This window comes from Dipteris shenzhenensis, chromosome 1 (assembly GCF_047967505.1).
Source record: "Dipteris shenzhenensis isolate YYH24624 ecotype China chromosome 1, Dip_SZ_1.0, whole genome shotgun sequence".
In the NCBI taxonomy this organism is placed as follows: Eukaryota; Viridiplantae; Streptophyta; class Polypodiopsida; order Gleicheniales; family Dipteridaceae; genus Dipteris; species Dipteris shenzhenensis.
Window position 1 is genome coordinate 19,113,591 of NC_141596.1, and position 72,089 is coordinate 19,185,679.

The 72,089-nt window shown below is 42.3% G+C and overlaps 1 protein-coding gene across 4 annotated transcripts; it reads right to left on the minus strand.

The window, feature by feature from the left end:
• Nucleotides 1-40,832: 40,832 nt before the first annotated feature.
• On the minus strand, nucleotides 40,833-55,701 carry LOC147905504 (ASI1-immunoprecipitated protein 1-like). 4 transcript variants are annotated; one of them, XM_087380317.1, is made up of 4 exons: nucleotides 55,012-55,701; nucleotides 54,719-54,776; nucleotides 54,569-54,621; nucleotides 40,833-41,347 (listed from the first exon to the last, which is right to left on the minus strand). In XM_087380317.1, the coding sequence occupies exons 1-4, from the start codon at nucleotides 55,501-55,503 to the stop codon at nucleotides 41,189-41,191; spliced, it is 762 nt and encodes a 253-aa protein (XP_087236443.1). In that variant the 5' UTR covers nucleotides 55,504-55,701; the 3' UTR covers nucleotides 40,833-41,188. The 4 variants fall into 4 exon arrangements, with proteins under 4 accessions (XP_087236443.1, XP_087236461.1, XP_087236451.1 ...); XM_087380342.1 differs by having other exon boundaries at nucleotides 41,217-41,347; nucleotides 54,714-54,776; XM_087380335.1 differs by lacking the exon at nucleotides 54,569-54,621.
• Nucleotides 55,702-72,089: the final 16,388 nt, after the last annotated feature.

Consider the following 72,089-nt stretch of genomic DNA (forward strand, 5'->3'; position numbering starts at 1 on the left):
GTAATAAATAAGGAACTAACAATGAGTCATGAGTTGTCATTTGCAATAGGCTATTATGATTTTTCACGTCTTAAATATTGATCATTTTTACATTCTTTTCGAGACATTAATGAGAACTATTTTCACAACTTTAACAAAATAAGCATAGTTTCAAACTTCTTTTGAAAAATGTACATATTGCTAATTGAAAGATGAAAAGGTTTCTACTTTTCACATCAAATGACAAATTGAAAAAAACAAGATCAATGATACGATCTAATATTCTTTGAAACTACTAATAATTCATGCATGTCTACATAAAGTATGATACATTATTTACTTAGAATGACAAAAATATGCCTTTTCTTCTACGAAAACTTCATCCCAATCATTGAAGTTCATCCTTTTCATTGAATTAGAGAATATATGTGGTGTAAAGATAAGTATGTATATGTCATCCATAGACAAAGAAGAGGCTTGTTGAAAGAAAATATTTCGATAGGTGTAGAAAGAAAATCAAATATCTGAATGGCCAAATTTAAGATGATTGTGAGTAGTACAATTTAGTGGTTTACTTTATTTTGATCTAAATATGAATCATGAAGATGAAATTAGTTGTCCTTTTTAAAAATGATGTAAATCTAGATTCTGGAATCCACTTTGTTGTGATAAAGTTCGACAGATACAAATTTTCATCCGAAAAAAGAAAAAATTCTAACATGAGTGCATGCAAATGTCATTCTAGTAGAAGCAAAAACATTTCATCACATGTAAAACTTTCATCGATAGAAAATTTCCATCGGTGGAAAATTTTTTTTGTCAACAAAAATTTCAGTCCGTCGATGGAATTCTTTTCTGTTGATGAATTTTGGGATTCTAGAAATCTAGTGGGATTCTGGTGGAAAATTTCCGTTAGCGGAATTTTTTTCTGTTGATGACATTTGGGATTCCAAAATCCCAAAGCAGCAACAACGATTGCTTCAACAAGCTTCTACCAGCACCACCGTACCTTGCCCAATGACTCATTGAAAGCGCCATCTACGCAGAGCTCACGGTTCCCTCTTGTGACTCATGATGTCCGACCTGTGATAGAATCTTCCAGATTCTATCACAATCTATGAAGATTCTGGCCTATCAAAGGCTTGAACCATAGGCTCCCACATAGTGTCTTTATCACACTAGCCATGTGCAATATTTGCCATGTTAGCACCAGCCAAACTCTATCTACCACATCACTTGGACATGTGGCAAAATAGGTCAACACTCGCTTGCCATGTCATCAGCCCCTATGCATTGCCATGATAGTAGGAAGGTATAGTTGCCATGTTAGTAGTCTAAAAAAGGACTTCAACTATCAAGTCGACCAAGCAGACTAGGATCCTTAGTATATTGATAGCGGTGCATCATCTCACAACAGATGAAACCATTAGAAGGTCAAAAGATTGGGAATTATGCGACCTTCCACCAAGAAAGAAGACTATAGAAAACAAATGGGTATACAAAGTGAAGTACAATCCAGATGGAAGTATTCAAAGATACAAAGCCAAACTAGTTGCAAAAGTATTTGCACAGTTATATGGTCGAGATTATGATGAGACTTATGCTCCAGTAGCAAAGATGAATTCCATATGGTTCTTGATATCACTAGTGACACTCAGTAGATGGAATGTGTATCAGCTCAATGTCAAGAATGCTTTTCTCAATGGTTACCTAAACGAGGAAGTCTACATGCAACAACCAGTAGGTTACATTGAACCAAGAAAGGAGAATAAGGTTTGCCACCTTAAGAAAAGTCTCTATGGCTTAAAGCAAGCACCTAGAAGTTGGTACAATAGAATCAACATGTATTTTGTTGATCTGGGATACATGAAATCCAATGTAGATCATACTCTCTACTACAAAGTTCAAGGGGAAGACATTACTATTGCACTTTTTTATGTAGATGATCTGATTATGATAGGAAGCAAGGATAGCTTCATCAAGAAATTAAAACAAGACTTATCTGCAGAGTTCAACATGAAAGATCTTGGACTTATGCACTATTGTCTTGGAATTGAGTTTTGGAGAGATTCAAACATCACCTTTATGAGTTAGCTCAAGTATGTTGAGAGTATCCTAAAGAAGTTTCATATGGCAGGTTGCAAGATTGCAGCCACTCCCATGGAACATAGTTTGAAACTTACAAAAGACTCAGCAAAGCCTACAGTCAATGATAGATACTACAGGCAGCTCATCAAATCTCTTATATAGCTAACTATCACACACCCATATATTTGTTATGTAGTAAGTTCACTAGCACAGTTTATGGCAAATCCAAAATAGTCTCATTGGAATGTAGCCAAAAGTGTCTTGAGATACATCAGAGGTACAAGACAGTTTGGAATAGAATACAAAGGAAGTCATCCATGGTTGCATGGATATTGTGACAGTGACTATGCTGGAGATCATGAGACTAGGACATCCACATAGGGATATGCATTTTTCCTTGTTCAAGGTGCTATATATATCATGGTTGTCAAACAAACAACCAACTGTTTCTTTGTCTTCAACTGAAGCAGAATATAGAGCACTCACTACAGGTGCATGTGAAGCTATATGGCTCAGAAGACTATTGTCAAAAAAAGATTACTTTGATGAATCAAATCCAACAACAATATACTGTGATAACCAATCGGTTCAAGCATTGGCCAACAATCTAGTATATCACCCCAAGTCAAAGCATATTGATGTTAGAGAGCACTTCATTAGAGAAAGAGTGTTACTTGGTGACATCACATGCAAACATTTGATAGCAAATAGAATGCTGCAGACACCTTTATGAAACCACTCGATAAAGAGCTTTTTAAGAAACATCAACAAGCTCTTGGTTTGATGCAGAGGAAGGACATTCCCATGAAAGGGGTGTGATGGAATGTAATGTTTAGTCCTTCTTCAATTCCCCAGAATCATCATCTTGAGGGAAGGCCTACTTCATGATGTTGATCTTGAGGAAAGGTGTTGAGAAATCATGCTCAACATCATGTTACCATATGTGCATATCACTAACACCATAGAGTGCTATAAAGGAAAGGGTTAGATGCCCTAACCCTAACTCTAAATGGGTTTGTATATATTGTACATTTTCAACTAAATCTAGTGTACAATTAGTTATTTGTGGTGTGCTTTCTAGATATGCCCTCTCTCCTCATCTCCACTCTTCTCCTCTCCCCTCTTCATATTTTGTTAACTCTTGCTAGCATAATATGTCCCATGGGCTATAAGATTGCATAGGATATTCACAAATAGCCAACAATGCCAACGCACACACAACCCACAATTAATTTTCCCTAACCCTAAGCCATTGTTCTAAACTTTAGACACAGGCCACCAAAATTAGCACACACGACAAAGGACCAATAAGCCAAGAGTAGCATATACCATCAGCATTCCAGCTATTCACAAACAACCAAACAACACAACACAACCCCCAGTCCTTTTCCTGAAACCAACATTCTGTTTATCTAAAACCCACTATTCCATTTACCAAAACCCAAGACACAATCCACCAAAACTAGCACGCACCACACAGACAAAACCCACCAAAGCCAGAATCTGTAGTGTAGACATCTGCTGCAATAAAACAATTTGAAGACAACTCAAATCTGGGCAAACAAACACATACATCATAGGTGTATGTGCACACTAAAAGCCATTTCTGTCCACAATAATCATACCAAGATGAGCCCATAGATAGAACTTCAACAAGGTCTCTAAAAGCTCCTAAATTTCTATACACAACTAAAAAGCCCAAAGTAAATAGCAATGAAGAAATTAACAAACATCCAGGAATTCCACATACATAGACACAGACAAAGACACACACACAACCCATAACACACAATAATCATGCTAAGGTGAACCTAAAATCATAAGCACACTCACAAGTGCACACTAAGGAGCCATTAAAATCTATAGTAATCACACCAAGGTGATCCTACAAATGGAACGCAACCTGTGAAAATGGAGATATAGTTGGGTGGCCTAAAAGAAATACAGAAACATCATGCAAATAAGACATGGCTATTCTTGACATTACTATAGGCACTACAAAAGGTTGTAGCCTATTATAAATTTTCATAAGGGCTTGTCCCATGTAATAGCCAACAATGTCCCCACACAAAAAAACACACATGTGCGCACCATCATGCAGACTAGCCATGCTTGGACGCAAACTTGCTAGCACATAAAGTCATAGCCTATAAGCGTGCATGAGGGGTTAAGCCATGTGTAGGCCAACCATAGCCTGCAGCTAGCAATGCCCCCCCCCCCCCCCCACACCCCCCCCCCCCAATACCCACCATCATGCAAAGAAGCTGTTGTCTCTGTGCCAACATGGACTTAGGTAGAATAGAATGTGTGTGTAGAATAGCAGCAAAGCTCCGCTTGTACTTGCATAAGGCTAGAAATAATCCCTCTTAGACATCCAACTTGCATGTTCTACATGCAATTCTACATACGACTCCTATGTGCGAGTTGTACATGCAAGTTCTACATGCGAGTTGTACATATGACTTCTACATGCAACTTCTATATGCGAGTGTTGGGATAAATATGATCAAGGGCTTGCTCTATGGTGCATGTGTGCATCTAGGGGAGTCACATGTGTGTTTGTGTGTGTTGTAAAGGCACATCAAGTGCTATGATGTGTCAAGTGTGTGACCTAAGTGATGATGTAAGCGAAAGACCCCCACATGGGAGGTTCCTTTGATTTAATTAGGTCAATCCCACTGATGTAGGGGCTGATTGCCACTGATGTAGGGGCTGATTGACACTTATGTAGGGAAGGTACTACCTTCTCCCCCTTTCTATAAGAGAGAGTCCTCTCTCTCACAATCCATAATAGAGAACCACATCTTCGTTTCATTGTGCTCTCACACCTCTTTCAAGATGCATCTATTCTCTCCTATGGGATTCTACACTTGGTATCAGAGCTTTAGGTTCTAGATCTAGCCTAGCCTAGCATTAGATGCTTTCTCTAGCATAAACTACTAGTTTTCTCAAAGCTTCTTCATTATCTCCATCTTCCTCCTTCCCCAAATCTGTGAGAGCTCAATTCTCCCATTATATGTGACCATTGCTCAAACCCTTTGAGCTGTAGACTCCTAGTGTATGGGGGACCTTCTAGCTGCAAGCAATTAGGGAGATTTCCTCTGTACATGCAATGCCAACACGAAGACTTCTTGCCAATCTTTCGCGTAATGCCGCCTCTGTGCTTACCTATTTGCAAATCCCTCTGAACCTGAACTGGGACAACACTACAGGCAAGCTGGTGATGAAATCTAATCCTGTTTAGTCAAGAATTGGAGGGGAAATCATAAAAAAACCAGTCAACTTTGTGAAGCTTGGCTATGGCAACCTAGCGCAACATTGCCCTTTTCCTTGGTGGAGGACCTTCTCTGGTATAAGGCCTTTCTTCGTGCATAAAAATCCCCTTTAATAGAGCTATGAGCTATGAGAATTGCACCCTCCAATCTACTCTGATCTCTGTTGACAAAATTTTGCATATTTTGGTCATAAGGTGTTGAGCAATCACCTTAAGTTTGGGGCTTTCATGATTTACTACAGACTTTCATTGCTTTGATTGTACTTGAGTAGTCAAACTCAGTCATGGAGCTCATAAATGTCCTTATACTTTGCATTTAGAATGATGACTATGTGATTCTCTCTTGATGAGTACTTGAATTGTAAAGATGACTAAGCCCAAGCAAGTAGAGAAGTTGGATGGAACTAGTTTCCATACTTGGCAAACAAAAGCTGAATTTTATGCTTATGAAAAAGAAGATATGGAATGTTGTGAATGGAAAGAAGTCTACAAAAGAAAAAGCTAATTGGTTGATCAAAGACAAAAAGACTCTTGCTACCATTGCTATGGGATTAAGTGACTCATACATTCACCACATTGTATGGCTTTGAAACTTCACATGAAGCTTGGGATCATCTTCTCATAGTATTTCGTGCACAAAGAAAATGATTCAAATATATCTTGTTCCTTTGCCTACAATTGGAAAAGTGAATGTGTTATTCCATGAAGAACAACAAAGAGAATCAAGCATTTCTTGTGAAGAAGGACTACTTCAACAACAAAGCAAATCCTGGCTGAAGGAAGGACTCCATCAGTAAATGACAAATCAAACTTTGAAAATAAAGACTATGCTTTTTAAGCACTTTGTCATTTGAATTTTTGTTTATCATCACTTGGTCAAATTTTGAGGTTCTCTGCCTGGAGTAGTACTCCATAAAGAGTATCATATGTTTTGTAAATACCCTCTGGTCACCATATGATGTAGACCATGTGATATGTGTTTTGACTATCCCATTTATGTGAACCTCACACCCTTGGGAACCCTTGCTAGCATGAGATCCTAGCCATAGATTTATCCTTGACCACCATGAGATGGCATGAGAAACTATGAGACTAGATGTATCCTTGACACTACAAGAGGCAACCCCTTGAGGGGGGGTATGTTGGGATAAGTATGATCAAGGGCTTGCTCTATGGTGCATGTGTGCATCTAGGGGAGTCACATGTGTGTTTGTGTGTGTTGTAAAGGCACATCAAGTGCTATGATGTGTCAAGTGTGTGACCTAAGTGATGATGTAATCCAAAGGCCCCCACATGGGAGGTTCCTTCAATTTAGGCTAGTCCCACTGATGTAGGGGCTGATTGCCACTTATGTAGGGAAGGTACTACCTTCTCCCCCTTTCTATAAGAGAGAGTCTTCTCTCTCACAATCCATAGTAGAGAACTACATCTTTGTTTCATTGTGCTCTCTCACCTCTTTCAAGATGCATCTATTCTATCCTACGGGATTCTACAGCGAGTTCTACATATAGAAAGAGAACGTGTTACAAATTCTATATGCGAGTTATACATGTAGAAAGAGAATGTGTTACAACTTCTATATGCAAGTTCTACATGTAGAAAGAGAATGTGTTACAACTTCTACATATGACTTCTACATGTAGAGAGAGAATGTGTTACACTTTCTACATGCAGAGAGAGAAGCTCTCCAACTTGTATATATACCCCATAATGGAATGAAGGGGCCACACTCTTTGGGGCATTGTGTTGAGTTCTACTTTGGTATTCGAAGCAATTGTCTCAAGTGTCCATGCTTCCTTGCACTCCACGTCCAAAAGTATGTCCTAACCTTGCAACTCCTCCTCCCCTCTCCTCCAACCTTGCAACCCATCCTCTCCCTCTCCTCCTCCCTCCTCCTCTTCCTCTCCTCCTCCCTCCTCCTCATCCCTCTTCCTCCTCCTTCTCCCTTCTCGTCCTCCTCCTCTCACCTCCTCCCTCCTCCTCCCTCCTCTCTCTTCTTTCCCCCATGCCCTTACACCTTCTTCCTCTCCCACTCCTATGCTCCCCCTAAACCCTTTATTCCTCAACCTTTAAACTCCATGATCTACGACGAGGGAGAAAAGTTCTCCACCATGTACTCTACCCTGAACCTTGGATCCTCCTTCTAACCCTGGACTCCTTCTAAACCCTGGAACCTCCAACCCTGGAACCTCTTCTAAACTCTGTAACCTCTCTCTAAACCTTGGAACCTCCTACTAACCTTGAAACTCCTTCTAACCCTAGAACCTCCTTCTAAACCTTGGAAACTCCTTCTAAACCCTGGAGCCTCCTTCTAATCCTGGAACCTCCTTCTAACCCTTAAACTTCTCCTAAACCGTGCAACCCGGAATGAAGGTGAAAGCCTTCATTACCTCAATCATGATGATACACGTTCCTTTTACACATGCATGCACTTTGTTTGCTTACCACACTTAAGCCTACGTCTCTCACCGGAACATGACTCGAGGTCCTAAGCTACACATATACTACAACTGACAAACCCCGATATATTTGTAGGTGACAAAAAGCCTCGGAACCCTGCATACTGAAAATACCTAGCTCTTCCTATGAAAGAAGTAGGAAAGAGCCAACATTTAGTGCCATTGCTGGGGATCGAACCCGGGTCACCCGTATGACAAGTGGGTATACTCACCACTATACTACAACTAACATTGTCGATATATCTGTAGGTGACAAAAAGCCTCAGAACCCTGCATACTGAGAATACCCAGATCTTCCTACAAAAGCAGTAGGAAAGAACCAACATTTGGCACCGTTGCCAGGGAGACTAGCGTCTTAAGTAGCGAGTAAACATACACAAGTATGTGTAGAAAAATAAACTACTTCAAACGTTCACCAACGTAACACTCAAGGGCAAGGAGAGTAATTTTTTTTTTTCATTTCTAGCCAAACATATCTATACCAAGCATCAACCTTGGGTTACTACCTTAAGAAATTTTCTTTATTTCTTAAATAGAAGCCACATGATAAACAATCAGGCTAGGTAGTGGACATGACTACATAGAGCTTGCAATTTTGATCATTTCACCTTTTTGCAGAAGAGCAAACCGAGCTTTCTATAAAGAGTTAGGGCTCGGGAAGAGTTTAGGGTTTAACCCTAAACCTAAACTCATTTCCTATAAAAACCCACTCCACCCCCTCATTCTTCATCTTTCACATTGTGCCTCCATCCTCCTCTTCATTCCAAGCCCTACGCAAGACACTCCTCCCTCTCCATCGACCACCACCTTACTCCCATCCTCACATTGTAAGTGACTTCAAGCCCATCTCGCAGTGATAACCTAGCCATCCACCCACCGTCCATTGTTCTTCAACAATCCCGTAACATCGACAAAGACTTGGAGAGTGTTCAGGTGACCACCTCTTCCTCCCTTTGGATTTCTATCCGTCAAGGTTTTTTCTTCTCTCTTTTTTCCCCCCCCTCCCATTTCCACCACCCCCCTCCCATTTCCACCACCTCCCCCCTCCAGCTCCCCCTTCCCCCCTCCATCTCCACCACCCCCTCCCCCCCTCCATCTCCTCCCCCCCTCCATCTCCACCACCCCCTCCCCCTTCCCCCTTTCCCCCCTCCATCTCCATCTCCCCCTCCCCCTTCCCCCTTTCCCCCCTCTAGCTCCCCCTCCATCTCCATCTCCCCCTCCCCCCCTCCATCTCCACCACCCCCTCCCCCCCTCCATCTCCACCTCCCCCTCCCCCTTCCCCCTTTCCCCCCTCCATCTCCCCCTCCATCTCCATCTCCCCCTCCCCCTTCCCCCTTTCCCCCCTCCATCTCCCCCTCCCCCCCTCCCCCCTCCATCTCCACCACCAACCCCCTCCCCCCCTTCCATCTCTACCTCCCCCTCCCCCTTCCCCCTTTCCCCCCTCCATCTCCCCCTCCTCCCCTCCCCCCTCCATCTCCACCACCCCCTCCCCCTCCACCACCCCCCTCCACCACCACCCCCTCCCCTTTTCCCTCTTTCTCTCTCTTTCCCTCCTCCTCTCTCTCTCTCTCTATTTCTCTCTCCCTCCCTCTCTCTTTCCCTCCCCCTCTCTCTTTCTTTCTCTCTCTTTCGCTCTGTATCCCCCTCCCCCCCTCTCTCTCTCTCTCTCTCTCTCTCTCTCTCTCTCTCTCTCTCTCTCTGTCTCTCTCTTTCCCTCCCCATCTCTCTTTCTTTCTCTCTCTCACTCTCTCTCTTTTCCTCCCCCCCCCTCTCTCTCTCTCTCTCTCTCTCTCTCTCTCTCTCTCTCTCTTTCTCTCTCTCACTCACTCACTCACACTCTCTCTCTCTCTACCCCCCCTCGCCGACTGCTCCCTACCATCTACCCTCACCCTAAGCAAGGGCCCTTAAGGCCCTTGCTATTGTTAGCGGTTGCACTTGTAGTGCCCGCCTGCATGCAGCATCGGCCAAAGGGCAGTGCAACGCTTGCCCCACCAGTGGCGGTGTCGCTCGCCCTCGCCATCTGATCGCCCCGTACGCTCGCCACCTTGCCTCCTCCCCCTAACCTCCCTCACCACCCTCCCTTCCCCCTATCGAACGCTGCCGTGATGACATCTCCCTCGCCCCTACACCCCTCTTCCCCCGCCCCCTCGCCCCTCCCCTCCCTTGCACTCCCCCTCCGTCCCCGTCCCCTAGCCCCTCCCGTCCCCTGCACCCCCCCGTCGCCACCTGACGAGCGAAACTCCCCCCTTTTCCCCCCCTGCATGAAAAATCCCCCCCGACCACTGCCGCTTCATCTTCCCCCCTCACATAGTATTTAAAAATTAAAAAAAAACTAACCTAAACACTAAACTAACCCTAGGTTAGATTAACCTAGGTTAAGTTAGTCACACCTAGGTTAGGTTAGATTAGTCCAATTTAGTAGCTTCGGTTAGGTTAGATTAACCTAGGTTAGTTAGTCTAACTAGGTTAGTTTAACCTAGGCTAGTTACTGATAGTTAGGTTAGTCTAACTAACTTTTAGTTAGTAACTAACTATAGTTAGTCAACTTAGTTAGGTTAACCTCCCAATTATAGTAACTGGGAGGATATAGGTTAGTTAACCTAAGTAGATTCACTAAATTACAACCCCTTAGTTGGACTTAAAGTCCATTCACACCACCCTTAGGACACTCCCCCACAAAGCAAATTTTACCCCTACTATAAACCCTTGTAACTCATCTGTTTGGGACCCAAACTGGATTTTGTTTGAACCTAGATTTCACACACAGAAACACCACGTTACAGGGTATTTTTCAAGCCCATTGCACACCATTTCAGCATCCCTAGCACTCGTTCATTTTTGCCCCTATGTGGGCCTCGTTTCGCACAAATTCGCTCATATCTTAACGATCCGTCTGCACTGGCATAGTTTCCTAGACACGTAGGACAATATTAGTACATTGTTAACATGACAGTCCCTACACAAACTAACACCTTTCTAACCCTCCCAACAAAACTAAATCCACACCGCACTTGTGACAGAGACAACCTTGGCAAATCTTGCCCAATCTGCATGCAGCTATGTTCCGGCCAACGCCTCCGAATCCAACGCTCGCCACATCTGCATACAACTTCGCTGCAACCACCGCCCCTGCCAGTCCTCTTCTCTGAATCCCCCCTTGAAATTCAATCACTCCCTTTAACTCCTCCACGCCCCAACATTGCTGGATGTCATCATGACAATGATGGGGATATTAACCTCGTCGCAGAGGTTGACAGTTTCTTTAATCAAAAAAATAACAACAATCAAGGGCAACGCCCCTTGGGAAAACTTGAACTTCCCAAATATAATGGTAGGGGAGATCCAGCCTAATTCCTCCAGCATTTTGATGCCGCATGCCGAGTAGGTGGAGATCAATCCCATGAAACCAAGGTGGCTTGGTTTCCCATGGCCTTAACTGATGAAGCCTCTGAATAGTACCTAGACCTTCTAGTGGAAGAGCGCGCCACATGGGACCTACTTCAAACAGAATTTAAAAGACGCTTTCAAACGAAGAGGCTACAAGATGATCCCGCTCTCCAACTAAGCAAGATCGAACACGGTCAGCGAGAAGATGTATGCACATACCTGGGTAAGATGAAGAGATTAATCACCAAATGTCACCCATGCCCAGATGCAAAGTACCTCACGGCATGGTTCATAGCAGGACTAAGAAAGAAAATCCAAAAGGATTTGAAAAAGATAAGCAGCTATGAAACATTTAGTACTGCTCATGCGGTAGCCATTAACATCGAGGATGGCATGACTAACTCAGACACTAGCAGTGATGATGGCAGATCTAGTACACATGATAAGCTCTCAAAAAAGGGCAAATCAAAGGCCACTGCTGAAACATCAAATGAAGATCACCTAGAGGCCATGACCCTGAATCTAAAAGAAGACATGATGCAGGCCATGGAACAAAAACTTCAATTGTCTTAGCCACAAACTCAGACATATTCACGGTGAGAAAATGTCTGCTGTCCACATTGCATGGCCAATCATACAGCAAATGAGTGCTCGGTCCTAAGAGCTAGGATCACTACACAAGCGAATGCACTGCCAAGGTTGTGGTGCCATATCTGCGTCGTTGGTGGCCATGATGAGAACAATTGCATCTTCAACATGCACAATAGCCCGCCTCGACCTCAACAATACCAAGCAGCACCCATGCTAGTCTAGGGTATTTTTCCAACCATTTGCACACCATTTTGGCATCCCTAGCACTCGTTCATTTGCACCCCTATGTGGGCCTCGTTTTGCACACATTCGATCATATCTTCACGCCGTGTCCTCCGATTAATGATCCATCTGCACCGGCACATTTCCCTACCCATGTAGGACAATCTTAGGAACTTTATTAACACGAAGGTCACTACACAAACTAACACCACTCGAACCCTCCCAACAACACTAGATCCACACCCGCACTTGTGGCAGAGACACCCTTGGCAAATCTAGCCCAATCTGCATGCAGCTATGTTCTAGCCAACGCCTTCGACTCTAATGATCACCACATCCACATATAACTCCGTTGCAACAACTGCCCCCGCCAATCCTCTATCCTGAATTCCCCCCTAAGATTTAACTACCTCCTTTAACTCCTCCACACCCCAACATGGCTGGACGCCGTCATGACAATGATGGGGATATCGACCTTGATGTAGAGGCTGACAATTTCTTCAATTAAAGAAATAACAACAATCAAGGCCAACACCCCTTGGGAAAACTGGAACTTCCCAAATATAATGGTAGGGGATATCCAACCCGCTTCCTCCAGCATTTTGATGCCACATGTCGCACAGGTGCAGTACAATCCCATGAAACCAAGGTGGCTTGGTTTCCCATGGCCTTAACTGATGAAGCGTCTGAATGGTACCTAGACCTTCTCGTGGAAGAATGTGCCACATGGGACCTACTTCAAACTGAATTCAAACGATGCTTTCAAATGGAGAGGCTACAAGATGATCCTGCTCTCCAACTCAGCAAGATCGAAGAGAAGATGTACGCACATACCTGGGTAAGATGAAGAGATTAATCACCAAATGTGACCCATGCCTAGATGCAAAGTATCTCACGACACGGTTCATAGCAGGTCTAAGAAAAAAAATTCGAAAGGATATGAAAACGATAAGCAGCTATGAAACATTTAGTACTGCTCATGCAGCAGCCATTGACATCGAGGATGGCATGACCGACTCAGACACTAGCAGTGATGACGGCAGATCTAATACACGAGATAAGCGCTTGCGAAAGGATAAATCAAAGGACACTGCCAAAACATCAAATGAAGATTGCCTAGAGGCCATGACCATGAAGCTGAAAGAAGACAATATGCAGGCCATGGAACAAAAACTTCACTTGTATCAACTGCCAACTTAGACATGTACATGGCGAGAAAATGTCTGGTGTCCACACTGCATGGCAAATCATACAGCAAATGAGTGCCCGGTCCTCAAAGCCAGGATCACTGCACAAGCAAATCCACCGCCAAGGTTGTGGTGCCATATCTGCATCGTCGGCAGCCATGATGAGAATAGTTGCATCTTCAACATGCACAACACCCTGCCTCGACCTCAACAATACCAAGCGGCACCCATGCCAATATATAGGCAACTGGCACTTGCACAAGCACCCCTAGCTCCGAGACTAAATCTTGTTTCCATTTAGACACAAGTCCCACAAGTACTCAGGAATCCAAATCCACGACCATATCCAAGAGCACCAAATCTAGCTCCTCAGGCAGTTCCAATACATCAATTACAAGCCGAGGAAGTAGACTTGTTATTCGAGTATGAATCATAGTACCTATTGTACTATGTAGAAGGTGCAGAGGGTCTAATACCAGTTTATGCAAATCAAGTACGACCCAACACATTTCGAGCACCAAGTGCTACGGTTGTGGAGAAAATCATCGGATTGCAGAGTGCCCTCATCATGGTAGCTGAGCTACTTTCCAACCACTTTGCAGAGATTGTGGCAAAGGACATGCCTGTATGGATTGTCCCATGAAAAATAAGATCCCAGAACAAACAGAGGTTAAGCCTGACATCCCCATCGGCATCATTGGGTGGATCATCAAAGTCTGGGTCCAGTAAGTGTAACATCACAACCTATAAATATAATTACACGCCAACAAAAAGAGGCCACCAAGGACCCTAACATTCCAATCCAACCAAAATGACTTTTGAAAAAGAACATGTAGAAAGAGAATGTGTTACAACTTCTACATGTAGAAAGAGAATGTGTTACAACTTTGTGATTGAACTTTGTGTTACAACTTTGTGTTACAACTTTGTGTTACAACTTTGTGATACAACTTTGTGTTACAATTCCTACATGCAGAGAGAGAAGCTCTCCAACTTGTATAAATACCCCATAATGGAATGAAGCCCACACTCATTGGGGCATTGTGTTGAGTCTACTTTGGTATTCCAAGCATTTGTCTCAAGTGTCCATGCTTCCTTGCACTCCACGTCCAAAAGCATGTCCTAACCTTGCAACTCCTCCTCCGCTCTCCTCCAACCTTGCAACCCATCCTCTCCCTCTCCTCCTCCCTCCTCCTCCTCCCTCCTCCTCCTCCTCCTCCTCCTCCTCTCTCCTCCTCCTCCATCCTCCTCCTCCCTCCTCTCTCTTCTTTTCCCCATGCTCTTACACCTTCTTCCTCTCCCACTCCTATGCTTCCCCTAAACCCTTTGTTCCTCAACCCTTGTAGGAGATCAGTGACAGGTTACTGTTTCTCATTTGGATCTGGAGCTGTGTCATGGGTCAGGAAGAAGCAACTCACAGTTGCTCTTTCGTCTACTGAGGCTGAGTACAAATCAGCATGCTTTGCTTCTTGCGAGGCAGTGTGGTTGAGAAGGATTTTAGGGGACATGGGTGTAGTGCAGAACATGCCTACATAGTTATCATGTGACAATCAGAGTTGCATGGCGATTGCAAAGAACCCTGTGTTCCACGATCGCCTAAAATACATTGAGATTCAATATCACTTTGTACGTGAGCGGATGGAGAGGTTGACTTGGTGTACTGTCCGACTACAGAGAATGCTGCGGAGATCTTCATGAAGGCTCTTGGAAAAGACTTGCTGGAGAGGCATCTTCATCGACTTGGCATTGGACCAAAAAAGTAAGTTCACTTGTGGGTGGACATTGAGGGGGGTGTTAGATATCAATGCTCCACTCTCACGTAACTATGCAAGAACCAGCTAACTTGTCACAACACTAGCAACAGAATCTACATCGAGACATTGCCCGAGCTCAAGCAGAATGGGATAAGAAAGACAAGTACGCCTATCATCTGATTAAACAGAATGTGCAAGATGTCATGCTAGGACAACTCAACACAGTCAAGACATCAAAAGAAGCATGGGATATGTTTGTAGCTCTCTACGAGTCCAAGAACACATCCAAGATTCTCACCCTGAGAAACCAGATCAACTAGAGTTTTCACAACAGCAGTGAGACCGGTCATGCTTATGTACTCTGCATAAAAGACTACAACAATAAACTTGTAGTAGCAGGAGAGACTATGAACGCCACAGAAATGGTTCAAGTGATCCTGAATGGACTAGGAGAGGGATACGAGAATCTAGTCCAGAGTATTGCCATCCAATGGCAAATTTCGACACTGGAAGTACTTTAGTCAATCCTACTTGGTGAAGAACTTAGGACTCAGGCAATTCAAGCACATAAAGGTCATTCTAATGATCAGGCATTCACAGCTTCAGACAAAAGTAGAGGCAAAGGCAAAGGCAGAGGTAGAACGTATCAGAAAAGTGGTCATCATCAGTAACAAAATCAAAGTCAGCATCAACATCAGCATCAGCATCATCCTCAGCAACATCAGAATCAGCAAACAGGAAATCATTCCAACCGAGGAAGATTCCAAGGACGAGGGAATGCATCCACCAATGTGTCAAACATTCACTGCAACTACTGTCACAAGTTTGGACACTATGAAAGAGATTGCTACAAGAAGCAATACGACCAAGGCGGTCAATCCAGCAGCAATCGAGGGAATTCTCGAGGCAGAGGAAATCATCATGGTGGACATTTTAGTCACAGTCATTTTGCAAATGAACATGGGAATATGTTTCTTGCAAGCGAGAAATTGCAACAGACTGATACACTGTACCTAGACATTGATTTCAATCCCAAAGAGTATTACAGCTATCAAGTCGACCAAGTGGAACAGGATCCTTGGTACATCAACAGCAGTGCATCATCTCACATGACAAATCATCAGGAATGGTTCACAGAGATGAAACCATTAGAAGGATAGAAAAATGTCATCTACACAGCAGACAATACACCGAATCCAATTCAAGGGACGAGTGTTATCCCTATGAACAACTTCATTGGTACAAAAGGATTAGTGAAATATGTGCTCTATGTTTCAAAGCTCAGTAACTTTTTCAGTAGGTCAAATGACAGAAGACAATTACAAAGTCATCTTCGATGGTGATGAATGCACTATCAGAGACAAATCCAAAAGATGTCAGCTAGTAGCAAAAGGTCTCAAGGAAGGACCCTAATACATAATGCTAGCTACAGTACCAGATAAGCATGCCATGTCAGCTCAACTGCAACAGATGCCACTATCTGCAAAATGGCACAAGAGATATGGTCATGTCAATTTCAAGTACTTGTTAGATCTTAGGAATCAGAATATGGCAATTGGGATTCCGAAGCTACAGTTTCTTGGGAAAGTTTGCGAAGCATGCTGCTTCGGCAAACAAAAGTGAACCAACTTTGTTAGAAGTACCTCTCATGCATGAGGTATTCGTGATTTGATACATACAGATGTATGGGGTTATGCCCAGACCTGCAGCATCAATGGTTCACTTTACTACTTGACTTTCATCGATGACTACAGCAGATATTGTTGGGTCTACTTTTTGAAAGAGAAATTTGAAGTGTTTTCCAGATTTCAAGAATTCAAAGCCATGGTAGAAAAATAGATAGGCAAAAAGATCAAGGTCACGAGATCAGATAGAGGAGGTGAATACATGTCTTCATCATTCATGAACTTTTGCAGAAATCATGGCATTCGAAGACAATTCAAATGTGTAGATACTCCTCAGCAGAATGCAAGAGCTGAAAGGAAGAATGGCACTTTAGCAGACAGTGCTAGAGCAATGCTTGGTGAAAAGCATCTTTTGAATCAGTATTAGGCAGAAGCAATAGCTATAGCAAACTATTTACTTAATCGGCTTCCTACTGAACCGATACAGGGTATGACTCCTTATGAAGCATTCACTGGACAAAAGCCACACATTGGGCATCTCCGCATATTTGGTTGCATAGCATATGCTCACATACATGATGATCATCGCAGGAAATTAGATGCAAAGTCACGCAAATGCATCATGGTTGGCTACAGTGAAGAAAGCAAAGCATACAAATTGTATGATCCCATCAACCGCAAAGTCATTATCTCTAAAGATGTAATCTTTGATGAGGAATTAGAATGGAAAACCTCACCTAAATAGGAGATAGAAGCTTCGACTTCACAATCATCTACAAAACAGGTTGATGATGAAGAGCAAGAATTGCCAACAACACACCAAGCAGACTCGCAGTAGCTCAGACGGTCTACTAGGGAAAGCAGACCTCCAGCCAGATTGACATATGCTCAGAAAGGCAAAGCAATTCAGGTGGAAACCACCAACTATGCTCTTATGACTACCATCATGGCTATAGAAGAGCCAGTGTACTTCGAAGATGCAGTACACAAGCTAGAATAGCAAACTGCTATGAATGAAGAAATGGATGCTTTGTATAAGAATAATACTTGGGAATTATGTGACCTTCCACCAGGAAAGAAGGCCATAGCAAACAAATGGGTATACAAAGTGAAGTACAATCCAGATGGAAGTATTCAAAGATACGAAGCCAGACTAGTTGCAAAAGGATTTGCACAACAATATGGTCGAGACTATGATGAGACTAATGCTCTAGTAGCAAAGATGGATTCCATATGGTTCTTGATATCACTAGCAACACTCAACAAATGGAATGTGTATCAGCTCGACGTCAAGAATGCATTTCTCAATGGTTATCTAGACAAGGAAGTCTACATGCAACAACCAGTAGGTTATGTTGAATCAAGAAAGGAGAATAAGGTTTGCCATCTTAAGAAAAGTCTCTATGGCTTAAAACAAGCCCCCAAACATTGTACAGTAGAATCGACAAATATTTTGCTGATCTGGGATACATGAAGTCCAATGTAGATCATACTCTCTGCTCCAAAGTTCAAGAGGAAGACATTACTATTGCACTTTTGTACGTAGATGATCTGATTGTGACAGAAAGCAAGGATAGCTTCATCAAAAAATTGAAACAAGAATTATCTGCAAAGTTCGACATGAAAGATCTTGGACTTATGCACTATTGTCTTGGAATTGAGTTCTGGAGAGATTCAGATAGCACATTCATGAGTCAGCTCAAGTATGTTGATAGTCTCCTAAAAGGGTTTGTATATATTCTATTTTTTGAACTATATCTAGTGTACTTTAGTCATTTGTGGTGTGCTCTCTAGCTGTGCCCTCTCTCCTCATCTCCACTCTTCTCCTCTCCCCTCTTCATATTTTGTCATACTAGCCAGAGGATGTGCATTTGGAAAGCAGACCTCCAGCCAGATTGACATATGCTAAGAAAGGCAAAGCAATTCAGGTGGAAACCACCAACTATGCTCTTATGACTACCATCATGGCTACAGAAGAGCCAGTGTACTTCGAAGATGTAGTAGACAAGCCAAAATGGCAAACTGCTATGAATGAAGAAATGGATGCTTTGTATAAAAATAACACTTGGGAATTATGCGACCTTCCACCAGGAAAGAAGGCCATAACCAACAAATGGGTATACAAAGTGAAGTACAATCCAAATGGAAGTATTCAGAGATATAAAGCCTGATTAGTTGCAAAAGGATTTGCACAACAATATGGTCAAGACTATGATGAGACTTATGCTCCAGTAGCAAAGATGGATTCCATATGGTTGTTGATATCAGTAGTGACACTCAGCAAATGGAATGTGTATCAGCTCGATGTCAAGAATGCATTTCTCAATGGTTATCTAGATGAGGAAGTCTACATGCAACAACCAGCAGGTTATGTTGAACCAGGAAAGGAGAATAAGGTTTGCCATCTCAAGAAAAGTCTCTACGGCTTAAAACAAGCACCCAGAAGTTGGTACAGCAGAATTGACAAGTATTTTCCTGATCTGGGATACAAGAAATCCAATGCAGATCATACTCTCTACTACAAAGTTCAAGGGGAAGACATTACTATTGCACTTTTGTACGTAGATGATCTGATTGTGATAGGAAGCAAGGATAGCTTCATCAAAAAATTGAAACAAGACTTATTTGTAGAGTTCGACATGAAAGATCTTGGACTTATGCACTATTGTCTTGGAATTGAGTTCTGGAGAGATTCAGATAGCACATTCATGAGTCAGCTCAAGTATCTTGACAGTCTCCTGAAGAAGTTTCATATGGGAGATTGCAAGATTGCAGCCACTCCCATGGAACAAAGTTTGAAACTTACTAAAGATTCAGAAAATCCTACAGTCAATGATAGATACTACAGGCAGCTCATCGGATCTCTTATATATCTAACAATCACATGGCTAGATATTTGTTATGCAGTAAGCTCACTAGCATAGTTTATGGCAAATCCAAAATAGTCTCACTGGAATGCAGCCAAAAGAGTCTTGAGATACATCAGAGGTACAAGACAGTTTGGGATAGAATACAGAGGAAGTCATCCACCGTTGCATGGATACTATGACAGTGACTATGTTGGAGATCATGAGACCAAGAGATCGACACAGGGATATGCATTTTTCCTTGGTCAAGGTGCTATATCATGGTTGTCAAACAAACAACCAACTGTTTCTTTGTCTTTGACTAAAGAAGAATATAGAGCACTCACTACAGGTGCATGTGAGGCTATACGACTCAGAAGACTATTGTCAAGAACGGATTACTTTGATGAGTCAAGGCCAACAACAATATACTGTGATAATCAATTGGCTCAAACATTGGCCAAAAATCTAGTATTTCACTCCAGGACAAAGCACATTGATGTTAGAGAGCACTTCATCAGAGAAAGAGTGTTACTTGGTGACATCACACTGCAGCATTGTGATAGCAAAGAGAATGTTGCAGACATCTTTACCAAACCACTCGGTAAAGACCTATTCGAGAAACACCAACTAGGACGCAGAGGAAGGACATTCCCATTAAAGGGGTGTGATGGAATGTAATGCTCAGTCCTTCTTCGATTCCCCAAAATTATCATCTTGAGGGAAGGCCTACTTCATGATGTTGATCTTGAGGGAAGGTGTTGAGAGTTCACGCTCAACATCATGTGATCATGTGTGCATAGCACCATCACGTGATCATATGTGCATAGCACTAACATTATAGAGTGCTATAAAGGAAAGGGTTTGATTCCCTAACCCTAACCCTAACCCTAAAAGGGTTTGTATATATTCTATTTTTTGAACTAAATCTAGTGTACAGTTAGTCATTTGTGGTGTGCTCTCTAGTTGTGCCCTCTCTCCTCATCTCCACTCTTCTCCTCTCCCCTCTTCATATTTTGTCATACTAGCCAAAGGATGTGCATTTGAATGTCTATACTTTGCTTTGCATATGTGCAAATCCTAGATTTTGAGATATTATGTGTTGTGTCTCTTTTGCAATTATCCCAAAATATGCTTCGTTGATGATATCATCGACCGAGCACGCACTCCGTCGTTGATACATCGATGGAGCGATTGACACAAGCAAAAACCCCCAAAATTTTATTGTATTTTTTGCATCGATAATATCATTTACACTCATTAGGTCAATGATGTCCTCGACCAAGGACTTGTGAAGAGATTGGGAGAGAGGTAAGGAGTCTCACTTGCAGCTTTCTCACATACACAATGGGGGAATACACACAAAGGTGGAGGCTGAAAACAGTTTTCCTATTTTAAGTTGTGAAAGCCAAAAGAACATTTGCCAAGTGTATACTGCTTATGTTGTCACAATAAATGACAATTGGCCCATCTTAGACTGATGCATATCATAAAGTAGCTTATGTAACCAAGCTGCCTCACATGCAGCCATTGATGCACCCCTGTACTCAGACTCTGTGCTCGATAAGGCAACTATAGGCTATTTCTTGTTGCTCCAAGTGACTACAACACTCCCGAAAGAGAACACATATCCACTGGTAGATCGTCTATCAGAAATACTACTAGCCCAATCAGCATCAGTGTATCCATGCAATTGTATTTGAACCCCGATCTCATAAAATAGTCCATACTACAATGTGGGCTTCACATATCTGAGTATGCATCTAACCGCATCCAAATGCGGTTTCCTTGGAGCTTTCCTAAACTGATTTACCAACCCAATAGCATAGCTCGAATCTGGCCTGGTAATAGTCATATAAATCAAACTTCGTACTATGCGTCTATACACAATAGGGTCTTCCAGAAGCTCACCTGCATCTGCGCTCAACTTCACATTCTACTCCAAAGGAGCTGAAATAGGCTTACAGCTTGTCATCCCATATTTGGACATGTCCAATCCATACTACCTCTGCAAGAGCCATATCCCACTTGTGGATCTAATCACCTCAATGCCCAAGAAGTAATGCAGCTCTCCCAAATCCTTCATGTCAAACTTTAATAGCATTTTCACATGAAGGATATCTTCATCACTGTCACCTGTGAGGATCAAATCATCAACATAAATGACAAGCAGCATAATACCTTTCTCTCTTTTTCTCACATAAAGTGAGAATTTCTCACATATAGTGACAAATCTGCCTTGGAAATCTGAAAGCCAATAGTGACAAGATACTATCCTATCTTGTTAGACCATTTTCTGGGTGCTTGCTTCAAGCCATACAAGGCTTTCTTCAACCTGCAAACAAACTCAGGATGAACAGCATGAACATAACCTGGTGGCTGCTCCATATAGACCTCTTCTTGCAAATCACCATACAAGAAAGCATTCTTTACATACATCTGATGTAAAGACCATCCCTTTGATGCAGCCATAGCAATGACTGCTCTTATGGTTGCCATCCTTAACTAGACTGAATGTTTCTTCATAATCAATGCCATATGTCTGTGCATACCCCTTGACAACTAATCTTGCCTTGTATCTACTCACAGAACCATCTGCATTGTGCTTCACCTTATAAACCCACTTGCAGCCAATTGCATTCTTGTCTTTAGGCAAAGGCACCAATTCCCATGTAGCATTTGCTTCCAAGGCATCCATTTCTTCATCCATGGCTTTCTCCCATTTTTCTTTTCCCATGGCTTGCTCAAAAGAAGTGGGTTTTGGTTCTTGTATCACTTTGACCATATAGGTATAGTGAATGGCTGTAAATCCATCATATTTCAGCCTATCCACAGGATACTTATTTTTGGTAGACCTATGCAAAATAGGCTCACTACCAGGTGCTCTCAAAACATTCCTTGTCTTCCTTACTCCAGGTGTAACAACAGACAGAATACCCAACTCATCATCAAGGCTCTATTTTGAGCCACTAGATTCACCATCCACATAAGAGTGACCTGCATTCAAATCAACCATGGGCTGATCTACTTTCTCTTTTCCTTTTCCTGATACTTGCATACCACTATCTGCATTGCTTTGAGGAGACTCTCCTGAACTCAATCTGTCTGTCCATGGGGAAGTATGTGAACCACTGCTAGAGGACACTACAGGTCCACTAATATTTTGTGATTGCTGCTATGAATTCTATGCAGCATTACCATTTTGTGCATCTACATGATCAATCACATTTATTGGTTTATACCAGCTGTTAACGGAAATGAGAGAGAGAGAGAGAGAGAGGAGTGCACACAAGATACTAACTATACACTAACTGTATTCCAAGGAAAATAGGAATATATACATGGACCCCTTAGGGTTAGGGTTAGGGTTTGTCCCATAACACTTATAGTGCAATTTACACACACCATTCTCAACACCCCCTCTTAAATTGCACTACATAAGAAGAGGGTGAGTTATGTATCAAGTCGATTTCTTCACTAAGAACTTTCTCACGAACAAAGTGATAATGCACTTCAATGTGTTTTGTTCTGGCATGAAACACTGGGTTCTTTGCCAGTTGAATGCTGCTCATATTGTGTCCGAATAGAGCACAGTAGGGTCTCCAAAAAGTATCTCAATCTCTGAAAGAAGCCTTCTGAACCAAATTGCTTCACATGTTGCATTGGTGGATCCTCTATACTCTGCTTCAGCGGCTTCAGCGGTAGACAATGCCACTGTTGGTTACTTCTTGCTTTGCCATGACAAGGCTGCAGAGCCAAGACTAAAGCAGTATCCACTGGTGGATCTTCTATCATTTACACTTCCTGCCCAGTCAGCATCTGTGTAACCATGGAAGTGTAAGTCGGATGACCTGGCATAACGTAGTCCATGATCCCGGTGTACCATGAATGTATCTGAGTACTCTCTTCGCTACAAGGAGATGAGTCTTCTTGGGATTCTGCATGAACTGGCTAAGCACACCAACTGCATAAGATATGTTCGGCCTGGTGATTGGCCCAATATTGTCTTGGAACATTCTTCTCATCAAGCATGCACCTAGATGACTCTGCAATCACCCTGTTCTTTTGTTCACCAACCCATTTTGCTGAGGGGTATATCTGCATGTGAACTGACGTGTGATGCCATGCTGTCTGCAAAAGGCATTGAACTTTGTGGACTTGTATTCACCTCCATTGTCACAACAGAGAATCTTTAGGTACTTGCCAGTCTGCTTTTCTACCAAGACTTTGAAGTCTTTGAAGATGTTGAATGTATCAGACTTCTGTTTCAGGAAGTAGATCCAAGTCTTCTTTGAGTAATCATCGATGAAGGTCATGAAGTACAAAGCCTTGCCAAGAGACGGTGTAGTAGCCAGACCCCATAGATCTGAATGCATGATCTAAAGAACATCAGTACTTCGAGTCGAAGATGTTGGAAAGGGCTGTCTGTGTTGCTTACCCATGCAACAAGCCTCACATACATCTTTTTGAAAGTACAATTATGGAAGCCTCTGTACCATGCTTGTCTTTTTGAGGGCTACAAGGCTTTTGAAGTTGAGGTGACCATACCTCTTGTGCCATAATGTACTAAAATAGGCATCTTGATTCTGATGATGAGCTGCTAGGGCTCTCTGGATCGGAATGGCAGAAGAAAGCTTGAACATTCTTCCAATCTTAACACCGTGAGCAATGATGCATTCAGGGCTCTTGAGCTCTCTCACGATACATCCATACTTGTTGAAGACGACTTCCATGTCACTCTCAGTCATCTGTCCAACAAAGAGAAGGTTCTGTGCCATTGTGGGGACATAGAACGCATCTCCAATGCTCCCTGTGGTGCCTGCATTACTGTGCAAGGGTAAGCTGCCAATCCCTTCGATTTTGTGGGGTGTGTCATCCCCCATCATGACGTTCTCTTTTGGATTCCGATTGGGACGGAGATCAGAGAACCATTCTTTCTCAGGTGTCATGTGGTTTCTCGCACCAGAGTCAAACCACCATGTGTCCTCATCCTTCTGAATCTGAGATGTAGACTGCGATATGAGAACTTTGTGTTGATAGTCCTAAGAGTTGTCTTCATCATAGGCATAGTGGGCGGATTGCCGTTGATGAGGGTTGTGAGACCTGTTTGATTGGCCTGCATTTCCTAAGTCCCTTTGTTTCTTTCTACATTCTGGTTCCCAATGGCCTGGGATGCCACAATAGTTGCAATTTCCCTCGCGTTTAGGAGTACTTCCTTGATTTCCTCCTCTTCCAGAGTGACCTCTACCTCTGGGATTCCATGTCCCCCTCTGAGCGGGCAGACCATGACTATGAGTTGATGAAGATGGAGATTGTCTGCCCTGGTACTAACCTCTGCCTTGATTGCTAAAGCATCCAGAGTTCTTGCCTTTTCCCCTGTATGACCCTCTCGTACCTCCTCTTGCTGTGAATGCAGTGTCATGATTCTTTGAATCTGTTTTGAGACCACGTCTCAATTGCTCCTACATGAGCATGTTTGACATGAGTTGAAATGTTGGAGGTGCATCTCGAGTGACTAATGCGGTCACAAACTACCCATAATCTGATCCAAGTCCATTGATGGCAAGTTGGACTAGTCTTTCTTCTTTGACCTCATGTCCCAGTGATGTGAGCTGATCTCCGAGGTCCTTCAATCTGAGTAAGAAGTTAGGACCTGATTCATTTGGAAGCATTGGAGTGTTGTTGAGTTGATTCTCTAACAAGAGAATACGTGACATGTTGTTGGCATTGTACCTCCTTTCCAAAGCTTTCCAAGCAAGTACAACTGAAGTCTGCCCACGAAGAAGAGGGATCATCATATCTTTTACATTGAAGTTGATGATATTCAAGGCAAGTCGAGCCTTGGCATTCCACTCTTTCTGTGTCTTGGTGAGCTCTAGTTGCTGATCTGCTGTAAGAGGAGTTGTTGAGGTCGGCTCGGGTCGCTTTTCATCTTCTATGACTATGTCCCACAAGTTCTTTAGTTGAAAAATGTTCAGCATCTTGAATTTCCAATTGCCATAGTTGTTATCATCAAGCTTGCTACTCTGATCAAGGAATATGACATCATCATGTGTTTTTGCCATAGTGCACCAAAAATCAAATCCTTATACAAATAGCAACCAAGTGCCGGTGATAGCCAGAGGCTTTACAAGGTTTGTAGAAGTGGTGCAAAACCGAATGCCAAAATAGTCAACTAGTGACTTTACAATGTGGCAAGTGTGTGCAAAGGTGCAACTGTTCTGAATTAAGAACCCCAACTGCCAAGTGACTCAACAAGAGTGAATTTGCCCTCTATCAAGGAATGAAACAAGTGTTGGTATGTGTGAGATGAATGTCGATGAGAGGTTCCATAGGGACTGGCACCGTTCGGGAACTACTCGGGAATTTTTAGATAGGGCTCCAGATTGGCTTTTGTGGATTATCTCCTCTAAGGTAGCTAGTCCTCTAACTAGTCTACATGTCCAACGATATGAAAAAGCAGAAAACTAGATTTTATCTTCATTAGGTTTGTGCTGGGTTCGGAGAGGATGCAATCTGATCAGGAGTGGTGCTGATGGAGAGGTTTCTGCCAACACTGCAACCTAAAAAATCCTAGAAGTCAGAGCTGATGTGACAGGTGTGTAGAGCATGATCTGGCGAGCGATTTTGGTTTTGGAGCGTCTCCAAATTCCACCTGGATTGAAAGATAGAGCCCACAGAAGAATATGACCTCAAGTGTGCTAAAAAATGCACTGATGATGTGGCTTGTGTGTGCATATGCTGGAGCACACAGTGTGCCTGTGCACACTTGCTGAGGTGGCAGTAGGCTGGCACTGCCACGTGTCATGTGAGGTAGTAGTAGTGAAGGGTTAACTATGGTTTAGGCTAACCAACCTGGGAGGATAACCTAACCTCTGGTTATCTTAAGCTAACCCAAGTGAAAGGCTATCTGCCACGTGAGGTGGTGAGGTGAGAGAATGTAGAGAGAGGAAGAGGGAGTTATGTCTCTGTCGTGAAGACGACGGAGGTCCTGTGAAATCTCTGAACGTTGCTACTGGAGTCGGCCAAGAAGACGTTGGGAGCCCGTTGGCTGTGGGCTATGGCGAAGGAGCTCGGTTGCACCCGCGTTGGTTGAGGCTGGTCGGCCAGTTGAGCCTAGGAGCTTTGATCGTTGAGTGCTACAGGGGCTGTAGAGAGTCGCCCGTCGAGAGTGCTCAAGCAGGAGTGGCCGTGAGGGAGGAGAGCTTTTCTACTATGTTGGAGAGTTGTCCGTTGTTTCGAGGCACTGCGCTGGGTTCATTTGGACTCGTCCGTCGTTGAGGGCTAGCGAGCTACAGAGTCGAGGTTCTGTAGGAGCTTTGGCCGAGGCGTGAAGGAGCCTAAGGTGCAGTCGTTGACAACCCATGAACCTTTGAGAGCTTGTTGCCTTTGCTGTTGTGGGCGAGGCGGTTGATGGTTCCAAGAATTGGTTCCAAGGCTCACTCGCATCCACGTAAAACCAGAAGAGAACGCGCTGAATATCGCGAATCACAAAAAACGTTCTAAGCCATAACGCAAAGTGAGGGACAACACAGAAAACTCCGATCAGTTTCCGTAATCGTTAATTGCCAGAGAGAAAGATGAGATGCCCGTTGGCTCACTGCTGGAGGTGCGTATGCGATTGTTCAGCGCTGGAGGCGAGATAGGAACCGGGGAGCTTATTTGGCCGAGGCTTGCTGTGGAGCCGCTTTGCTGAGGATGCTTGGGCTTCAACATGTCGTTGCAAGAGCCTCATGGGCTGGAGTAGGAGCTGCCCATATGGAGATGTCGTTGCAAGTGTGTGCAGGCATTTGTTGGAGCTGGTCGACCGATGGAGCTTAGGCTCTGTTGAACGTGAGCTCGTGGAGGGTTGCTGAGCTGGAGAAGCCCGATCTCTGTATGTTGAGTGTCGTTTGAAGCTGGATGATGCGCTCAAAGAGGGATGTGTTGGAGGCGACTGTGTACAGCTTGTAGCTCTAGAAATGGAAACCGTGGCCTTAGTAGCTGCTGCTAGCATTGTTGTTGGAGTCTCCAGAGGATCAACCATAGTGGTTGAAGGAAGAGCACCTCGCAAGCCTCTCAAAGCTCCTCTCTCTTAGGAAATAAAAGCTTACAGAACCTTAGAGGCTCAAAAATGAACCTTTCTCTCTCACAAAACCTTACAAGATCTCTCAAAGAAATCTACGAAGTTTCAGAACAGCATAACTTGACCTCCATAAAGCGGAATGGAGAGATTTTAGATCCGAAACGGAGAGGAGACGGGGCTCTACGATGAGAGCTAGCTGAGAGATGAAGATGCCTCATGAAAGAGGGCCTGTTGCCTTGATGGAACAAGGGCTTCCACTCTCTCTGACAGAAATCTCTCTCAATGGAAGATGCCTCACGCAAGGAGGTCTTGATACTCATGAAGGGAGTGAAGCACCATTGGCTCTGATATCATGTTAACAGAAATGAGAGAGAGAGAGAGAGAGGAGTGCACACAAGATACTAACTATATTCCAAGGAAAATAGGAATATATACATGGACCCCTTAGGGTTAGGGTTAGGGTTTGTCCCATAACCCTTATAGTGCAATTTACACACACCATTCTCAACACCAACTGCTCATCTCATCAAAAACAACATCTCTGCTCACTGTAAGCTTATGAGTAGAAGGGTTATAGCATCTATATCCTTTCTATTGCAGAGAATAACCAATAAAGATGTACTTCTTAGCTTTTGGATCCAACTTGGATCTCAACTCATCTGGCACATGAACATAGGCAATGCAACCAAAAACATTCAAATGAGAAATATCTGGTCTCCTACTAGTATACCTCTCCTTTGGCATCATGCCATGTATTGCTGCAGTGGGAGTCCTGTTCATTATGTAGGCTAACTGCTTCAACCCAATAATAATCTAGCAGGTCTTTTTTGTTGAGCATGGCACGAGATATCTCTCCAATATGCCTGTTTTTCCTTTCTGCAAGTCCATTTTGTTGTGGGATATGACGGTATGAATATTGTGGCTTTATCCCATGCTCCCACAGGAACCTTGTAAACTCATTTGAGAGGTACTCTCCCCCTCCATCTGACCTTAGGCATTTTATTTGCAAGCCTGTTTCTTTTTCAACCATAGCTTTAAAAGCTTTGAAATGCCCAAACACTTCACTTTTATTTTTTGTAAAATACACCCAAACTTTTTGTTATAGTCATAAATAAAAGTGACAAAATAACGACATCCTCTAATAGATGCAGCTTTAGTAGTCCACACATTAGAGTGGATTAATTCCAATGGCCTCTTACTCTCTTAAACATGTCTAGGAAGTGGTTTCCTTGCCTGTTTTCCAAATTGACAGGCTTCACATACCTTATGCATTTCTGCAACCATGAACATAGGCAATCCTGCAACAATATTTTGGGCCTGCATTAATTTAAGCCGATGTACATTAACGTGACTAATGTGTTTATACTAGATATCAATATCTGCAACTACACCGGACCCATGTGCAAACATTGCTGCACTGAATTCAGGCATGTCCACATCCAACGTAAACATCCTGCCCTTCTTCTTCCCTTTTGCTATCAAGCGACCTTTATTCTTCATATCCTCAACAAAGCATCCATGAGGATTAAATCTGACCTGCAAGCCTTGCTCAACCATTTGACCAACAGAAACCAGGTTCTTGGTGATATTCGGGACATGAAATACATCACATAGGCTTTTTTTTTCCCATCCTGCATAGACAAAGGAACTTTACTAATCTACACAATAGGATGTGTAGTATCATCACTAGTCTCCACAAATCCTGGTCTTTCCACTTTCCTTGCATCCTGCATCCATTCTGCATGACCTGTCATGTGGTTTAATGCACCTAAGTCAACATACTACACATCATTGCTTTTTTCTGCACTTTTCACAGAATTGGTCACGTGCTGCACAATAAACAAATGCTCATTTCTGTCATCACTTGTCTACTAGAGGATGCATAATCGCCTTGCTGCAATTTTCCATTCATGATGTCATTCTGCTTTTTATAGCAGTCTTTAGCCATATGACCCATTTTACCATAGTACTAGCATTCAACATTGCTGTTTGCATTTTGGCCTCTTTGCCATCCACCACGACCTCTTTGGCTCCCCCTTCATCTAAGGTTACCACGTCCTCCTCCATAGGACTAGTTTTCTTGAATTTGCTGCATATTCTGATTTCTACCACGGCCTCAATCGGCCTGCTCTATGTTTGCCTCTACCTCTTCCAGCATTTGAGTAAAAGACAGCTTCTTTTGAAGTTCCTCTTGAAGAAGATGCACCACCATTTTTCTGCTCTTTAGAAATTAGAAGAGCAATCAACTCCTCAAAATCAAGAATTTTTTCACGGACGGCAATGGATGTCCGAAATTGTGCATAATCCTTTCCTAGACCATTCAAGGTCACAGAAACTAAATCATCATCTTCCACTGGCGACCCAATGGAAGCAAGTGCATCTACAATCTTCTTCACCTTCATGTGGTAATCATTGATGCTCATATTTTCTCTCTGCATATTATGCAACTCCGGCTTAAGCTGCATTTTCCTGGCTTGCGTATTTGTGCTATACATTTTTGTTAAAGTATCCCACGCTTCCTTTAGCATGCTTGCATTCTGAATATGCACAATCATAGAATCTAAAATACTAATAGACAGCCAGTACGTAACTTTTCTAGCTCTCTCATGCCATCCTTTAAATGCCTACAACTCTTGTTGATTGGGAACATTAGGAATAAATGGTTCTTATTCAGCTCTAGTAACGAACTCCCAATAGCCTTTTCCCTTAAGGAAATTTGTCATTCTAAACTTCCATGATGGGAAGCTATTCTTGTCAAGCTTTTTAGTGACTATCTGCAAAAGAGCATTAGACGCCATTACAAAACACTGCAAAAATATTCTATCACTGCAAAACTAATGAAAGTGGTATTTAACCGCATAGCCACTTCCTAGTGACAATTTTGCATCAACAAGAAATAAGAATGAATCTATCACTCCCAATATCTCTGTGCATAGGCATACGATGTAATTTCTGTGGCAACTTTTCACCGACTTGCAAAAGAGTGGTCGCACAGCAAAAATAGGGCACCTTTTTGAGTACCTATGGAAAACTTTCACCACCAAAATGGGCCCCGAAATGTTGGCCCTATTTTTTTGACGAGGTCATTTCGGGGCCCGATTTGGTGGCGAAAGTTTTCCGTAGGCACTTAGCTGGAAAGTGCCCTATTCTTTGCTATGCGCCCACTATTCTACAGGTCGCACAACAAGACAAAGCACCCACAGACGTGCACACAGACGCGTTTACTGAACTAAAAAAAAACTTACGGACACATCTATTTGCACGTCTAGAGACCCGCATCTAATGGCACGTCTATATAGTAGACGGATGCACGTATAGACACACATCTAGATGCGTAAATAGATGCTCTGCTAAAAAATTTAAAAAACAGATAGACGCATCGTTAAATGCGTGTATAGATGCATTTATAAACGGTCTTATAGATGCTTTTATAGATGTGCAAATAGACCTCGAAACAGATAGACGCATCGTTAAATGCATGTATGGATGCATTTATAAACGGTCTTATAGATGCTTTTATAGATGTGCAAATAGACCTCGGGGGGGTCATTCATCATATGTAACCCTATCATGTGAGTTCAATAGAAGGATGTTTTTAATATTTAAAATTTACACAAATTAAAATACATAAGGCAGTTTTTAAAATGATTTTGGAAAAAATTTACAGATTTGTATAGAAAAAGGGTACATTTTATTAATGGAAAAATTACAAATAAGGGATTTTACAAATAGGCCTTGAATGCACGTGATATTGAGGGTTTATACATAGTGACCCCCCCCGAGAAACAGACGCTCCCCGAACAGACAGACGCATATATAGCACCTTTATAGACGCACTGATAGACGCGCTACATAATATTTTTTAAATTTACAGAATGCTGTGTGTATGCTATATAGTTACAGGAATCCCATTTCCACATTGTGTAATTCAATTCTTACAGCCAACCGCATTTTAATGAGCACTCTTGCAAGCACGTCTATAGCCAACAATTACAATTCCAAATAAAACATTACAACTCCAAAACGTTTAGTTCACAAGGCATTAATTGATAGAACATTGCACAAGAAAATTGAAAGCTCAAAAAGTGCTTGTATGTACATATAGCACGAAGCTAAGCCATGTCATGTGGCTTCAAGTACAAAAAATAAGAGGAGTGTATATACAAGAGGCATGAAGCCAAGCCAGTGGCTTTAAGTACAAAAAAGAGTAGCTAGCACTACTTCTATAACTAATCTAAGTTCTCCACGTCCTCGCTCCCTTCCACGCTCCCTTCTGCGCTCCCTTCTATGTTCCCTTCTCCGCCTCCTTCCTCGTCTTCTTCCTCGTCTTCTTGTGTTGGGGCTTGTAAACAAGGGACAACATATATCAATGTATGAAAAATCAAATCTTTACTTATAATATTGACATTATTTAATTACTTTCAAATACCTCGGGGGCTACTCCAGTAGCCTGGATATACTGCTCCTCAGTAATCAACCCATCATGATAGAAGTACTTCCATGTAACTCCTCTGCGATGGTGGCGATGGTAGGCTATCTCGACAGGAGTAGGGTATCTGCGCACGATCTCAAGCTGCAAGATGACACAATTTGCGGAGGGGTTAGTACAAAGAAACAACCTCCTAATAAACTACATAAGCAATATAATTTGAGATCAATACTTACAAATTGGGCCTCCCATGATTCAACACACCCTGCTCCAAAATGCACGCTTCCATTTGCTCCATCTGGATCCTTCATGCCTCCACGTGCTGCAGACTGGGGTCCTCCCTCGCTGACTTCATTGCTTTCTTCCACTCATGCTTGTGAGCAGTGTGGGGCAGGCCCCTTGGTGGTTGACCTCCCTCGAGCCTGGCAAGCTCTGCTAGTGCCTGCCTGTTGAGAGTTCACGCTCAACATCATGTGATCATGTGTGCATAGCACCATCACGTGATCATGTGTGCATAGCACCATCACGTGATCATATGTGCATAGCACTAACCTTATACAGTGCTATAAAGGAAAGGGTTAGATTCCCTAACCCTAACCCTAAAAGGGTTTGTATATATTCTATTTTTTTAACTAAATCTAGTGTACAGATAGTCATTTGTGGTGTGCTCTCTAGCTGTGCCCTCTCTCCTCATCTCCACTCTTCTCCTCTCCCCTCTTCATATTTTGTCATGGTATCAAAGCTCCCTTGCCTTTCGTTGAGGCATTGGGATCCTTGAAAGAGTGAGAGAGATCAAAAGATTGAGAGAGTTCTTCTTGAGTGATTTTCACTTTCATTGAGTGATAGAGAAAATCATGTTCATTTGAAAGATATTTCCGTCCATGTGAGGTTGAAAGGTTTCCTTCTTTGAGAGAGAGAGATCTAGTTTGTGAGAGGATTCATTGAGAGAGCTCTTGAAAAGTTTCATGAGAGACCTATGCTGAGAGATTTCTGCTATGAGAGAGACTTTACTTTGAGAGAGTCTGTGAGAGAGAGACAGAGTCACTTTGTAGGTCCTATCCTGCACTTCAACCACACCCTTCACTTGAACTGTATTGGTGGCGAACTACTTTAAGGGGAGCCTTGCCGTCGATGGGCTGCAGCAGCGACACCTACAAGTGAGATTAGCATCTTCAACAACTACCTCTGAGGCTCTGCAAGCTTCAGCAGCACCCTTGTACCAAGGCCTTGTGCCATCAATGGCCAGCTCCAAACTCCAAAACGTACGCACGCTTCTCCAACAGGCTGCCGACAAACGTCCACACTCCTCTCCAGTCGCTTTTACAAAGCCATCTAGCAGCCCAAACTAAGGGCTGTCAACACTCCTAAGTACTATACATCGCCTCCTACACCTTCAACGAAAGCCCACACTATCCCTCTCCACAGATGCTAGCCTCTCCATATCTGGGCTACAAGCCAATGCCAATAGTCCTCAACGAGCTACATTATCCAAATCCAAAGATAGCAACAGCTTCTCTTGCGTTGGTAACTCCCAGCACCAGCAAGCAGCCTCAACTTCACAGAGCTCCTTCGCGTAGACGCAACTCCTCCAAAGGCTCTAGTGAGCCTCTTGCAATCCAACTGCGCCCAACAACTAACCTCTCCAACGAATAGCTAAGACGGAGCCTTGACCAAGCGACTATTCCTCAACGCCTCTGCCAACGAGCTCAAGGCATCGTTTCCAAGCCTCTCCAACAGAGCCTCTACACCAACTCTCCAAGAAGCGCTACTAGCAACTACATCAACCAAAGATGAGCTCACAGGCGACCTGCAACAAGCAGAGACTCTCGAAAGCTTCAACGACTCTGATGCTTCAAACTCCAAAGCAATGCCAAGCTTCTGCTCATAGTCTAGCTCCTCGACTCAACAAAACTAAATGAAGTCTAGTAGTAAGATGGGCTCCCAGTGGCAGCGTCAACATCCGTCTTCAACGAAGCCCACTGCTTTCTTCGACTCGATTGACGGAATCATCAAGATTTTGAAGTATCCGGAATCTTCTTAGATTCTGGTGCCTCACCTCGTGACACATGGCATCATGGTGGCCCTCCTTATCTCCAACCCAAGGTTGGTTCTCACACTGTCACGTGGCATGCATCTAACCACACCCATGCTTGGTCAGCCTTATGCCATGTGTAGATAAGAGTTAACCTCGGTTCATGTTAACCCCTGGTTAGGTCACCAGAGTAAGGTTTGGCCAAAAATCTACCACGTGGCACCCTTATCTCCTTATCTACCATGTCATCGCCCTCGTTTAGCATGCCACATCATCACATTATCCTGACACGTGGCAACTGGCTGCCACATCATCAACTCATCTGATCTACCATGTCACCCTACCAGCTCAACTGCCACATCACTTGTGCCACATCATCAACCATGTTAGCACTAACACGTCATCAACCACGTCATCAGTGACACATCATCTAGGTCACATCATCAGTGTCACATCATCAGTGCCACGTCAATAGTGCCATGTCATCTGGCCATGTCATCAGGCCACATCATCACTGCCACATTACCTCTGCCACCTCAGCACTGCCACCTCAGTAGTGCCACCTCAGCACTGCCACCTCAACTATCCAATCAGCATTAACCTCTGCAGGCACAGTCCCTTTCCAGGCACACTGTGCACACACTGTATGTGCACACTCCTGCCACCTCAACATAGAGCTTCACAGGCACACCTCTTGCTAAGCACATTGCCACATCATCACTACATGTGACTCACAGTGACACATCATCATTGAGCACCATTTGCACTCCTTTTGCCCCTCCACCTAGATCAAGTCATATTTCTTGATCCAGGAAGAATTTGAGGGCACTCCAAAAAGGAAAGTCACTCGTTTTTTCATGCTCTACGCGCTCGTTACATCATGTGCACATTTAAGTGCAAGTTACACTCACATTTAAGCCTCGTCAACCAAACCACTTCCTTCACGCACATTTGCCTCTACATCAACGCATCTGACCCAGCACTTAAAAAGAACAAAAGAAAAGGAATTATTTGCTATTCTTTCATCGATCGATGGTTGGTTTAGATCTAGATCAGAGTAGGCTAGATCGCCATAGAGGGGACGCTTTGAATTTCCCAAGTTGCCAATCTAAGCCATGCCCGAAATTCCCGACTAGTACTTACTCGGATCCGATTTCACATCATTACATTACCTGAAACCTAACGTTCATCAGTTCAGTGAGTAGACTTCAGAGTTAAGAGGCATTGCAGATTGATTCAGTGGGCAGATAGCATTTGATTTCACACACACATGCCACCATTGTAAAGCCTATTCGGCTATCTCACGGCATCGTGCACATCATTTTCAGCCTTGGAAAGCCTCTTGGCTATTCTCGGCATCATTGCCACGAGCCTTGTAACACATATCATATTTTATATAGTGCAGTTCTATCTTCACCGACGGTATAGAGATTTCACTTGGCATATTCAGAGTATTTGTAGTTGATTCATATAGAGATCTTCACGACATTTTTTGAGTACATTTCTTGCAAATGAACATGGAAATATGTTTCTTGCAAGCGAGGAATTGCATCAGACTGATACAATGCACCTAGACATTGATTTCAATCCCAAATAGGATTACAGTTATCAAGTTGACCAAATGGAATAGGATCCTTGGTACATCTATAGCGGTGCATCATCTCATATGACAAATCATCAGGAATGGTTCATAGAAATGAAACCATTAGAAGGTCAGAAGAATGTCATCTACACAGCACACAATACACCGAATCCAGTTCAAGGGACAGGTGTTATCCCTATGAACAATTTCACTGGTACAAAAGGATTAGTCAAAGATGTGCTTTATGTTCTGAAGCTCAGTAAGAACCTTTTCTCAGTAGGTCAAATGATGGAACACAATTACAAAGTCATCTTCGACGGTGATGAATGCACTATTAGAGACAAATCTAAAAGATGTCAGCTAGTAGCAAAAGGTGTCAAGGAAGGATGCTTATACAGGATGCTAGCTACAGTACCAGATAAGCATGCCATGTCAGCTCAAATGCAATAGATGCCACTATCTGTAAAATGGCACAAGAGACATGGTCTTGTCAACTTCAAGTACTTGTTAGATCTAAGGAATCGGCAATTGGGATTCCGAAGCTACAGTTTCTTGGAAAGGTTTGCGAAGCATGCTGTTTCGACAAACAAAAGCAAACCAACTTTGTTAGAAGTACCTCTCGTGCACGAGGTATTCTTGATTTGATATATACAGATGTATGGGGTTATGCCCAGACCCCGCAGCATCAATGGTTCACTTTACTACTTGGCCTTCATCGACGACTATAGAAGATATTGTTGGGTCTACTTTCTAAAAGAGAAATCTGAAGTGTTTTCCAGATTTCAAGAATTCAAAGCCATGGTAGAAAACTAGATAGGCAGAAAGATTAAGGTCATGAGATCAGACAGAGGAGGTGAATACATGTCTTCAGCATTCATGAACTTTTGCAAAAATCACGGCATACGAAGACAATTCACATATGCAAATACTCCTCAGTAGAATGCAATAGCTAAAAGGAAGAATGGGACTTTAGCAGACACTGCTAGAGCAATGCTTAGTGAAAATCATCTTCTGAATCAGTATTAGGCAGAAGCAATAGCTACAGCTAACTATTTGCTTAATCGGCTTCCTACCAAACAGATACAAGGTATGACTCCTTATGAAGCATTCACTGGACACAAGCCACGCATGTCATTTGGGACCCACTCCTTCATTATACAATTAGTATACAATGTGTTGTTATCCACATTCTCCTTCGTGCCCTTTGGCTCATACCATACCGCTGTAAATGTTGTAGCTCTCCCTTGGTCATCTCTTTGCACATCAACTACTTTTGCAACCCAAAACTTCACATTCTCATATTCATCATCCGATGGCCGAACCACAACAAAACAATCGACCTCTATATCTACTTGTGGCATAAACTCTCTCTTCTTCGGTCCACAATATGGACGTGGGAGTATGATGTATTGAATATTGACCTTCTCCCGTTTCTCCTTTGATTGACAAATGTGTTAGATATAAGGAATATTATCAGGCTTGCTCATTATGGCAGTGAACCAATACATAGCAATCATAATCAATATATGTATTTTAAAGAAGTGATTTTGGAGTGGGAGGAGATTACTACTAAGTACATAAAAGAGTTCTTGGAGGCAAACCCAGTATTTAGTTTGACTAGTTCAAGTGATTTTGTGGTCTCTCAACATAGAAATAAAAGTGGAGATACTCGTGAGCGAGACAAGGAACAATCAATAAAATTTCAAGAGCAAGAACTTCAAACAGGATGAACTGCTTTGGATTTTTGTAAATGGGCGCTCATTAATAGAATAAAGCGGCCAATTTCTTTGAGTGATATGCAAGCTTGTTTGTATGCTCAAAAATCGGGTTACATTCGTCCATATATCACTGGAGCGTCTACAAAGACGTACATAACAAGTGTACAAGATCCACTTAGATTAAACATACGATAAATTTTTGAGAATATTAATTTCTTATATTAATTGCTTATTTATGATGTGTCATTTTGTAAATTCCTTTATTTCTCAATTTTGTCCAACATTTCAATAACTATCGATCCTTTTCTTTTATGTGCAGGGTTTGATGACTTGTTGGAAGAAGTGAAGAATGGATTGATTCTTGAATTTGACCCTAAGGTGAATGGCTTATGGGAACACAATCTCCTGATATTAATTGATTCCATATTTGAGTTCAAAGTTCTTCAATTTGAAGTGAAGAGATCATCGATTTCAAGAGCAGGATATGGCTTGTTTATGCATGCAGCTGTAGTCTAATAAAACAAAGACATTTTGTGTACAATGGTCCAAAGTATGGTTACGATAGTTGGCTTACTCTTTGTACTCAATTTCAAAGGTTTAAGATCTATGGCCTCCTTGAAGATCCAAAAGTTACACCAAAAGAGGATAGGCAATGCATCGTGGGAGACGTGTTGTATTGGAATGTAGCTGGATACATCAATAGCTCTATCAATTGTAAGGATAGCATGAATGCTATATATGTATATGATCTTAATGTACCACCTCAATGGATTAAAGACAAATGAGACTCTAATGTTTTGGATATAGTAACAAGTATTGATATGTTAAATGTATGGACATAAAGTGTCTTTGTTTTGGTTGGCTGAGTTTTGAGCTTTGAAAATTACATATAGTTGTTAAAGTTCCTTGAATTTGCATGAAAATGCCCAAAACAAAAGTGGGAAATGTATATTGCTAGTGCAGTTCAAAATGCTAGAAATAAAACACTTGAATCTTGACATTTAAAATTTTGTATTTTCCAAGATTTCTCTACCAAGCACCCCCTTTTGACTTGAAACTTAATCCAATCAATGGAAAGGATGCTATTGTTCAACTCAGCCCATATGCATCAGTAGATGAATTACTACTGTCATTTGATGGATGGACGTTGTAAATAACTTGTGTGTGTGTTAATAGCCAACAATTGTAACTAGATGTAATGTTTGGTAATGGAAAACATTTGAATTTTAGACGTATTTTACATTTTGTATTTTCCATAAGCTAGATGACCTATAAATTGCTTTTTGGTGTGGTAATAATCCAACATTTGTAGCTAGATGTAACGTTTTGTAATGGAAAAACATTTGAATGTTTTGACATTTTATAATTTGTCTTTGACATGAGTTGAAGGACCTACAAATCACTTTTGAGTAGTCCAAACCCATCCTCTAAAAACAAAACAATGTGCTATTTGAGATAGTTTCCCACATGGTTGAAACCCATCACTCACACATAGAAACTAGTTGATGTGACATCCCCATTGAGTTCACTAGCACTCGATGATGGGTGCAGACCATAGTATACACTTGTACATTTGCACATATTCCCTGGCACAAAGATGTGCATCCCTAGCACTCTAACAAGCTCAAACAATAATATGCACTTACACATTTGCACACATATTCACACCTCACATGAGCATCTATTATACAAGGATCTTCGTATTGAATTTCTGTGAGACTAGTTAATGTGACATCCCCATTGAGTTCACTAGCACTCGATGATGGGTGGAGACCATAGTATACACTCACGCGCACAAAGATGTGCATCCCTAGCACCTCTAGCAACAAGACAATAATATACACTTACACATTTGCACACATATTCACACCTCACACGAGCATCTATTATACAAGACCTTCATATTGAATTTCCGTGAACATTCAAGGTGCTAAATAGACTTGTCATAACAAAGGCTAGCACTAAAGGAGAACCCTAATAAAAAGCCAACCATGTTCTCTTCATCCAAGCTAGAACTATCTATGAAGTCAAGAGTTTTTCATTTTAGCCTCTTCCAAACGAGCATTTTTAAGCAAAAGACACAATAGCTAAGTGGACAACACACCACCATAATTAGAAAAAAATATTATGTACGCCCCCCACAACTTGGGCGAAAACATCACCGTTGAAATTTGCATTAGCTAATATAGGACAAACATATATCGAATGCCATCCCAAGCTCACCTCCAAAAGCAAAACAAGTACTATAATTTTCACCTCATAATCGTCACCACCAATTGAAAATAATAAACTTCATCAACATAGCAGGGCTTCGCTACGTGACATCATCAATGATTGTTAACGATGGCTGTAAGACCATGACCTGAACATATGCTCACACATTTACACATCCACACACCTACACACATGGCATCAATTTATACAAAGTTCTTCATACTAAGTTTTGTCAACACTCCAAAGGTTAATTGTGTGTGTGTGTGTGTGTGTGTGTGTGTGTGTGTGTGTGTGAGAGAGAGAGAGAGAGAGAGATGACATGAATAAAATCACATATTATGCATTCACTTATCTAAGATGTTCATCCTATGTTTCTATCAACACTCTAGAAGTGTAGGGCAACCTTTACCGTGACAGAGTCCAAAACTAAGAAGCTCCACTTTCAAAGGGGGGGGAGAGAGAGAAAGAGAGAGAGAGAGATGATGATGATGATGATGATATATTAGCGTCCACAAGAGCTATTGAGATATGACCTATGGGACCTAGCAAGAATATTATTTAGTCTCCTCTTAAGGAATCAGAGTTCGCATTTTGTGATTTGCCGAAAAGTACACTCTAATGTCGGAATAGATTGGGCATTTGAATGCTTAGTGTTCCTCATTCTTCAATGTCATGACCTTCACATAAGGTGCATGTCGATCTTCTCTTTCTAGACCACTCCATGCTCTGGTTTCAACGACCAAATCATGGGAGTGGGCCTGAAGAAGTGTGATAGCTCACCTTGCCTTGGGTGGCATGGGAATGACAATATGTGGTTGGTGGCCCCGAGAGAGAGAGAGAGAGAGAGAGAGAGAGAGAGAGAGAGAGAGAGAGAATATTTACTACAATAGACCTATACCTCTATGAGAGCAGAACAATTTTCAAACTCCATATGCTTCAATATAAATTTAGCTAGTTCCATTGCAAAGTTCCAAGAGCCTTTTCCATTTACAACTACATTTATATAGCCTCCCAGCTCGCAAATCTTTAGAAGTCTGTTGGAGGTCATTTGCTATCTCTAGAAGTCCGTTGGAGGTCTTTTCCTAACAACTTATGGACCATGTCCTACCTCCTCAACTGTTCATAGTTACACAATTTAAGAGCACACCTCCTAACCTATGTGTCCTCAAAGCCCTGGACCATGCACATTTGTTGTGGTATCCTTTCAAAGGGTACCCAAGAGAATAAAAAATACAACGTAACACTGCCAAAAATGGAAGGAAACAATCCATATGGAAGTTGGGCTGCTTACCTTTCTTCCAGAAAAGTTGTTAACATCTGATGGTGGACACAGAAACAAACCTTGTAAAAAATTTAACCTGCCTCTTCAAAATATCAATTCAGACTTGCAGCAAAATCAATAACAAACACAGTTTGCCACATGAGCTCTTGAATATTTTTTCCATTAATGATACTCAACTCTGACCAGAATAAACCACGGCTTAAAATATACAACCTGAAGCATGTTCTGAAATTTTGTACCACGGATCACTAGATGGCCTAAAAATCAGACAATTGCACTAAAGAAGAAGCTAGGCGAAACTGGAAATGCAACCACTGATAACCCCAGCTTACAAATATATTTTAAGCCAAGGTTTAAAGAAGGCAATGACTGGTCTCTCTGCTTTGAATTTTTGGAACTGAGAGTGAGATAAAGGGTGATGTGATGTTCCCCATGCTGATATTCAAGCAACTAATCAAGAACTGCCACCTTCATATCTCAACCCATAGTATCTACTTAACCGTTGTATGGTATTATCCTTAATGCAGCTCAGTATCTCCTCCAATTTTCTGAGATTCTCCTTCACTTTTTCTTCTTGTTCTTTTGCTAGTTTTTCCTCTGCCTTCCTCAGTTCCTGGGCAAATTACAACAATCTATCACCATCTGAGATCAGCTACTAGCAAATGCTCCAAAATAGATTAAGCTACCTGTAATGATTGAAAAGTACCACAGCTTGTGCATGCCGATGCACCACTTCAACGTATGCTTTAACTAGATGCACACAGACATTACTAACAAATAATCCAAAACAAGAGCACACACTAAGAAGCCCAACCGCTATCTATCTTCTCACATAATAACAAGTTCTTCCAAACAGATAACTGGGTAGACACGTCCAGACACATGGTATAGATCTGGACGAGTCAAGACCTCTGAGTTGGAGTAGCTCCTGCGAATGCTCCCAGCCCCCCCCCCCCCCCCCCCGGCTCCCGTCTACCTCCCTCGCGCCGCGCAGCCCCCTCCCCCCTTCCCTTCCTTCCCCTCCTCCGCCTCGCGCCGCGCTGCCGCCACCCTCCCTCCTCCCCTCCTTCCTTCTCCGCCTCCGCCTCACGCCGCACTGCCACACCCCCGCCCTCCCTTCCTCCCCCTTCCCCACCTTTGCGCCGCGCTGCCCCCCCCCCCCTCCTTCCTCCCTTCCTTCCTTCTCCGCCTCCGCCTCACGCCGCGCTGCCACACCCCCGCCTCTCCTCCTTCCCCTTCCCCGCCTTCGCGCCGCGCTGCCACCCCCTCCCTTCCCTCCCTCCTCCCTTCCTTCGCCTTTTCTCTCTCCCTGCTGCCGTCTCTCCTCCTCCCGCTTCCTCCTACGCCTCCCTCCCTCCTCCTTTCCTTCCCCTCCTTCGCCTCCATTCCTCCCTCCCTCGCCTTTGCCGTTTCTTTTCCCCCGTCTTTTGGAGCTTTCGCAGTTTGTCAGTGTGGTATGGCGGCCATAAGCCCGGAACCGGTGGCCCAGACAAACCCCCTCCCTCCTTCAGCCTACCACGTAACACTGACAGAACATCAGGTCTCCTTGGTGAAGTAGGCTGCCAATGACTTTTCCCAGACTTCCGTATATGGAAGTGTCATTGGCTACGCCCCTTCACGAGCAGACATCAGGGACTGGCTGCAGTCCACCCTATACCTTGAGGACAGCCACATTGAGGAGGTCGCACTCATGGGACGTGGCATCTTCTGGCTCAAGCTCTCCTCGGCGCAGGCTACGAGCGATATGGTCAGACGGTCAACTACCTCTGTGGGTGGGAAGATGCTTATGGTCCCGTGGTATAGGGGTTTCAGTGTAGCGGACTTCGATGCCCGCTTCCGCATCCCCCGCCATCCAGTTACCCTCATCTTCCCAGGGCTCGCAACAGAGCTTCGCCCGATCATCAAGGACTTGGGGGCACAATTTGGCTGGCTCATGCAGGACACCTTCGTTGATGTGGTGGCAGCCCAAGGGGTTCCACGCGTCAAAGTGGCAGTCCTAGATCCGCAGAGTATTCCCTTGGAGTTCGAGATTGAGATGGAGTGGTGACGCAGGTGTGGTGACGCAGCGCATTATGGTCACTGGTCGCCCAGATCAGTGTCTGAGATGCCACGGCTTCGGGCACCAGGCGTGCTCTTGCCCTCGCTTCACGAGGACAGAACCTCCGATGGCCCCCAACCAGGCAACTCAGGATCCCCCCCGTCAGGCGTCGACAACCCCTCCACAAGGGGAAGGTTGGACTGAGGTCAAAAGGAAAAGGAAAGGAAACAAAACAATAACCAAAAAGCCTCCTCTCCAGTAGGAGACCCTTGAGGTCACCAGTCAGCAGCAGCCCGGTAAGGGGAAGGAGAAGGTCAGCCAACCTCATCCTCATCTTTCACCCCATCCCACTCCTCCTCCCCCCTCCTCCTCGGTTCCCCTACCTCCCCCCCTTCCGGGACCCCCCGGCATCTTTGGTTTCAGGCCCCCCCCTCTCCCTCGAGCATGAGCCTGCGGGGACCCCCCCTTCCTCCTGCGGCCCTGGAGCTAGCACAGACCTCCTCCGCGCCTATCCCCCCTGGACAAGTGGAGGGTTGGCACAAGGAATCTTGCCACCTCATCCTATTTTTCCCATTATTTAACTTGCATCCTTGGACTATCTATACCCCCCCCCCCCCCCACATGGGCCTATCTTACATGGAGCGAATAATCTAATATAATATCCATCTCCACCTATTTTATATTACTTCTCTCATGGACTTTAGGCCATATCTCACTAAATGCACGCATGGGACCGCCTAGGTGGAGAGGTGGCACATGGAGGAACCATGCCACCTTACATTTTATAATATTACTACCATGGATTATGTACAACACACCTTATGGGTCCTCTTACGTGGAAGGGTGGCACATGGTCATGCCCTGCCACCTCAACCCTGGGCCCTATGCACATCATATTTTATTATACTATTGCCACACATACAAACACACACACATATTTATGCCTTTTTCCTTGGACAAATTTATCCATAACAATGTATGTATGTACATGTGCGATGTGCTCTCTCTCTCTCTCTCTCTCTCTCTCTCTCTGTACACGAACATAGAAGAAACTGACAAGAAAGCTTTAAGATAATGTTGCTCTTGATATTAAGCAGGAAATGCGCTACCCGTGGGCTCTGAGCGCAAAGGAGACGAAGAGTACAGTGTAATGTGCAAGCACACAGGTTATGTCTTCCAACGGTGCTCTACATCTCCTTCCTATGGAGCAGGGAAGGGGACATCATATGGTGGGCTTCGAGTGGAGCTGACAGAGAAATGAGTTACATTTTGTATAATCCAGAGCAAGAAAAGATAGCGCGCACACGCGAGAGAGAGAGAGAGCGGGGGGGGACAGGGGGACGGAGATAGGAAGTAGGAGGAGGTCATAAATTAGATAAGGAGTGTCACATCAAAACGTACCTACACAATGAGGCAATAGGACATTATATAGTCCCCCCACAACATCTCCTTTTTAGCCCTGTCAGCTCTCCTTTTTGCCCCTAGGGCTACCCCTCACAACTAGGCCTTTTTTCCCTTTTATTATGGCATCCCTTCCCCTACAATTTTGCCCGCAAAATTTCATGCTGCGGCTGTCATACGAGGGTGCCAGAACAGCAATTGTTGCTACTGAACGTAGCAAAAGGTGGGGATGCTCCTGCACAACGCCTTCTAGCTGCCATGAATGTATACCTTGTTACAAAGTATTCTATGTCTAAAGCCCACAATGTGCTTGGGGGTTGTAGAGGATATGGCCTTCCTCATCCATAGGCAGCAACTCTGAGAGAATATGTGCGTTCTGGCCCACATGGTTTTGGCAATGATACATGGAACACATTATGGATCTCGGAGGAGGGTGGTAGTTCCAATTGATAAGCTACTTCTCTAACCCTACGGGCCATAGCTAGTTTACTGTGGGTGTACTCCTCAGAGAGAGGTATCGATTTTGGTGGAGATGGTATCGATTTTGGTGGAGATGGTGGAGATGGGTGTACCCCTCGGAGAGAGGTATCGATTTTGGTGTACCCCTCGGAGAGAGGTATCGATTTTGGTAGATGCACAAAATCCCGTTTTGAAAACCAGGTACCTCCTATGTTCGTTCGCATAGTTTTCCACTTGGCTTGGGCTTCTTAGCCGATTGCAAAAGAGCCTCCCTTTCCAAGTCATGTCGTGTCTGAAATTGTGGAAAGCATTCTTACTTTGCATCCCTACATTGCTTCGAATGTGTTCATCCAATAGATAAATGCTTGAATTATAAACAACTCTTGCCAAAGTGACTCTTAAATTTTGCACCTGGCAATCTGAGACGCTGAATACCATGTCTTGGTAGGGATGAGCCTATCAACCACAACATAGATGCTGTCCCATCCTCTGTCTGGGATGAAGTCCATAGCTGTGTGTGCACATTTTCCTTCTGGAATGGGCAATGGCTGCAACAACCCAGCTGGAAGTTTGCTGTCAACCTTATTGTTGGCATGGCAAGCACTCGGTAACATATTGCACCACACCTTTCCAACGACCCTCCCAAAACAAACTCTGTTTTATCCTTTTACAAGTCTTTGTGATGCTCGTATGTCCTACCATAGGGGATGAATGCATTTCCCTCAAACACCAACATTCTATAGTGCGATTTGGAAACAAAATCCTGAAACCATAACAAGTAATTGTTCAATTTAAATTCAGGATGATCATCACGTGGGGGTCCAGAATATTGTTTTTGGCCTCAAATTCTGCATCTACTCATCTTGAATGCCATCTATCAAGTCCTGGTAAAGAGTGATGACAACAGACAATGTGAGGCATCTACAAACACAATTTCTTTTCATTTCTTATATTCAATGTCAAAGTCGTATGAGTGCACTGAAGCCAATCACCTCTATTGCTTGGCTAAATGGGCTAAGAAAGAAAATATTTAAGTGTCATGTGATTAATCTTGACTTTGATCCCTGCTGCCATATAGTAAAGATGTCACTTTTGAAAGCATGTAGAATTGCCAACATCTCTTGGTCATAAACATGGTAAGTCAGCTCTTTGTCATTATACTTTCTGCTTTCAAAAGTTCACACCCCATGCTTTTGCCTTCAAACAGTCTCCAATCCTGTGTCACTGGCATTTGCCTCCAGAATAAACAACCATGAAAATCAGGGCATACCAACACAAGGGCATGAGTCAAATCGAATTCCAGAAAACCAGCCTCTGTGCCTCCATTGACAGGGGCTGTCCGTTTGGCAAACTGATGTATTGAATGCCTGGAAAAGGAGGCAACTCAGCTCGTAGTTGTGGCCATTCCCTTACACATTTCAACTTTGAATGGGTCCACTTGAATCCCACTCCTCCCCACAATGCGCCCAAGGTATTCAACCTCTTCTGCCGCCTTGGCGAAGAGCTGATGCAGCTTCAAAATTTCGAGCACTTCCCTAACATGTTCAATGTGCTCCAATCTGCTTTTTTTTTAAATGAGGATGTCATTAAAAAAACCAGCGTGCAACAGAATAGAATTGGCTGCAATATCTTGTTCATCAGTGCCTAAACGTAGCCAGTGCAAGTCTGGGAGTCTAGACCCAAGATCCAGGTCTAGGATCCCAAAGTCAGAAGTGTTGGTGTCACAGTTATGCTGAAACGTGTTTCCCACCATTTTCCCCCCAAAATGCCGTTTCAAAACCTGTGTTTCTGTCTGGAAACGTTTCCCCAGACAGAAACAGCTGGAGAGATGTTTCGTGAAACCTTTTCCTAGGGGGAAACACACCGTTTCCCCCTGGTCTACACTCCAAAATCCTGAATCATCTCCATGCCTTACCTCCTTCAGCCCTCCTTCCACTCCTTCGGGATCTTCAGCCCTCCTTCAGCCTCCACTCCTTCAGCTCTCTCCTTCAGCCCTCCTTCAAAGTTCAGCCTCCACTCCTTCAGCCCAGTCTTTCAGCCCTCCTTCAGCCCCCTCTTTGAGCCCTCTATCAGAGCTCTCTTCCACTCCTTCAGCCCTCTCTTTCTACGTGTGGCCAATAAGTACGAGCCCGAGGGGGAAGCATCACAGACATGGAGGGAAGCACATTAGGGCTCTTGTACGAGTTTATGGACAAGATTGGAGAGGCCCTCAACAGAAACACTTCCCTATCGCCTGATAAGTAAGACTATGTATGTACTATTATCTATAGTCTATGAATTTTGCATGCATAATGCATTCTAATTTCTTGTGGCATGATTTAGGGTTGAGTCCATCCGTGCTATATGGAATAAGCGGTGGAATTGGTTCCACCGCCCAATCCATGCGGTGGCACATGTATTGCATCCGCTCTGGCGCAGTCAAGAGCAATATGAGAATGACGAGTTGGAGGAGGGGATGCAACAGTATCTACCAAATTGGACGGGTGGTGACTTGGAGATGCAACGAAGACTGGAGGATGAACTTCTATTGTTCCGCAATCACAGCCTCTCCTTTGGTTGACCTACGGCTAGGCTCCGAGAGACACAGTTGCAACCTGTCTCCTGGTGGGAGAAATATGGCAACTGTACTCCTACTTTGGTAAGAGTCTAAGAGACAAGTTCCAACGCCACTAGTTGGAGCTTAGTCGTTAAGTAATTTGAACTTTTATCTACTACAAATATGTTTAAAGCTATCAAGTTCCTGATACTTATCTCGGCTTAATTGGCTTATGGCAGAAACGCCTTGCTATACGTGTTCTCTCACAGGACTGCAGTTCCGGTCCTTGTGAGAGGAACTGGAGCACTTGGGCCCTCTTTCACACAAAGAAGAGGAACAGATTGAGCACGGCTCAATTGGAGCGGTTGATGTTTTGTCATTGCAACCTCCGTCTCCTTGAGTTCACCGCCGGCTGCCCCGAACCTCGCCAAGTGAATGTAGACAAGGTGGACGTGGAGAAGATGGATGTCATACCAGATATCCCACGGGAGGAGCTGGACATATACACCATGTTGTATGAGGAGCTGTCAGCACCAACACACCACACACGATCATACACTCAACCATCTGGAGATGGTGCTAGTACTTTAGTTGCACCCGATGGTCCTGATCCTGATGTTGATGATTCTTCTTCAGACAGTGACACAGATGCCTCGAACTTATCTGAGGACGCAGAGGATGACGATGACGAGGAGCCCATGGATGATGCAGATGATCAATAGTCCTACTGCTTTTTTTTATATCATCCATGAGTGCTTTTATTTTGAGTCTTGCATATCTCATGAGTCATGAGTCATGAATCATGATCATGAAATTTGTGGACCATGAATCATGATCATCTATGGAGTCTGGACATTGAATACTTTCAAGTTTCAAGTTTCAAGTTTCAAGTTTCAACTTGTGTGCTAAGTTTAAACTTTTAAGTACTTCAAACTTCTAAATTTCAGATTCTTGTAATGCCAAACTTGTTAGTCATGACTCATGATACATGTTGATTTCAGATTATTGAAGCATCATTCAAGAATTTAGAATCATAGAGGCATGAATCATGAATGATGCATTGATGCTTGAAGGCTGAAGCCTGAAGCTTCAGCCTTCAAGTATAGATAATTGTAATTTATATTATGTATGATTTGCACTCTATTGATAGTTATATTATGTATAAAAAATAAATTTTTATACATAAATTGTATCATATTGCCGTTTCTTCCGTTTCCGTTTCGGCGGAACCCGGAAACTCCGTTTCTTCCGTTTCCGTTTCGGCTGATAACTATGCGTGGAAGGTCGCCCATATGAAGGGTCTCTCTAGCCAGGACCCTGGGAATGGTTGCTTGTAGGTAGAGAACTCAGCCCTCCAAGAGTTTGGGCAGAAAGGGGCAAAATGGAGAGGAAGGTGAAGAAGAAGAAGAAGATGACATGGCATAAATGGGCTCAAGGAGGATCATAGTGCTCTTATACCATGTTGAGGAAGTGAAAGGAAAGCATGAAGCTGAACACAAATGAGAGAATGCTTGCTTGCTTATGGAATAAAGAAAGGTGAGGTCCATATGTAGGCACCTCTACATGAGCCACCAAGCTCCACAATCATCTCCTCAATCAGCTCCTAGAATCTCTCAATCATCCTATGTGGCATCTACCACCACCTAACAATGCTTATGGGCACCTAACTGCGCCTCTAGCACACACACATAGAACCCAAGGTGTGCCTGAGGCATACACCTTGAGATATCCCATCAACCCGGCCTTATGTTTTTAGAGGCCGATGCAAGTGATTTTGCGATTGGGGCAGCTTTATTCCAAGAGAGCAGACCTGTAGCTTTTGAGAGTAAGAAGCTCGACGACACCCAATATCGTTGGCCCACACTAGAAAAAGAACTCTATGCAGTTGTGTATGCTCTGACGGTTTGGAGACACTACTTGTATGATTCGAAGTTTCTTGTATTGACCAATCATTAGTCAATCAAGTATGTGTGTGACGGATCAGAATTGAGGGGAAGAAAGGCTAGATGGGCAGACTTAATGCAAAATTTTGTATCGAAAGGGTTCCATGAATAGTGTGGCGGATGCCTTAAGTCGTGTCAAGTTTGTAAATGCTATGTCATTTACGAAAATATCCTCAGACCTATTTCAATCCTTGAGAGGGCCTTGCAAAACTGATAGTCATTTCAGTTCTTATTGGCAGAAAGTCCAGGATGGAAGCTCCATGGTTGACCAGGACTCATGGATTGTGCCACCTATGGTATAGGCGGCTGGAGGTCAGTGGATGATTAGGAATGGCTTGTTGTTCCGGAATGGAAAGATATATGTGCCAGATATTTCGGATCTTTGATCCAAGATTCTCTGGGAGTGTCATGATGCTCCTAGTGCTGGAAGTATACATCGGACTCTATCTCTTGTGAAACATACCTTGTATTGACCTAAGATGCATGCATTTATTGAAAACTATGTGGTAGGTTGCCGGGTTTGTCAAGTTACTAAGGCAGAACGCCTTAGAAGCACGGGTTTATTACAGCCCTTGCAAATCTCGGGTAATAAATGGGAAAGTATTTCCATGGATTTTATTACAGGTTTGCCTAGAACGCGCAAGGGTCATGACTCCATTTGGGTTATAGTGGACCGTCTGACAAAAATGGCTAGATTCTTACCTACTAGAACAACCATTTCAGCTGTTTAGCTGGCTCATGAGTTTGTGGACCACTTGTTTAAGTTGTATGGTTTACCACCTGACATACTCAGCGACAAGGACTCGAAGTTTACAAGTAACTTCTAGACACTTGTTTTTGAGAAGTTGGAAACTACTCTAAGTATGAGTTCCTCAGATCATGCACAATCTGATGGCAGTACAGACAAGGTCAACCAATTGGTTGAAGATATGCTTCGGGCATATGTTTCTAAGAGACAGTCTTCATGGGAAGATTATCTTCCCATGATCGAATTTTCTTATAACAGTGCAAAGCATTCGAGTACTGGTTACAGTCCTTTTATACTTATGTTCGGGTTTCAACCTAAGTCACCAGTTATGGTTGGGTTCAAGGTAATTCAAAATTATGCTGCAAAGACATTCTTGCAAGACATGCAAGAAATGTTACAATTTGCCAAGGAGTCTATTAGAAGTGCCCACGATCAAGACAGATTTTATGCTAATAGACATCGTTCACCCAGAGAGGTCTCTGAAGGAACAATGGTATATTTGCGTATTCCTAAGGAATCCAAGAGCCTAAGTACTCGTTTGGTTCCAAAATTATCCCCCCTAGCTACTGTGGTCCTTTCAAGATTATTAAAAGAATTGGACCACTTGCATATAAACTAGAATTGCCTCCTGATGTAAAGGCACATCCAGCATTTCATGTCAGTAGACTGAAAGAGTTACTGGGTGCGGATGATGAACTTGTTTCTCCTCAAGAAATAGTAGAAGTTACCAATTTGACTTTTATTCCACACAAACCTAAGTGTATTCTTGATTTTGTGGGAGACAAATTCGTAATAGAACTATCACGGAATACAAGATCAAGTGGAACGATCATGTTGAGGAGGATGCAACATGGGAGACATTACAGAACCTCCAGAGGACATCCCTAGGTTTTTTAGCGAACTCAGGAGTGAATTCTTAGAGGAGGGAAAGTATGTCATGTGCACGGATTGGTATCTGACGTGTACTGGGTACACAAGACTAGCTCAAGTAGCCTGGGGAGGCTTAGGGCTAGGCAGGCTTGCTTCTCGGGTCGAGTAGCAAGGGTACGAACCAATTAGAGGTCTTCACTATTTTTGGTGCATGGGGCAAAAGTCTATTTAAGGGGCCCAGAGGTTCAGTTCTCAGAGAGCCGATGGGAGCAAGTCTCGTTCCCAGGTACTAGGTCTGATCCTGGATTGAGTCGCGGACACGCCCTGCATCATAGCGTAGCCCAAGGCACAACAGTAGATCCCAGGCTTCACAACGCCACCTGATGGTATGGGACACCAAGCTGGTTAGGATCTGGTTGGGAGTTTGTGCCAGTAGCTCAGCTCGTGGCTCGGAGGGGACATCTCCTGATTCGGGATCGCATCCCGTAGATGTCATGGTTGGATGGTAAGCAGCCTGCTTAGATTCCTCATGGTTGGTGTGTTCTTGTGTTTGCTTGCAGATCAGAGGTTTTAGAAGTGTTGGAGTCGTGTCAATTGGCACAGTCAATGTGGAATGCCATAGCCTTGCTTGGCAGTTGAGCTACTGTGCACTAGAATTGGATGCAGGTTGTAGCCAATGTTCGACTTGGACAGCGGAATTGATAGTGAAGAAAAGTACAAGGGTGAGCCCTTCTGGGATGGAAGCTTTCTCTCATGTTTTTCCCTGAACCTACAAGTTGGTTGCTAGGTCTAGGGCTGTGTGTCAGCGTTGGACAGTTTCAGTGTATGGAATTCACTACCACTTTGTACATGGAGGATCTCCTTCTGTACTCTAGTCAGCTATAATATCCACAACTGGACAGCAAAGGATTGGCATGGGTAATAGCCTGGGTAGAGCTGTGTGGCAGTTGTTTTCTGTGCCAAAGGGATTGATGCTGGACAGTGCCTAGTTTGTTTATGTGGATTCCTTGAGCAGCTTGTCAGAGAATGATTGCTGCTTTGGATGTCAGCTTGCCAGAGAATTTGTTTTGCTTCTGGTTGCCGGTTTGGCCATGGATTATGCTCTTGGATATGTGCTGGATTTTGGATGCCTTGTGCTATGGAATTATGCATTGAGGCTGGATGCCTTTGTAAGCCAAGGATTGGCTTGTGTTGCAAGTTGTTAAATGCCTGCCAGGATAAGATTCGTTTGGCTAGTTCTAGATAAGTGCAAGGTAGTATTTTTTGTCTTCTAAATAAATTCAAGAAATACTGAAAGGGGCGCCAACGATTTTGGGGCAAATCTAGTGCCGCACTCAAGGACAATCTAGCTCCTGAATATTGTTTCAGTAGGTGCTTGGCTTTGCTGGGTATATTTCTAAGTGGCTGTAATAAGTATTGAAGTGGCTGTAATGGATAACTAATGGCTGTAATTGAAATGTATGCAAGTTAGTTATGGTTTACTGCCCTTTAGGAAACTGAAGGCTGGTCTCTGAGCACAGTCTATTTGCTAGTCTGCTAGTCTGCACATACACATGAATGTTGTGAAATGTGCACACTTGATGAAGCTTGACTCCATAGTGAGACACCTCCGCGTGTAATTCCTGGGCTAAACTATCAGTCTTCCGCTGTGGGATACCCTCTGGAGAGATTTCACTTTTCTAACACCACCTCCTTTGCAACCTGCCAACTGTCAGTCATGCAAATTAACTTTGACAGGCTGCCACCTCCCACAACAAACATTGGTTCTAAGCCCTGCCCACACACACAGGATCCCCTTGCCTATTTCCATATGTGATGTGTAGCTTTGATACCACTTTAGAGGCCCAAGTGGCCATGTGTTATGTAAAGGGGGATGCAAGGTAAACCTGTTGCCATGTGTCAAGACTGTGCCCTACGAGGGGGCCACCTAGCCATCTTCTACATGCTCCTGTGCCTTGTAGAAGGGAAGGCCCCAAGGTATTGGGGGGAGAGGGCATTTATCCCCTTATATCTTAGTCATCTATCATTCAACATATGCATTTCACCCTCATATGGTACTTAGCGCCTTCAAGAGGACCTTAGCCCCATATATTCACATCATCTTTTAGTCATCAGGACTTCCAAGGAAAGGGGGGAGGTCTATGCCTCGACATAAGAGTTATGTACAAATTATCCAGAACAAAGGACATCTTTGGCGTCTACAACGTTTGTGCAATTCTTTTCCTTGATTTTCAGATTTCAGTCAACAAAAATCTTTAAACTTTGCATCTGTATCTATAATTAAAAACTTGTGAAACAAGATTTCCTATTCCAAGTTCAAATTTTCCAAAAAACTATTTGAGGTCTTCTACACTCCGAGAGGAGTTTCAAAACTGTATGACTACTAACAACTCCCTCTAAATCGTTCAAAATCCCACTAAATCTATTGGAACATCAGCCTCTCTCAACAGGTTTATCCAAAGTAGGTAACATGGCCACTCAACGGCTTTGAGACATCAGTTAGAGAACCGCATGAATCCAGATTTCTTAGGATTTTCATGAAAATTTCAAGCCATAGAGAGATAAGGAAGACTTAGGTTGCAAATGAATCCATGGGACTTAGGTTTGCAAATGAACCCATAAGAGTGATAGCATCTCTCTCTCTCTCTCTCTCTCTCTCTCTCTCTCTCTCTCGCCTCCCCCTCTGCCTAACCTAGCCTACTCCGCCTACTACAGCAGCGTAAACAGGGCCAACGTGCAGCAGCAGTAGCACCTCCGTTGCCGCCCTAGCTGCCCTAGTTCCGCCTTCGTCAACAACAGCACCACTCCCGTCCCCCATCGTCAGCAACACCACCACTGCCAGGAGTTCCAGCCGCCGCCAGTACCCTAACCCCGAGCTGAGCTGAACCCCCAGCCCAGTTGAGGGGTTAGCTCAGCCAGGGGGTAGCAGCAGATATGGCCAGCATTCAGGTTCTTGAGGGACCTGGCAAGCAGGCAGTAATTGATGAGCCTGTAAAATCTTGCAAGGCTTCCCCCCCCACCCCCCAGCTAGTCTCTACAGTCAAAGATCTAGTTGACACTGAAGTACAGACCGCTTAGAAGGAAGTGATTGTGGAAGTGGACACCAAAGCAAGTAAGAATGATATTCAAGCAGAGATTAAAGAACATGAAGCTAGACATAATAACGCGCTGAAGATCAGAATAGGGGACTCCCAGAAGATTGGTTCAAAGAGGAGGACACATATATTGAAATATTGACAAGGATCAAAGCAGCCTTGCCCAACATTGAATGAATGGATGGTGATGAGGAGGATGATGATGATTCCAGGCCAGCTTCTATTGAACAATCTAAAAGTCATGCCATCCTTACATTGAAGTCAAAAGATATGCGGATCAAGCTCCTCCGACAATATTACAAGCTGAAGGATACCAAAGTATGGATAGCTGAGGAGCTTACACAAGCTCAACTCAAGAATAAGGCAAATGAATTAGCTAAAGTCAGGGCTGCCAGAAAGGATGGATAATGGGCAGTTTACCATGAAGGCATAGCATTAATCAAAGAGTTTAAAACAAACCAAAAGACTCTCAATCTTAAACTAATGTATGGCTGATTACTCTTTCAGACTATTATGTAGGTACTCTAAATAAATTGGGGTTGCTTTTGCACTCCCTAGGAGCTGCCATGTGCCCTCCCTAAAGCAAATGTACTAGATGGTTTCTTGTTGTCCCATAGACCTATTGGTCTCCCATGGACATTGATAGACTGACTTTCTTTATTGATTTCTCTCTCTCTCTCTCTCAGTTTTGGTATCTCAAAATCACATCCTTTCAAGGCGATTTGCAACGCTTAAGAAACGTACTTTAACCAGCCGAATTGATGTGATAACAGGATCGTGACACGACCAATATGGTTCTGCTCCTTACCAGATAAAAATCAGGAGTGATATCAGAAGTAAAGGACGTCTTAAAATTAGGGCAATTCACAATCTACGAGCCTTAACGTACTTTACCCAGAAGGATCGACGTGACAGCAGCCCAAAAGAAAATCTTTAGACGACCAACATGGTTCTGCTCCTTACCAGATAAACAATCAGGAGTGAGATCTAAAGTAAAAGACGTCTTACAATTAGGATTATTCACACTCCACGAGCCGTAATGGTGGTCATTCTCCACGAGGCTTAATGGTGGTAATGAACGTGCTCCCTTAGAGCTAAATAGAACAGGGCTTAGGGTCTCGCAAGAAACACTACCCTCACAAGGAACATTAAAATAAGGAGTTAGGAAAAAATTCAGTGTAAAATACCTGCATAAGGTAGAAAGACTCCGCAGCATGCTTCTTCGCCTGATGTTTCATCTCATTCACCACCTCCCATTCGGGATCGCCAGGCTTCACCCATTTGCAGACGGGCTTTGAGTTGTTTTGTTTGCGAGGTCTCTCGGCGAACATAGTAACCGCAGCGGGTATAGCAGTCACAGGCCGTGGCACTCCCTTTATCATCAAAGGATGCTCCTGAATCTCTTTCACAGCACGAGTGGCTTCTTTAGGACTACCCATCTCCACAATAACACGTCTAGCGGCGAACTTAGAATCGAGAGGATTGGAAAGAATCTCCACCGACACAACGGCGCCAAACTGCCCCATAGCGGTCTGGATCATGGGGACAGTAACATGGGGAGTAACGTCGTCAAGCAAGAGACATCGTTTCACCTTTTCTTGGAATTTCTCGAGCTCAATGGCGCTGTTGGAAGGAGGGGAGCGGAGTTCTGAGGAGGAAGGCTCGGCAGAGAAACCCATGTCTCTAAATGCTCTTCTCTCCCTTCTTCTGTTTGGTAAATTACAGTCCCGAATAGTATGCGAGCTGTCTGAGCCTGTCTCTGCAATTCTTCTTTTATCTCACCATCTCCTCATGCCTTCGGATCGAGTGTAGCATACGTTTATTTGCCTTGTCCTTTGTTCATGCCTTTTCCATGCTACATTTTCCAAAGCAATTGATTTTGGGAAAGCCAAGTGGCAACGCCACTTAGATGAATTGTATTCACCTATTAGTCAATTTGTGCCCCCCTTGCCAATGAATAGGTCCCCCCCTCGATAGGACACACTTTCATTAATTGATTTGTTGGGGTGGGGGGCCTCCCTGCTCAATTAACCTAAGGTTTTTGTGATTTAATTAACGTGAGGGGAAGGGCTACAATTTAATTGAGGGAGGGGACTATGAGAAGCCACCGAATCCAGAATGTTTTGCGCCCAGTATAAGAGGAGAAGGGAGGCGGTAGAGGGCAGCAAATCCAGAAAGGGGGGCTATGAAGCCCTCCCCAATACAAGGAAGGAGGGGGAGAGAGGAGTGGGAAGGAGGAAGGAGGGAGTGGGAAGGAGAGGGGAGGAGGAAGGAGGACGAACAGTGGGAAGGAGGCCGGGGAGCAAGGAGGATGAGTGAGCGGAGGAGGGGAAGCTGAGGAGGAAGGAGGGAGCTGAGCGGAAAGGAGGAAGGAGAGAGAAATGAGGAAGGAGGGGAGGAAGGAGGAAGCTGAGGAGGAAGGAGGAAGAAGAAGCGATGAGGAGGAGATTAATCGAAGGAGGGGATGGGAGGAAGCGAGGGAGCAAGAGATTAATCGTGGCGGAGAGGGAAGCTTTTTCTTAACAAAAATTAAGGACACAAGGTTAGAACTCTAGAAGGTTCTTGGTTCACGAAAATTCCAACTGCCTCAATCGTTGACATAAAGCTGCCTCTGTTGAGGGAGAAAGGTTGAGGGGGGGAGACAAAGGAGGTAGGACTGAGCGAGGAAGTGGGAGAGGGGGGAATTTGAGCAGAGAGAGAAGGAGGTGAACGAAGGGAGAGAGGGGAGGGAGAGGGAGGAAGGAGAGGAGGGGGGAGGTTGAGGGAGGCAGAAGCGAGACAGAGGAAAGGGGGAAGGGGAGCGGCTCAACGATGGAGGGGGAGAGAGAAATACATGAGTGTTAGGTAAATATTTACCGCTGAGAAAGGTTGCAAACACTCCTCAGCAATTTACTCCTCAGGTGCTTACTCCTTAAGTGCCGGTGGGAAGCTCCACTGCTTCCAAAAATGTCATGGGAATTTCATTCGAAAAATTATGAACAATCTCCAACTGCTATAGAGCTTGCTAGGCTAATAAAGCACTTTTATTAGCACTGTCTTGCCTAGGCCAGTGCTTGTAGTGATCATTTGATAGGGATTCGTGCGAATTTCCATGTCATTCTTTTTTCCCAAAATTATTATTAGCACTACCTGCGTAGGGCAATGCTTCATTGATCAGGTGATAGGGATTCGTGCAAATTTCCATGTCATTCTTTTTTTCTAGAATTATGATTATGTGTAACTATGTGGCGGAAGTGTAGTGACAAGTACCGGTTGATTGATTGTCTACATGGGAAGGTTTCTCCCACCTGACATGTTTCTTTTGTGGGGGGATTGCTAATTCCTGCATGTTCTCTTGCTCTCGATGTTGCTTGTTGCAAATGCTCATGTAAACTTTGAATGGTTAGTCCTACCATGTGACAGATGTTTGAGATTTTGTTCAATGTTGTCGTACTAGTTGGGAATTGCGAGTGGTTTTTTTTCCTTGGGATTGCAACATGAGATTGTGTTCACCATTTCTTTCAAGTGACAAACTCGGCTTTTGTCTTCATAATATGTGATCAACATGTGAGAGTTTCTCAAAATGTATGAAAACAAGTTGTTCTAATTTGATGTTGGTGGACGATACATGTTGAGTATGGTGAATAAATGGTTGTGTTTTGAAAGTTTTGTAATTTGGCTCTTGTCTCAATCTATTCTTCACAAATTATCAAACAAAGAAAAAAAAAACCAAAGGTATTAGAAAAGGATATCAAATAGATGCAATAGATTACTACAGTGAGACAACTTACCACCCATTAAGACTCCTTGATGATCCTACACTTACATATATGCAAACAACAATCTTAATCCAAGAGGGATGTTGGTAGAGAACTGCAATAGAAAGGTTAATTAGTCCAATGGCTTAGTCAATTGTTGGCATCAAAAAAGAAGACGACATCATTTGGATGCAATTTGGAGATAAGGAAGTTGGAATGCAAACAAGATCTGAGGAAAAAAATATGTAAAGACCATCCATAAATCCTAAATGGAGATTAATTTTCCACAATACAAAAGAAAAACAAAACTAGCATACTTATGAGGAGAGCAATTTCTATTTACCTAGTAGAGGGTTCATGTCTTGACAATGGAAAATCTATTTTTCTCCTCAAAAGGTATCCATACACATCACCTTGCATACATAGCACTATCTAGAGTAAAATAAATGAAAACCTCTACATGCTAGAACCATTTCAAGAAAACACAAAATGCAAACACAAAAGACAATTACTGCAAGATGAAAAAATAATGACATAATGCAAACACAAAAGACAATTACTGCAAGATGAAAAAATAGATACTCCAAACTTTAAAATAAACACTTCCATATAGAATGCTATTGTCAACATTGAACTTGAGATCCTTTTCAAACAAAGAAGAGGAATAGGTCCCCTTCCTTGATCCAAAAATCAATAGCCTTTCTATTGGGATATTTCTTTTATTGCTTCTTTTATGCTAGAATGTTTAGGTAGGATCACTCCATTTTTCATCTATAGTGAAGATGTGATATAATCTTTGATTTAATGCCTAAGATTCCAATCAAATTGTGTTCCAATGATTTTCTAGGGGAAGGGATTTTCTAAGTTTGGGTCTATTAGCTACAAAAATAACTAGGTGGTGTAGTTGATTCTGGTGCAATTTTGAAAGGCAACATGTCAATGTTTGAGCACTTGCAATTGAAAAGATATAGAATTCTTGTCCATAGTGTAGAGGCATAAGGATGGGAGACCTTTTGAGCATTGCTTCATTTCCTAAAAGGCCCATTTTGCTCCAAATCCCACTTGTAGTGTTGATCCTTTTTCATGATCTTGACCAAGAGCAACTAAGTTTGCACACTTTTGACATCAACTTGGTCTTCACCAATTGCAGCTTAAGAGGTGAAAGTGAAGGTTAACTTGTATAGCATTGTACATACTTCTTCTACCACACTCTTTTTGCACTTTTGTACATCATTTTTTATCGTGTATTTTTGTTGCCATCATGCAACATTCAAAATGAACATGTAGATCTATATTTTTGGTCTATGGATAAAGAGGTCATTGACTATAGTCGAGACTTTGAGGGTCATATTTCTTGCACTTTAGCACACTAGTTGTGTCACTTTGTACAAGAAGGACTTAACAATTTGGGCCCTAGCTCCAATGAATGCCACTCGGATATTGGTTTCAGAAGCTATCGCAATGTAGAATTGCACCAAGCCTCAAATGTCTGCACTTAAATCTAAAAAATAGATCTAGCACTCTTCAATGACCTAGACCTTTAAACTAGATCCCTAATCTACTCAGAGTGGAACATAACCCTCATATCAAGACCTGAGATAAAGAAATCACAATTTATATTTGTATTCCAACAATTTGTTGACATGCTCTAGGAGTGACAATATTCTAGGTTGCTGCATCAAGCCAACCCCTTTGATCAAGAGGGCAATGAGGTAGAATAGAAGGATGCGCTCCTCTCTAAGCACTTTGGAGCCTAATGAATGAACAATGCTTAAGCATAGACAAATCATCAATAACAAAGCATATGTAGATTGAACAAATTGAGTCACCTTTGACCAAACAAAATATGGTGGATGAATAAAGTGGCAATAAATGTAGTTCAGTCAATAAAATGGGTGACTTGAACCAAACTATAGACCAAATACATTTGAAAATAATGTGAATCAATTCAAATAATGGTGACTTGTGCCCAAAATGTAGACACATGGAAGCTAAGAAAATTGAAGCATAGGAAACACAAGCATATTGAGTAGAAATTAATGAAACAAAGGGGTCATGCGATGAAATACACAAAACACTCTTGACTAGATCCTCATACAAAAATAAATCCAAACCTAGAAAATAAAATTAAGAGTAAACACAAGATATGGGATGAATTTTTGATGTCACAAAGTCCCCCTTCTATTAGTTCGATGATGTGTGATGGTCCTTGAAGGTATTGACCACTGCATGAAATTGGCGTTTTGGCTTGTAGTGTTTTAGTTGGAGCTCGCCTTGCCCACTTCCCTCTTCTTATCAAGGTGGCAATCTGCAAAGTGCTTCTAAGTTTGTCACACAAAGAACTAGCATTGAGAGCATGATGATGTAGTTTTCTTGGAAACTTTGGAGGTGTTCAGGAACTAGTTGTGAAATAGGGAGCCTCTTAAATTGAAAGAGTGTTGATGAAGATCCTATAAAGACCTATGGTGAAATTGTGTTCCACAATAGAAATGGCTGTCAATAGGTCAATGAAAGGTTATCGATCAACTTGAAATGAATGAATTGCTAGTGGCACAAAGTTGAAGGGGAAATTGAGTCTTTATAGAGGTCATGATCTGAGGTGGCAGTACCTCAAATCAAGTCATTTATGAAAATATTAAGATCATCAAAAAATATGAATCATTCATGAACCTCTTATACGTTCTTGGATTACTTGGCTCCCAAAAACTCCAAGCATGGATATACACATAATTTTTAGTTTATCTTTGGATGCTATTCGTATTGATTATTCCCCTACAAAATGGTTCATGAGACTGTATAACTCTTTTTTTAGTATCTAATAAAAATTTTGATCAATGAAAGGGACATGATATGAGTTTAGAACTCTCGCCTTGCAAAGATGCCTATAATCAACATCGACTCTTACTGTAGTCAAACTCCTTTTAGGGACCACCACAATGGATGAACACTAGTTAGGAACTCTTATGGGAAAAATGAGTCTAGCCTCTAGAAGCTTCATTATTTGGGCACAAACATACTTCTTAGAGTTTTTCTACCAATCTTTGACACATTTGCTAAATTGGTTTTGCATTAGGTTTAAAGGGAATTTTATGCACCACTCTCGACAAATGCACTCTTTTGAGATTCTACAAGTACATGCAAAAACATCCACAAATCCCTTACGCTCTATGAGCTGTTCTTGAAGAATAAGTACAGATGTGCTTCTATTTGAATATTCTTCACCCCTTTAGGGTTCCCAAATTGATGGTTATCACATTGGCTTCTCTTATTATGGGATCTTTATCACCAAAGACAGCAAAAATCATCTCTTAGATTTCATTCTGGAATATTTTAGAGATCTTTTATAAACATCTCGCAACTCAAACTCACACATTGTGGATTCTAAGTCATCATCCGTTGTTGAGGTGTAATTTATCTCAGATAGCTTTGCTATTCTAAAAGCAATGCTTTGGGATAAACATTAATCATTATTACGTCCTTACCACATCCCATGATTAAGTTTCCCATGTGGGTGCCTATTTGGTACTCTACTCTAATTATACTTAGGTCTTGCAAGTAACTTTGAATACTACGAATAAACTTCTACCATTGGTATAGGTACTTGATACAACATCTCCTTTGCAATAACACTCAAATTATCAGCCATTCAGGTCTACAAAGCTAACCTTGATATCTTAAGATGTAACATATGTCTAACAGTTCATCTCATTTATACTTGACTTGACAGGACTGTTGTGTCTGCCACTATGGTCTATCCATCTATTTCTATGTCAATTTTAGGGTAATTCTATCATGCTATCATCAAAGCCACTTTTTTACCCTTGATGACACAAATGTATCGATGATGCACTTCATACCTCAAAATAGTGAACTCATTGTTCGATGAATGTCTATAAAAACATTCTATGTCTTGCAACATAGACATAGATACAAGTAATTTAGATGAATTCCTAGCAACTTCAAAAAGGTGTAAAAGCCTCCCCACATAAATGGATCTAAATTATAGTTCCTTAATTCTAAGTGAAGAGCTCATGGTAAGGGTGGATTTTGAAGGAATTTTACTTCTCTTAAAGAGGATGAGGGGCATTAAATACTTGCTTTGCCAATTTGGAGGGCTTAGATGCATTCCCACTCTCATCCAATGGTGTATAATAAAGCCTCTTATGGCCATTGGATCTTTGATCATGATCCTACGGTGTGCATTTGATACGTTTTGGAGACCCTTGGATGGTAATGAGATTCGACAATGTGCAATGGTCGCTTGATTTGGTCCATTGGATGATTAATGGAATCCAATGGCTATAAATACACATAATTATTACCCTCCAGGCCATGTGAGAGATGGAGGGCAAATCCAATGGTGCGTGATTGGTGCCTATTTCATACCATGGGATGATTTTGGATCAAACGGTCCACGACTGGCGCCAAATGTAGCCATTGATCTCAGTAGTGAATAATTCAGATGTCCATTAACTCCACATGTGTACCATGGGAAATGAGTGCACCATGTGCCCATTGCACAGGGCCTCTTTAGCCTATACCATGTGCCCATTGCACAGGGCCTCTCTAGCCTATAGTCTACCACATACATTAGATCTTGGCTAGATTTAATGGCCCAAAGCCGGCCGCCTTGCACATTAATAGTCGTGAGCACCAATGAATTTGAAGCATTGGATCTTCTAAGACCAAGGACCTCATGGAATTGTAGTTTAGATTGTTGATGCCTTAATCTAATCTAATGGCCAAGATTGTGAGCCTAGATCTCGAATTTTCCTTTAAGGTGGTGAAAGGGGGAAAATATCTGACAAGCCCTCCTGTCCACCAATGAGAAGGATTTTAGAATCCTCCATATTTGTAATGCATGAGTCTCCTCATTGGCCAACCCCCTTATCACATTTCTTAAGGGCCTAATGCAAGAGGCCCTTTTTTAGCTCAAAATTCCCCTACTTAGTAGTGGATCAGTGGTTCTCTTGAGTTTCCCCCTCTGCCCTAGTGTTCCAATGTTTTTAAATAGTTAGAGGTGAATTTTCATTTGGTTAGAACTTCCCAGGTTCTTCCCTACAACTATGTTAGGTCGACAGAATATCTCTAATAGATTTTTCTCCGAATAAAACTTTGTTATAGTCTTGGATCAAGTCAGAATATTCACACTTGTCTATTATGAGTGGAAAAAAGAGCTTTGCATCCCACACAACTAATGGCTATTTATTTTGACATGGATGCTTCATCAATTGCTTTCCTCTTAGAAATCATGTGACTTTTTCTCTAGATTTAGTGGTTTTTAATGGTGGTTGCATAGCCCTAGTTTACTTTTAGCTACATCATGCCACTTCTCTCTACCAATTTCTTCCTTGTGAATAAGGCTTGTAACAATAGGTAAAGAGAATGTTGGGACAAAACGTTTCATGAGCCAGGTATTTGCACCCTACTTGGGAAAGTTCATAACAGTGTTTCTGGATGATTTTTGCATTTATTCAAGCCGTGTGGATCACTTGAAAAGTTGAGGATTGCATTGAAAAGTATTGATGACGCAAAAGGTTGCCTTAATCTTGCAAAATGCCATTTGGTCAGGAAGAAGGTGGCTCTGTTAGGACATGTTATCTCAGAGGAATGTATAGAAATGGATCCTGAGAAGGTACAGGAAATCATGGCCCTTCCACCACCTAGTAATGTCAGAGAGGTGAGGGGCATTTTGGGTAAAACAAAGTATTACCAATGCTTTGTTGATATGTTTTCTAAAAAGATGTATCCTATAAATTTATTGACAAAGAAAAATGTATCTTTCCAATGGGGACTAGAGCAAGATGAGGCATTTGTTTGCTTAAGGAATGCATGATCCAAAGGCCAATTATGCAGCCTCCTAGGTGGGAGGATGATTTCTATGTGAATCCAAGTGTGTCAACTCATTCAGTGGGAGCTATACTACTTCAAAAGTGTGAGCAACGACGCATGCAACCAGTGTATTATGCAAGTCGGCAACTCACGGAGGCTGAGGAGAGGTACGGTGAGATGGAGAAAGAAGGTTTATCTTTGGTCTTTGCAGTGAAGAAGTTTAGGTTATACTTGCTACCTCACCCTTTTTTCTTCCTTATGTCTCAACCTGCTTTACAATTTTTGGTTCGCAAACCCAATCCTACTGGAAAGTTTGCTAAGTGGATTTGTGAGCTTCAAGAGTTCTCTTTCACTTTTATTACAGAAAGCACCACTAGAGCTTTTCTGGCAAATTTGCTTACAGGTAAGGAGGAAGAAGAAGTAACAAAGGCAAAGGAAGACTTAGATGAAGAGTTGGAGACCCCGCCAATAGCTTTCAAGCTGCATTTTAATGGAGCCTTTAGCCCTTCTAGGAAATGTGGGGCTTGGGGGATAATTCTATTTGATCCAGAAGGAAAAGAGGTATGGAAGGGTAGGCAATTTCCTGAAGCAATATCAAATAATGTGCTGAGTACAATGCATTGATCTATGGATTAGAATGTTGCCTAAAGGAAGGAGTGAAAGAGGTAGAGGTTAAAGGAGACTCTCAACTAGTCATTAGGCAAATGAAAGGTGTTTATAAGGCACAGAGTCCTAATCTACAAGATCTTTATAAAAGAGCGATGGAGTTAAAGGAAGCTTTTGAGTTTTGCAAGTATGTGCATATTCAAAGAAAAGATAATCATCAAGCTGATGAGATCGCTACTAAAGCTATGGCTTCTTTCACTAAAGTTACTCTTGCATTGATAGATACAGGTCTCCCAGATGCAACTTGTAATCATTTCATTGTGAAATATAAAGAAATACCGAAAGGGGCGCCACGGTTGGCCAGAGCTCCAAGATGTTCAATATTACTTGGATGAAGGACATTTTCCTCATGGATTGACCCCTCAACAAAAGCAGAGGCTCACAAGGAATGCTCGTCCTTATAGAATCCTTGGGGATGTTCTATACAAGCAAGGTAAAGATAAGGTTCTTAGGAGGATAATGAGCTTGGAAGAATCTAAAAGGATTATGGAGCTATGTCATGAATGTTCAGGTCACTTTGCTTCAGCTAGCACTACTTGAAAGATCCTTAACACAGGGTATTATTGGCCCCGACTCAACAAATATATCCATGAGTGGTGCCGAAGTTTTGAGGTATGCCAAGCATATGGACGTAAGCAATTGGTTCCTGGGCCCTTGAATCCCATTCCAGCATATGGTCCATTTGAGAGGTGGGGGTTGGATTTTGTTGGCCTCCTTTCTTGTTCTTCACAAGGGAAGTATTAGGTATTAGTTGCAATTGATTATGCAACTAGATGGGTGGAAGCAAGTCCATTCTCAAATTGGACTTTACACAAATCCAAAAAATTTGAATAGTGTGTTTGTTACTTTAATGATGAAACACTTTTGGTGCATTGTCAAAAAATAACTTTTCTTTTTTATACATAGTTGATCAAATGGTAGAATTTTAATATAGTTTGACATTAAGTTTTAGATATGCTCAATGCCCCACCCTCTTGATATATATATTTTCCTCCAAGATTTATACACCCCTTAAATGGACAATCATCAATAAGCCAGGTATTACTAGGAAAAATGGCAAGCAAGGGCTTAAACATGCATTCAAAATTTGGCTTGTCCGGTTGATATAACTTATTTAAGAGTGGTATGTAGCATTGCACTTGACCCATAATTTTGTAGAATGTGTGCAAATCCTCAATAATTCTTATCAAATGAGCCACATTTGTACTTAATGTTGTTGACCATTTTTACACATGATAGTAGGAATGTTTTTATCGAAGCTATGCTTATATATTAATATAAAATCTTGGCAAAAGCTTTCAAGCCCATTTTTTAAGTTTCACAATATTAGGTCTTTATAGCTCGTCGGTGAGCTATTGTTTCAAGCTATTTATGCTTGGCTCAACCACGAATGAAATGATGCTTCTACTGCTTGCTTGCCTTTGTAACTTAACGACGGTGATCTATTGATCCAAGGTATTTATGATGAGATCTTGTCCTCTAATAAAACTAGCTCCGTGGTTTCCATTGAGTGTTTCCTATGTTTATGAAATATATTGCCTGGTTTTATTATTATTTATACTTGCATGGTGATATGCAAGAATTATAACTAGCCACTAGTTATAAAATTGAGACATAAAAACACTTGAAAAACTTACAAACTTGCAAAAAAAATTACTCGCAAAATGTAAAAACCCCAAACATCCTAGTTGCTTAATAATCATGCGAAACATGTAGCTTGTCTACATACATCTGCAATGCACTATAGGAATGTGTAAATGAGTTTTCATCATAATTCAATAGATATTTACAAAACTGCTTCTAAATTCATTGAAGTTTTAGGGCTTCTGACTTGATCTTTGGGATGCAATCTTGGACTTAGCAGTTTCTAGTCAATACTTTCTCAATCACATTGTCCATGCTCATCTAAGAATTTTTGGCAGCACATCTAATGAGAGTGCTCTCAATGAAAGTGGAACGGAAGAGGGTGAGAGAGAGGGAGAGCCAAAAGTGAGCCACACAAGTTTTGGTGGGTGCAGAACATCTTTTATGTCATCCATATATATATGTGTGTGTGTGTTTAAGTATTGTACATAACTGAGGTTAAGGCACAATGTCCTTTAACCCTCACAACCTTCCACTTAAAGTCTAATGTGTCTTTAAGGAAGATCAGCCAATGTACGGAAACATGGCTCAGAACTGTCAGTAAGGACTACAGAACTGTCAATTCAAAAAGGAATAAGATAATCTTTTGTCTGACTAACACGATTTTGCATTAAATATCTCCTTAGATTTTTTTTTGTTTACCAAAGATTCCGCATCTCTTTTGCCGACGTTTGCAGGCCTTTCATGAAGAATCCATCACTGAACTTGGTGATTGCAAGTTTTCAAAATATTCACATGGATACCGCCACACTTCCACGATTCATGTTATAAAACGACTATAAGATTGACAAACAAACTTCGCAACCTCAGAAGCACAAAAAATGGCCGATACTAGTGAGTCACTATCTCAGAAGAAGCGATTACACCATCTTCACATCGACTTAGAAGAACAATATGATCCAGTACAAAAAAAGGATACGGTGCTGAATGCTTAACAGCGGGAAAATATGAGAAGAGAAGGGCTTCAACATATTGACTTATGGTGCGATGGAAGCATATATCCAAAATGTCAAGTAACAAACTCTACACCTCCATTTGACAATCCCACCACATTACTGAGGTTTGCCGGCGATGGACAAAATGGACTTCTTGGTTATATTTCAACATAGTCTGCATTTGTGGAAACGTATAAAATGATGTACCTACAAGAAAAGGGGGCCAAGATGCAGGAGATAGCCATTCGTGCAAAATTGGAGCAGCAGTTGCAAAATGAAATTGAGGAGCATTCAAAGAGTAAAAAAGAGTTGATAAGAGCAAGAAAGAAGAGAATCGTACTTGGAGACAGACTATGTAGCAGGAAGATTAAAAACATTGCAAATTTGAAGGCTGGGACTGGTGGATGCAAGCGACGAATTCAGGAAGCAAGGTTAGATTGAAATTTATTATTTTGTATACTCAAAAAGGCTCTCAAATGACTATATCTATTTCGTCCCTTACCACAAAACAAGAATGGGGGTGTTGAATGATATAGGCATATTGTGTTGTTACTATAGGAAATTATTGGAGCCTGTAAAAGAAAATATGGATCCGAACCTTCTTCCTGTTAAACAAATGAAAGGATTGCTTTCTTGTGGTGTAGCAAAAGGTTTGATTGAGGAAAAAAAATACAAAATAGTCAAACGCAATGTTGTAGAGGACTTTGTATCCAATAATCAAGTTGATGGCACTATAATCCAAGAGGCTCTTAATGTTAGTGGAGTTAGCAGGAAGGGATATAGTTCGATTTTCCATGCGATATCCTCAACTTTGAAAGATCAAAGGATTAAACGAGTTTTACTGCCAAATCCAGCAACCGTGTGGAGGATAAGAGGTCATTTGAATGAAAGTATAGATGAATTTATTGGGCAATATATCCATATTAAAGAAATATTTCATGGTGGTAAAGGAACCACTGTGTATGATCCTTGGAAAAATATATTTGTAGATCTACAACAACTTCAAAGAAGAATGGTCGAGTTTTATGGAATAACATTTGAGGAGTGCAAAGGCATTTTGAAATTTGTTATCAAACTGGATGAATGTGAGGTTGTAAAGGAAAAGAAAATGGAAAGAGTTACCATTACATTGATGAATGGAGCAATTGATACATCATTGACTGAAGCGAGTTCGAAGTATTTTAGTGTGCAGTCAGAGAAACACATATGGTGGTTAGGCTCGTTCCAGGTATGATCATTTTTTGTTTTGTACTTGATTTTGGTCATTGTTTTCAAATCTATTATAGTAAGACTTTTGTTTTCTATAATCTGGCAGGTGAAGATAGAAGACCATGAAACACTAGATTAGGTGTTTCACCACACAGGAATACCAAGAATAATCAAAAGACAAGTGAAGGCGAGAATCTCCATGTTGCAGGAAAAGGTGATTTTCAAGTAGAGTGGCACATGGCCGGGGATCTTAAAACACTTAAGTGCATGTATAACGTTAGTAAAGGAGGCAACTCAAAGTCTCCTTGTCTTTACTGCAAAGAATCAGCTCAAGTAATGGATTCAAAATGGTGGAAGAGAGCACCTAATAGAGATAAAGTTGACCCTGACTTCAAGGCCATTCTGGACATTCCACTATGTAATGTTCACATCTGCACATTGCATGGTCTATGTCGAATTATTGAGAAATTGGTATTTTTATATATTGGATTTGCTTGGAAATTCCGTCCCGAAAAAAATAGAAAGGATGCTCTTCAAGCATTGGAAAAAGTGTTATCCGGTCTGCATGGAGGAGATGTTCAAATCACAAAGGATTTTAAAAAGTCTACCAATGGCAAGGAGGTACCAATCAAGCCCTCTATTGGTGGTGTTAAGGCAAGAAGATTCTTGTCTCGACCCAAACACAGTAAGCAAGTAAGGCAAGGTAGAACAGTTTCAAAGATTAATTATGGATTGTGGAAGCAAGTCCATAATGCTGTGAAAGATCATGAGGCAGATGGGGAAGCACGAAATAGGAAGGCAGAGGTGTGGAGGTCTCTTGATCAACTCTTCATGTTCTGTGACAAAGTAACATGGACAAAGAGTGATTACAAGAACTTTGAGGAGGCAATTAAACATTTTGGGAAGTTAATGAAAGACGCGTGGACAGCCTGCAATATAACTCACTACATGGTAAGGTTCTATCTTCTTCTTTTACTTAAGTGTGATCCTCTTTTTTTTATTACTTACTATGCATTCTTATGTCTTACAGCATATCATCTACAACCACCTTCCCTATTTTGTCAAAAAGTATGGATGCCCAGCAATTTGGTCTACCCAAGGCATGGAGAAGTCTCACTACATGGCACGTAATGCATTTTTCAGACACACACAACACTATGGAGGGAGTCAAAAGGCAAATAGTCTAAAAGAAGTCTTCCAATGGTTTTACCGAGGCATACTACAGAGGCTGCATGCTAAAAGAAAAGTTGCTAGCTCCAAAATCAAGCTTGCTTTTCTTCTAGCCCAAAAGCAAAGACGAAGACAAACTCTAGACAATTCAATGGTAGCAGAGAGACATAGACAATGGAGGGAATCGAAGATATTTAGAAACCATAAATGGACAAGTAAACATGAATACAACTCATTTGTAACTTATTGGTGTTATGTCCACATGTTTTCAGACTCAATCAATAGAATTTTTTTTTGTGGAACAAGTGACTCTTGGTGTTATGCATCAAAAGTATTTCTTTTGTGAAACATATGATCTAAACGTAATACAATTTGTTCACAATTTCAATATATTGTTTGTTTAATATTTAACAACACCACTCTATCTAAATGTACAAATCATTTCATCTTCAACTTATTGTTCATTTATACAAGATCATACCAGACATCAAAGACTTTGTACAAATCAGTTTAACTTTAATATAATGTGTGGGAGTCAACTATTCCAAAGCAAAAACATTTCTCATCATCAAGGAAGAATTCCACAGGGCCAAAGATAGCAAAACAATGAGGTAGAAGTGAGAACTAAATCAGACATAGGAATTTGCAGCAAAATGCGATGGGGGACCATTTGGAAAATATAAAGCACTCTCCTCGCATTTTGTTGCAAATTCTCCAGTTCTGTTCATATGCATGTCAAATCAAACACTAGGTTCATCTCATTGATTCCTAGACAGTATGATTTGATATGCAAGAGAAAGGCTGGAGCTGAGTGAAGCTTTTCATGAGGAATGTGTCAACAACAGGAATTTGCAGCAAAATGCGATATGGGCTACTTAGAGATGTATAAACCACTCTCCTCGCATTTTGTTGCAAATTTCTAGGTTCTATTCATATCCATCTCCAATCAAATTCTTGGGTGATTTGGTGATTTACCACATTCTTGGATAGTATCAATTGAATATGTAACAAGAAGGGTGGAGCTGAGTGAAGACATTTGGACATAAAAAATCCAATGGATGGAAGAAATATATGTCAAAAAACATTGAAAACAATCTAGAATTCTGACCTTTTTTTTCCTTTTCCATGCTGTTGGAGTTGCACTGGTGAATCTTCTGCTCTTTCACTAGCTTGAACTCTGCACTCTAGGTAACCTGGAGATCTGGCAGTGGTAGTACTCTTCAGGTAGGTTGCAGTCTGGATGGAGTGTGCTGGGTAGGAAAGGATCAGAGAGAGAAGGAAATGGAAGATGCGAGGGTCCTGGCAGGGATGAAAGATTGGGAGGCAGGGGAGGGAAGAGTGGTTGTGGAATTGATTATGAAATCATGAATGGCACAAGTTCCAAGGCATAAAGTGTACCTTTCACACGTGCCAAATTTCAAACTCCAAGAGATCTGGGTCCCATCCACACGTGTGAAAAACAACTACATTCCACATGTGTGGGATTTAGTAGCTGCCTTATTTGTATTTTGCACTTATTTGTGGTATCCTGTCTCAGCCCTCTTGCCCTCCAATCTTTGCTCTCTTGCCTCCCTACCTCCATACTCTGCAACATCAGCATCCTGACCAGCGGCACAGGTTCATCCCCAGCACAGGGTACTCATCAACAGCACAGCACATCCACAGATAGATTTCAGGTCAGTAATAATGGGCTCTTCCCTCAGTCTCTGCAATCTTCTTGCTTACCATAGAAACAATCCATCCTGCATGGAAATGCATAGACTCAATCCATATTTTATTTAGTTGTCAAGACAGAGAAATCACTGTAGGAATGCAGATCTTCAAGTGTGATATTTGCATGTGAGGGTAAAACTGTACTTATGGGTTCTTCCTTCAGTCTGTCCACACTTCTTGCCTTCCATAGACTCAATCCATCCTGCATGGACATGCAAACACCTTCAAATGACTGAAGGCATATTCCAGCATGCTCCCTCATGAATTTGCAAGAAAACGCGAGGAGAAGGCCTTAGGAATTTCAAACAGCCGAAATCGCGTTTTGTTGCAAATATTGAAACGTTGCTTCATCCACCCCTATCATTCTGGTTTTGTGACTTCCATAGCTAACCATGGCTGTACTCTTCTTGCATAAACTCCATTCATACTGTATTTAGTTGTAAAGACAGAGAACTCACTGTAGGAATGCACCAACATGTCATTTCAGGAATTTGCAGGAAAACGCGATTTGGACCTGTTAAGAATTTCAAACTCCTCGTATCGCGTTTTATTGCAAATTTTTCAATGTTGCTTCATCCACCCCTGTGATTGCCTTTTTTTTTTCAAAACATGTTCTCCATGGCTGTAATCTCTTTCCATTGCTTTCTATGCAGTTTGTCAGAGTGATGGCAAGAACCAAGTCAACTGCAAGGAAAGCTGGCAGGTAGATAAGGTTAAGATTGTTGAAGTAACCCACTCAAAGAACACCAGAGGGAAGACTGCTTATGAGAAGTCATTGAAGCAGCAAATAAAAGAAACAAAATCTGTTATAGATGTGGAGACTGGAAAGAGGGAGCTGCAGATACATAGAAGGTTGCAGGAGCTGGGCCCTAATATAGTTGTCCATATTGAGGATGAATTTTCAGTGAATGATTTTGACTTGACAAAACCATGCTTGGCAGCATTGGCTCATAAGAATGAGTATTGCTCAGATACTATCATTCTTGCAATGCTCTAGTAAGTGTCTATTATTTTACATTTTTGGCAAAACAATCCTCCTTGTACCTCCTTTATACCCTACCCTAATTATTTTTTGGTCCTATGCAGCATGATGAGAAGTTGGCTTCACCCCTCTATACAGCATACAGTCCATATTATTGATCCTGCCATTTCTTCTAAGTTAAGAGATGCAAAGGAAACTCCCATCAGTATTTCCAGCTGGTTCAGACACTGCAATTTTGAAGTAATTGATGTTTTGCTACTTCCATACCATAACAGGTATGTGGGTGACTACTTCTTTTAAGATTCTTCTTTAAGATTGAGAACTCTTGCAGCCTTTGATTTCCTAATGCTTTTTTCCTTATGCAGTGACCACTGGAT

Coding starts and splice junctions, on each gene's coding strand:
- LOC147905504 (XM_087380317.1), bottom strand. CDS start 55,503: ATGGGTTTCTCTGCCGAGCCTTCCTCCTCAGAACTCCGCTCCCCTCCT. Junction 54,622..54,718: donor TGTCACGTCGATCCTTCTGG/GTAAAGTACGTT, acceptor GGTAAGGAGCAG/AACCATATTGGTCGTGTCAC. Junction 41,348..54,568: donor CATCAATTCGGCTGGTTAAA/GTACGTTTCTTA, acceptor TAATTTGCCCAG/GAACTGAGGAAGGCAGAGGA.